The sequence below is a fragment of the Somniosus microcephalus genome, chromosome 8 (assembly GCF_052327205.1).
Source record: "Somniosus microcephalus isolate GS21.2 chromosome 8, FLI_Smic_1.0, whole genome shotgun sequence".
NCBI lineage: Eukaryota > Metazoa > Chordata > Chondrichthyes > Squaliformes > Somniosidae > Somniosus > Somniosus microcephalus.
The window spans coordinates 164934235-165006120 of NC_140994.1; the positions used below are offsets into that span (position 1 = coordinate 164934235).

General features: G+C 48.2%; 1 protein-coding gene across 2 annotated transcripts; it reads left to right on the plus strand.

The window, feature by feature from the left end:
• Positions 1-6127: 6127 nt before the first annotated feature.
• On the plus strand, positions 6128-43843 carry slc26a2 (solute carrier family 26 member 2). Of its 2 annotated transcripts, none has more exons than XM_085995320.1 (3): positions 6128-6395; positions 29007-29633; positions 39443-43843. In XM_085995320.1, the coding sequence occupies exons 2-3, from the start codon at positions 29019-29021 to the stop codon at positions 40970-40972; spliced, it is 2145 nt and encodes a 714-aa protein (XP_085851446.1). In that variant the 5' UTR covers positions 6128-6395; positions 29007-29018; the 3' UTR covers positions 40973-43843. The 2 variants fall into 2 exon arrangements, with proteins under 2 accessions (XP_085851446.1, XP_085851448.1); XM_085995322.1 differs by lacking the exon at positions 6128-6395 and adding an exon at positions 6430-6477.
• The last annotated feature ends 28043 nt before the right edge of the window (positions 43844-71886 follow it).

A 71886-nucleotide genomic window follows, 5' to 3' on the forward strand; every position in this document is an offset into this window, starting at 1 on the left:
ATTGTGGAGGTTAGGGAGAGGAAGATTCTGGAGGTTGGGGAGGGGAAGATTGTGGAGGTCAGGGAGGGGAAGATCATGGAGGTCGGGGAGGGGAAGATCGTGGAGGTCGGGGAGGGGAAGATCATGGAAGTTGGGGAGGGGAAGAACGTGGAGGTCGGGGAGGGGAAGATCATGGAGGTCAGGGAGGGGAAGATCATGGAGGTCGGGGAGGGGAAGATCATGGAGGTCAGGGAGGGGAAGATTGTGGAGGTCGGGGAGGGGAAGATCGTGGAGGTCGGGGAGGGGAAAATCGTGCAGGTCAGGGAGGGGAAGATCGTGGAGGGGAAGGTCGGGGAGGCAAAGATCATGGAGGTCGGGGAGGGGAAGATTGTGAAGGCCGGGGAAGGGAAGGTCATAGAGGTCGGGGAGGGGAAGATCGTTGAGGTCGGGGAGCGGAAGATTGTGAAGGTCGGGGAGTGGAAGATTGTGGAGGTCGGGGAGGGGAAGGTCATAGAGGTCGGGGAGGGGAAGATCGTTGAGGTCGGGGAGGGGAAGATTGTGAAGGTCGGGGAGTGGAAGATTGCGGAGGTCGGGGAGGGGAAGATTGTAGAGATCAGGGAGGGGAAGATTGTGAAGGCCGGGGAGGGGAAGGTCATAGAGGTCGGGGAAGGGATGATCGTTGAGGTCAGGGAGGGGAAGATCGTGGAGGGGCAGGTCGGGGAGGCGAAGATCATGGAGGTCGGGGAGGGGAAGGTCGTAGAGGTTGGGGAGAGGAAGATCATGGAGGTCGGGGAGTGGAAGATTGTGGATTTGGAAAAAAAGGGAGGCTTTTGGCAGATACAAAGGAATAAAAACAATGGAAGCCCTAGTGGAGTATAGAAAGTGCAGGGGGGTACTTAAAAAAGAAATTAGGAGAGCGAAGGGGGGCATGAAAAAACATTGGTGGGCAAAATAAAGGAAAATCCCAAGGTGTTTTATAAGTATATTAAGGGCAAGAGGATAACCAGGGACTGAGTAGGGCCCATTAGGGACCAAAGTGGCAATCTGTGTGTAGAGCCAGAAGATGTAGGTGAGATTTTAAATGAATATTTTGCATCTGTGTTCACTATGGAGAAGGGTGATGTAGGCATAGAAATCAGGCAGGGGGGTTGTGATATACTTGAACAAATTAGTATTGAGAGGGAGGAGGTACTAGCGGTTTTAGCAGGCTAAAAAGTGGATAAATCCCCAGGCCGTGACGGGATGTATCCCCACATCCCAGGCTGCTGTGTGAGGCAAGGGAGGAGATTGCAGGGGCTCTGACACAAATTTTCAGAATCTCTCTGGCCACAGGGGAGGGGCCAGAGGACTGGAGAACAGTTAACATAGTACCATTGTTAAAGAAGGGTAGTAGGGATAAACCAGGGAATTACAGGTCAGTGAGACTAACATCAGTGGTAGGGAAATTATTGGAAAAAATTCTGAGGGACAGAATTAGTCTCCACTTGGAGAGGCAGGGATTAGTCAGGGATAGTCAGCATGGCTTTGTCAGGGGGAGATCATGTCTGACTAATTTGATTGAATTTTTCAAGGGGGTGACTAGGTGTGTGGATGAGTAGTGCAGTTGATGTAGTCTACATGGACTTCAGTAAGGCTTTTGACAAAGTCCCACATGGGAGACTGGTCAAGAGGGTAAGAGCCCATGGGATCCAGGGCAATTTGGCACATTGGATCCAAAATTGGCTTAGTGGCAGCAGGCAGAGGGTGATGGTCGAAGGTTGTTTTTGTGACTGGAAGCCTATGTCCAGTGGTGTACCGCAGGGATCAGTGCTGGGTCCTTTGTTGTTTGTAGTGTACATTAATGATTTAGATATGAATGTAGGAGGTATGATCAGAAAGTTCGCAGATGACATGAAAATTGGTGGAGTGGTAAATAGCGAGGAGGGAAGCCTCAGGCTACAGGACGATATAGACAGGACGGTTAGATGGGCTGAACAGTGGCAAGTGGAATTTAACCCTGAAAGGTGTGAGGTGGTGCATTTTGGGAGGACTAACAAGGCAAGGGAATACACAATGAATGGTAGGACCCTAGGAAGGACAGAGGATCAGAGGGACATTGGTGTGCATGTACATAGACCCCTGAAGGCAGCAGGACAGGTAGATAAGGTGGTTAAGAAGGCATATGGGATACTTGCCTTCATTAGCCGAGGCATAGAATATAAGAGCAGGGAGGTTATGATGGAGCTGTACAAAATGCTAGTTAGGCCACAGCTGGAATACTGTGTGCAGTTCTGGTTGCCACACTATAGGAGGGATGTGATTGCATTGGAGAGGGTGCAGAGGAGATTCACCAGGATGTTACCTGGGCTGGAGTGCTTCAGCTATGAAGAGAGACTGGACAGGCTGGGGTTGTTTTTCTTAGAGCAGAGTGGGGACCTGATTGAGGTGTACAAAATTATGAGGGGCATAGATAGGGTAGATAGAAAGGAACTTTTCCCCTTAGTAGAGGGGTCAATAACCAGGGGGCATAGTTTCAAGGTAAGGGGCAGGAGGTTTAGAGGGGATTTGAGGAAAACCTTTTCACCCAGAGGGTGGTTGGAATCTGGAACTCGCTGCCTGAAAGGGTGGTAGAGGCAGGAACCCTCACAACATTCAAGAAGCATTTAGATGCGCACTTGAAACGCCATAGCATACAAGGCTAGGGACGAAGTGCAGGAAAATGGGATTAGAATAGACAGGGATTGATGGCCGGTGCGGCCACGATGGGTCAAAGGGCCTCTTTCTGTGCTGTATAACTCTATGGGGTCAATTTTAACTCAGGTGCGGAGATTTGGCGGGTTCCCTGAATTTAGTGTTTCCCACACGAATCTAAATGGGTCTGTGAGATTGATGCAATTTTAACTCAATTGGCCAATTGATTTCCAACGTGTGGGAAGCCTTGGCAATTGAGTATTTCCAGTCAGAAAGTCACAGAATATGACGTCATCATTGCTGCTGCTTTTAGGGCCCACAGCAAGCCTTGCTTCTTCTGCAGGCATCCAAGCTTCACCACTGAGATGGCACAGGAGCCTGCAGGAGCAACGGCCAGCGGGAGGGCAAGAGCTGCCCCCAAATTTGATGAGGCTTCACTCCAGGCATTGCTGGATGGTTCTAGGGCCCACAGGGAGATCCTCTTCCCTTCTTCAGGGAGGAAGAGGCCTCCCAGTCAGACCAAGGCTGTGTGGCTACAGGTAGCTGGTGAAGTCAACTCCTTGGGGCTCACCTGGATGCAATGCAGGAAAAGATTCCATGACCTTAATCGCACTGGAAAAGTAAGTACTGTATGGAGTTTCCATCACCCTCAATCTGATCCCCATTGCCTTTCCTCACCAACACTCAGCTTTAGCAATCTCTTCCTCCACATCCCACTTGACACTCACATCCATGCACCCTTACCCATTCTCTCTCTCTCTATGCTCACATTCACATAACTATTCCACCATGCAGCCCTCACACTCCCTCTCACTCTGATGCTTTGAACGCAACTGACAACACACAGGGAGGGCCCTTGGTCTTGCAACCTCACTCCATCTTTGTCTCCTTCTAAGTATCTATGCTATGCAATCTCTGCACTCACTCCTTCATTCTCACTCAACCTCCACTTGTCTCCCTCATTGCAGGAAAAGAGAGCTCACAACAGGAGAGAGCGAGCCAGGACAGGAGGAGGGCCACCCTCATTAGCCCAGCTCACCCCCTGGGAGGAAGCCGTCCTGGAGATTGTCGGGGCTGACAGAGATGCGGAAGTTGGGGAAGGACAGACAGGTGCATCCCCGCAAGCTGGTGACAGAATAGTTTTCCATCTCTCTCATTGGCATTGCATGAGTCGCTGATAATGATTCTGAAGCTACATCATATGGACTTATGATCATCTGCAAAATGCAATGTGCATGTAACCTTGGCATCACATCTCTAACTTTTTCCTTGACTCCCCTACAGGACCATCGAGAGCCCCCATCCCCAGTGTGCAGGAGGAAGAGCCTGAGATGCCAGACTCCTCAGAGGAATCTGCAACCTCTGAGGGTGCAGCATCAGCAGAAATAAGCCCACCCAGCACCAGCGCAGACACTCACACCTCGGTGGGCCCTTCGGGACATAGAGTAGAGTTGTCACCTGGTGTATCACAGCTCACAAGTGAGCATCAGCAGATTGTGGAGACAGGGACAGCAGTGGAGAGCCCTCGTCGGAGGGCGCAGGACTCTGCCAGCTCGGCTCAGCTGCATGTCGACCCTCTGCCTCTGGGTCCATCCGTAAGATCAGAGGTGATGGAACTCCAGGAACAGATGCAGGAGTCTCTGGCAGGTTTTGTCTCTAGGGTGGAGCGAATGGAGGAGTCCATAGCGAACATGAGCAGAACCTTTGTGGAGTCATTGGCGCATGAACGCATCAACACGGAAAGGATGGCTACCTACTGGAAATGATTGCTGCCTCCATGGTAAGGCTGGCTATGGTAGAGGAGAGGAGGACTACGGCCATGGAGGAGGTTAGTCGCCAGGGTATGGAAAACATGGTGAGTGTTCAAAATAGAATGACATCTCTTGAGGAGCGATGGGCATCTATTGAACAGGGAAACCAGACCTTCATGGAAGTCCTTCTGAGTAGGACTGCCATTGCAGATACGGGTCCCCATGGCCCTCCTGATGTGCAGGCGCGGAGGAGGAGCTGACCCATGAGAGGGAGGTTGGTGGTAGACCTCAAGGAAGTGGGGGTTCCTCTCCAAGCGCTCACACTTCCATGCCACTGCAGAGCCCTTGGTCAGAGCCCCGCCGGAGTCCACAGCCACCCCAGAGGACGCCCGCCAAAGGTGTCGAGACAGGAGCAGCAGGAAAGTGAGCAAGGGGCCTCCACATCTGCTGAAGCCACAGGGGAACCACTACGTAGGAGGAAAATAAAGCACAAATATTCACAAGGATAGTCACTTGGGTGAAATGTTGTTTATTCTCTAAAAATGCCATCAGTTGTTTGTTTTGCATAAAAATTGTGATGGCAACTTCTGCAGTTGTGGCGTGTGTCATTTTGCGAATGGGGCTTGAGGTCCTCTAATGCCAAGAAGGGAAGGAAAAAAAGGCCTCCCATGCTTCTGGTAGATGCCTCAATTGAGGAAGCGCTGAGTGAGGCTGGCGAGAGGGGTTTCGCAGGAGGTCACACTGGAGAAGTGTGTGAGGTTCCAACCTTCCACAGGTGTGGTTAAGCCTGGTAAAAGTTGCCCCAGGCCTGAAACAACAAAGTCCTGCCACCTGCAAATGATGACTGCTCAAATCTCCTCTTTAATGGTTGACCTGCAGCTGACAGTCAGCAAGCCAATAGTGCTCACACCAGGTTTCACAGGCGTGATCCCCACCAGGCGTGTTTTACGTAGGAAAAGGGTTAAACAGGCAAGGGCCTGTTAAAATGGGATTATAAAGGCCTGTTGCAGGCGGGACTGATTCGGGACCATCCGACACACCTGGGTTAAAATGGCCAGTTGTCGGGAACCAGGCGGGATGGGTCCCGACCCCCAGGTTTTGCGACTTTAACCCCCCACACGCCTCAAAGCCCGCCTGACGGCTGAGTTAAAATAGAGCCCTATGACTCTATAATGTAGTTGTGCCTCTAAACTCAGAAACCTAGCGCTCCTTCTAAAGTTGTCAACATCGGTTGAATTACATTTATGACTGGCAACAGATTGCAAAGACATTTAAACATATACAGTTGTGTCTATTTTTGAGTGTTCAGCGACATGCACACAAATAGATTACATTTCTTAAACAAAATGAGTAATGTCCTAGTGACAGTGACGCTGCGAAAGTGGCCTGGGGCGGGCGGGCGGGCAGGCGTGGGGGGGGGGGGGGGGGGGAGGTGAGACTCAATTTTGCCGTTAAACGCAGGCGAGTTTCTGACATGCATGCAAAGTTCCATGTTGGGACTCGAGTATTTCAAAAATACATGGTGTGTATGTACAACAACAAAAAAATTCTCAGTTAAGAAAATAACAATCTTCAGTCGTTGTACCGGCAGAGAATTTGGAGCTGCAGTAAATTGAGGTGGGGGCACTGATCAATATTTATCAGAGCAGACCGCACACAGTGGCTGGAGCGGCAGTCAGTGGGCGGAGCTCTGACCAGTCCGGGGCGGAGCTCTGACCAGTCCGGGGCGGGCCTCACACAGGTCCGCAGAGGTTGGTGCGGCAGCAGCTGGGCGGGGCCCTGATCCACCATCGACCAATCGAAAGCCCGGCTTCTGGCGATGACGTTTCACGGCGTCTTGTTGCGGCAGGGTTACGTGGCCAATGACGCGCCGGATGATACCCAACTGGGAGAAATATTGTTACAGTTTATCTTGCTCTTTTACTTTATAGCCCCAACGCTAGAGTGCAATCAACTGTTACATTGTAATCATTACTAACAGGAGCCTGTCAGCAGGTGAGTGAGTTCATTCTGTAGCGAGGACGAGCAATTTAGTGAGTCTGTTTCAGCAGCACTGGGACGCACCTCCTGTCTGCACGTTAGTACTCAAAAAGCTTATTTGTTTCTGCGTTTATGTGATCTAATGCACTTCTGTGGCTTTCAAAATGGATTATTAGCTACAATTTCTGCTTTACAGAGGGTAATTACTGTCAGATGCTGCTCTTTTGAAAGATAAGGGCAATTTGAACTGCTGGCGTGTCCCTATATTCGACTCCACTGCTTGGTAACATTTAACAGATTCTTTTGTGAGGTGGCAGGTAGATGTAAATGCATAGGAAATGTTTGTGATACATTTATACCCGAAATTCGCCTCTGACGTCGTTCTTGTTTATGGTTTCTTTAAATAAATAGAAAGTGGATGGAAATTCCGAATTAACTTTTTGTGGCGCTTGTGGGAATTTGAAATTAACGCGGGAGGTGGGGGATTAAAAGTTGCTTTGCGGTTGTATTTAAAATTGCAAAAGAAACAGAAAGTACTGGAAAACACTCAGTTGATCAGCCAGCTTCTGTGGAAAGAGAAACCACAAGTTAACTTTTCAGGTCGATGACCTTTCATCAGAGTTGATGTTTCAGGTTCATCCGTGGCGTTTCCTTTTGCAAATCCGTTGAAACCGGTTTTGCAAATTATGGGCTTTTTTGATTGAGAACTTTAGTATAACAGGATAAAGCAGAGTGCTGTATATCTATATATACTGTACTACGCTTAAAACAGCGTGATGTATCTATATGCTATACTACGCTTTCAACACATTAATTGCTGAAGTTAATGCAGTTTTGTTGTCGCATGCACCCTTGAGTAAATAGAAACGTTGTGGATTAGCAGCCCAAATGTTGCTTATTTTTTTAAGGGATATAATGCAATTGTTGATCTTCCATAGGGTTGAGTTAAAGTTTTAGTTAGCAAGTATTTTTAACGTATTCTAGGAAGGGTCTGGTTTGAATTGAATACTTAGTGGATATGGATAATAAGGCTCTACAGTATGTGCTCTAAATTACAAATAATGGTAGTAAAATTGGCTTTTGTTAAAGCGGTTGTTGTCCAAGGGGTAGGCTAAGTTCCTGGAACAGCTGGAAATTGGCCACGCTTGAAAGGCTGCTATGTTGTCGATAGATATGTTTATATTATTCCACATAATATTTAGTGCAAACTTTTTTTGTTTTTAATGTTGCTAAATGTTAATAAATTTGTCATGGTAGACATGACACTTAATGGCACAGTTTTAACAAGTGTGCAGGGACAGAGGGACCTGGGAGTTAATGTGCCTCGGTCTCTGAAGGTGGCAGGACATGTTGAGAGTAGTTAGCAAAGCATATGGGATCTTGGGTTTCATGAAATGAGGTATTGGCCCAGTAATTCCTCTCTGAACGCGTGAGTACGGTCGGGGTACTCACACGTCTGGCCGGAGGAAATGCCGGTGTTCAGCTTGCACAGCGCATGCGGGGAAAACCGGCATTTCCAGTCCTCTGAACGAAGGGGTTCAGAGGCACAGTGCGTGCGACTGCACAGGCAGCGCGTGCGCAGTGAAATTCCTTTTTTTTTTCCAGAGTTGCCCGAGTGTAAAGGCCTCCGGTTTTTACGCGTGGAAAAACCAGACGTAAGTACTTAGTTTTACAGGTAAGTGGGCTTTTAGTACAATTTAGAATTTTTTTTTTTCCCACAGGTTTGTTATTTTTAAAGAATTTACAGTAAGGTAAGTTTAGTTTTAGCCCCGATTTTTTAAAAATTTATTTTTTTCAAAAATTTAATTAATTGTTTAAAATAGTTTTTTAAAGTTATTCATAGTTAATTTAATTACTGGGATGCTTTTTAAAATTTTATTTAAAGTTTAAGTAGTGTTTTGGGGTGCAGTACTTTTCATGAGTTTGACAGTCTTTACTATCAAACTTATGAATGAAGTTTCCCCTCCCCTGATTGGCTGAACAGTGCTCACTAACTACGCCGCTGGGTTAGGTTAGCACAGCGCGCCGGGATCAGAACCTGGCCACTGACAGGAAAGCCACTGCGGGCCAGATTTCAGATGTCGGCGCGCAGGGTGAGCGCACATCGGGGGCTTGCACGCGCGGCAAGCCCCCGACAGGAATTACTGGGCCATTGAGTACAAAAGTAGAGAAGTTATGCTGAACCTTTTTATAAAGCGCTGGTTAGGCCATAACTGGAGTATTGCATCCAGTTCTGGTCACCACACTTTTTAAGAAGGATGTAAAGGCCCTTGAGAGGGTGCAGAGGAGATTTACCAGAATGGTTCTGGGGATGGGTGATCTTAGCTACAAGGACAGGTTGGAGAAGCTGGATTTGTTTTCACTAGAGCAAAAGAGGTTGCCGGGTGATTTGATACAGGTGTACAAAATTATGACGAGTTTGGATAGGCTAGATGGGGAAAGGCTGTTCCCACTAGTTGATGGTACAAGGACTAGGGGACACAGATTGAAGGTTTTGGGCAAGAGATACAGGGGGATGTGAGGAAAAACTTTTTTAGACAGCGAGTGGTGAGGATCTGGAACTCGCTGCCGATGGAAGTGGTGAAAGCAGAGACACTCAATGTTTTCAAGTGGAGACTGGATAGGCACTTGAGGGAAATAAACTTCTAGGGCTACGGGGATAGAGCGGGGGAATGGGACTGACTGGATTGCTCTACAGAGAGCTGGCATGGCCTCCTTCTGTGCTGTTATGACTCTATGATCACCCATGTCATATATCCAATCACCTTTTATTTTCAGACCTGATAATGCCCCATTATCATCTCTAGCACGTATGTAGAGCAGAAGAACATAAACTTGTGCCATTAAAGCAACGGCAGTGTAATACTGTAAAGGACAAACTGATCATAGTTATGTAAAACCAGACTAGACAAAATTTTCTATTGAGATGGGGGATAGATTTTTGAAGCTCCTGATTATTTTATAGAATGTATCAATCCTGCGAACCTTTGAAGTTTTGTTTGTAATGGTACATCTTAATCAAATAACTACAGTCTTTAACTTTTTTCAGTTGCACATGTTAGGGAAGACTGGGATATCAAAGGATATAATCTCATAATATTTGCCTTGCCATGCCACTTGGTGTTTACTGTAAATTTGCTTTGCACAACTGTTGCTAATTCGCAAGTGTAGTTATAATTCTATTCTATACATTCTGAACTATTTGCTAACATTTTGGGATTTTCACAGTCCAAACATTAGATCAGATGTTACAAGCTAATTTTTAGATTCATTGGCCTAGAAATTTGGGTGGTTTGTGCCACCCGCTACCTCCAAGAAATGGTGAAAAAACAGTGGCCGGCGCTCTTCCGCTAACTGGTGGCAGGACCCATGGCAGCCGCCATTTTTGGCAGGTCGGCAGTGCTGCCGTTGCCTGTCATTGGCAAGAGCCTTTTAATGAGTTGGAGCGTGACGTCAGTCGGCATGCAATGCCGTGTTGACGTCAGCTCATCCATTTTGGAGTTCTCCACTCGCATTGCCACCCGCGCTAAATCACGCCAGTGAGTGCTGCTGCTAAAAGGTGTTTCCGCAGCGTTAACGGCCATGAAGAGTCTGGTAGGACTTACGAGGATGGATGCTGGAACTTCAAGCACCTCCTTTACCAAGGTTCTTCTTTTAAACTTTCACTTTGCGGGATGCTGGGGGTTGCATTTTCTGACAGCTTTCCGGGAGGTCTACAGTGTTTATGGGTCAGTAAATCAATGGGTGAACTCCATTGCAATGATTGAAGATGATCTCTGATCAGATCACTTTTTTCTCTGCATTCATATCATAAACTATTAAAAAATCGACAAAACATCGCGTGGCAGCTACTGCTTTTGTAAGCAACTGTTCGGGTCGCTGCTTTCTTCCCCGTTCCCCTACACTGCAAGCGGGAGTCAGTGGCGACCTTTGGCCCCCTTCTGAGATTTGTGCTGCAAAGAGCGCGTTACACTAGGAAATCATCGCCACGCTGATGATGAGCAGGCAGTACCAAAATGCCGGTACTGCCTGCGCGCTCTCGGCCGGAGGCCGTTAGCCTTGGCCATTGATATTACCGGCAGGTTTTCAGTGTTCCCCAATTTCTAGGCCATTGTTTTCAAACAGTGGACCTGCATGGCACAAGAAGACCAGGTAGCAGAATCATGCTTGCATGCATAGTTCAGCGGTACAGTTGTAAGCTAATAAGATGGTGCTTCCATTTCTGCAGGGTGCAAGACCTGTCTGAAGCAGTGTTTTCTGTCAGCTTCTCTAGATGCAGCAGTACCAGAGCAGCAACAGAATTATAGGGATGCTGGCTGCAGATGGGATGTACAACCAGTAATGCACTTTTGCAAGCACTGCGCCATATGGAATGTTTCAGCCATTAGCAAAAGTTTGGTTAGCAGAAAATAGTCAAAATTGTGACTGTCAAGCAGTTGGGCATGTCCAGCTGTTTGTCTGTTGCCACTGATAGGATTGAAACAGCCTGCAATATAAATGGGGCTGGTTCCACTGCACTGAGGACCAAGGCTGTTACAGTTGCTGCTGCTTAAAGTGGTTCTGTAATACAGTTAGAGCATTATTTTATGATTGAAATAAATCAAAGTACCATTGCAACTTTCTACAGAATGAATTGGTTGGGACTGAGAGTAGATCAACACCATAACTAACCACAGTTCCAAGAATATATTACCACCTTGTGATGATTACAGTCAACTGTTATTGTGTATAGTATATACAGCTGCTATAGTTGTGATAATTTCAGTAAGTTAGCTGATTTGTAATTGCATTACTTGTGTTCTAGAGCCTAACTGTAGCATTTATTAGTACATCAAAATGAGTGACCTTACTATGTCTAACAAACCTAAGTAAACCACAGTTAAACTTTTCCTCCTGTAGCTGGGTGCTAAAGATGAGTGTTAGCTTGGCTCAGCTGGTAGAACTTTGGGCTCTGGGTCAGAAGATTATAGTTTCAAGCCCCATACCAGCACTTAGGCACAGAATCTAGGTGTATTGAGGGCCTATTGCATGCCAGGTGAGCCATTAAGCCAAGGCCCCAAACTGCCTGTTTTGATGGATTAGGTATGTTATAGATTTTATGGCAAGGAAATGTCTCTGGCTCACATTCTTCCCTTAACCAAAAGCACCAAATAACAGAATTAACTAGTCATTCATCTCACTGTTGTTTGTGAGACCTTGTTGTGCATATATTGGATGCTTGTTCACTTATATAACAATAGTGACTGCATTTCAAAGTAATTAACTGCTTGTAAAGTGCTTTATGATTATGTAAAATCACTCCATTCTCCCAGGATCATCCTAGAAAATAAAGGTAACCCCCCAGCTTCTTTGCTGCACTACTGACTGTCTCCTTCAATCATTGTCCCCTGCCTTCCAACAGCAAGTATGAGGAAATAACAACAGAAAATGCTGGAAAAACTCAGCAGGCCAGGCAACATCCGTGGAGAGAAATTAGAGTTGATGTTTCGGGTCGAAACCCTTTTTTAGAACTGGAAAGGAAATGAAATAGATCGAAGGCAAGGCTGCGATAGAACAAAAGAAGTAAAGGGACATTAAGAGGTATTCAAAACCAGACGAGATGGTAATAGGACAGTGGAGACAAAAGACGGCTCAGATTAGGTGTGAAGTGTACTGGCAGGATGGGAGACAGCTGCCATGTGGGAGAGGGGAAAAAAAGGAAAAGGGGGGGAAGGGAAGACCCAAAACAAAGGGGTGGAAAAAAAAAATGTAAGTAAAAATGTAATAGGGACCGAGGTTAGGCACGTTGCAGCCTTCCGGACTCGATATCGAGTTCAACAATTTCAGATCATAACCTCGGCCCCTATTACATTTTTACTTTTTTTCCCCACCTCTTTGTCTTGGGTCTTCCCTCCCCCCCCCCACCCCCCCTTTTTTTCTCTCTCCCACACGGCAGCTGTCTCTCATCCTGCCAGTACACTTCACACCTAATCTGAGCCGTCTTTTGTCTCCACTGCCCTATTACCATCTCGTCTGGTTTTGAATACCTCTTAATGTCCCTTTACTTCTTTTGTTCTATTGCAGCCTTGCCATCGATCTATTTCATTTCCTTTCCAGTTTTGAAAAAGGGTTTCAACCCGAAACGACAACTCTAATTTCTCTCCACGGATGTTGCCTGGCCTGCTGAGTTTTTCCAGCATTTTCTGTTGTTATTTCGGATTTCCAGCATCTGCAGTATTTTGCTATCAGCAAGTATGAGGAGCTACGGACTTCTCTGTCACTAAGATTGAAACCTTCATCCATGCCTTTGTCAATACAATTTTGAGCCTTCACATAATCTTTACCTTAAGCTAAGTGGTTTAATTTGTGGAAAAAAAAAAAAAAAAAAAAAAATTTGCTTCTATTTCCTTTACCTATTTGCTGTTACTGCATATAAGGGATTTTTTTTTAGTTAATTATTAAAAACTGGGACCATAGAAAATGTCAGCAAGATTTGTAACTGCTCACCTGCTAATCTTGTTACTAGAGTACAGTCAGCAAGAAATTTACAATCGCATGTTATTACTCACCCTAAAAGGTGCAAGAGCTCTTTTACACTAAAGTCATTCAGTCAGAATTGTGACTAAGTGTTTGCTCGAGATATTATGATATTAATGTGCACTGTTGTTACTGAGAGTGCTCTTTCATCTTGCATATATGATTTTATAGATTGATCTTGGTTTACGGTTAATAGTCCATTCCTATGTTGCTTCTGTCCTAATTCTCTTAATAACTTGCTACCAGTTTGATAAAATGTTATATCCCTGTGTAAAACTGTCCCATTAAGCAGGTCAGATGCATTATGCAGAAGCCACTGTTGGAGCTGGATATAAATGATCAACTGGTCATGACTTTGAATTTGGCACCCAAATCATTAGGTCTGTATGAAAGGGAAGAATTCAGGAACATCTCCAATATACAAAACACATCATCAGAGTACAGATATCAGAATGTAGTAACAAGGTAAAGTAAGACGGGAGAGCAGGAGGCCAGTAACTCTTATATAGGTGGAGCTGTTGCTAAACCCGAAACACTACAGTGTAGTGTCTCCCACCCTTCCACCTCCTCTAACCTTTTAGGGGTTAGGGGAAGTTGAAAAGGTAGGTTCAATTTATTTTATTTCAGGAGCCTAACCTAGGTGGAGAAGGTTCCAGGACAGGAGGCGGCAGTGAAAATACAACACCAGAAAACAGGTAGGTGACTGGTTGGTGAGTACTTTCACAAACTTATTCTAAGTAGAATTCAATAGTTAAGCTAAATCGTAGTAAATAAAAGGGTATTGTAAGGGTTAAGTCATGGAAGGGCAGCTCGGACCCGTGTCATGCTTCTCCTGTGCCATGTGGGAAATCAGGGACACTGTCCCTGACAACTATGTGTGCAGGAAGTGTGTCCAGCTGCAGCTCCTAGCAGACCGCATGGCGGCGCTGGAGCTGCGAATGGACTCACTCTGGAGCATACGCGATGCTGAGGATGTTGTGGATAGCACATTCAGTGAGTTGGTCACACCGCAGGTAAAGGCTAGCTCAGACAGTAAATGGGTGACCAAAAGGCAGGGTAAAGGCAGGAAGGTAGTGCAGGAGTCACCTGCGGTCATCTCCCTCCAAAACAGGTTTACCGTTTTGGGTACTGTTGGGGGAGATGACTTATCAGGGGAAGGCACCAGCAGCCAGGTTCAGGGCACCATGACTGGCTCTGCTGCACAGAAGGGTGGGAAAAAAAGGGATAGGGCTATAGTGATAGGGGATTCAATTGTAAGGGGGATAGATAGGAGTTTCTGTGGCCGAGACCGAGACTCCAAGATGGTATGTTGCCTCCCTGGTGCAAGGGTCAAGGATGTGTCGGAGCGGGTGCAGAGCATTCTGAAGGGGGAGGGGGATCAGCCAGTTGTCGTGGTACATGTAGGTACCAACGATGTAGGTAAAAAGAGGGAGGAGGTCCTACAAGCTGAATTTAGGGAGTTAGGAGCTAAATTGAAAAGTAGGACCTCAAAGGTAGTAATCTCTGGATTGCTACCAGTGCCACGAGCTAATAAGTTTAGAGAGAGTAAGATAGATAAGCTAAATACGTGGCTTGAGCAGTGGTGCAAGGGAGAGGGATTTAAATTCTTGAGGCATTGGAACCAGTTCTTGGGGAGGAGTGACCTGTACCAAGGGGACGGTCTACACCTGAGCTGTGAGGGAGCCGATGTCCTCGGGGTAATATTTTCTAGGGCGGTTCGGGAGGATTTAAACTAATTTGGCAGGGGGATGGGAACCTAGATAGTGGAAAAGAGGGAAGTCATATGAAGTCAGAAATAGATGGTAGAAAGGTGAGAAGCAATAAGCAAAGGAGAGAAACACAAAGGGCCAAACTAATTCATAATGAGAGTGTGAAAAAAGCAAGCCTGAAGGCTTTGTATCTTAATGCTAGAAGCATTAGGAACAAGGTGGATGAATTAGTTGTGGAAATAGAGGTAAACAAGTATGATTTGATTGGGATTACAGAAACGTGGCTGCAGGGTGGGCAAGGCTGGGAACTTAACATCCAGGGATATACAATATTTAGGAAGGATCGGCAAAAAGGTAGGGGAGGTGGGGTAGCATTGCTGGTAAAGGAGGGGATTAATGCAATGGAAAGGAAGGATATTAACTCGGATGAAACGGAATCTGTATGGGTAGAAATGAGAAATAGCAAGGGGAGGAAAACGTTAGTGGGTGTGATATATAGGCCTCCAAATAGTAATATGGAGGTGAGGGAAGGCATAAAAAGGGAAATTAGAGAAGCGTGCGATAAGAGCACAGCTGTCATCATGGGTGACTTTAATTTACATATTGATTGGACTACCCAAATTAGTAAAAATTCTGAGGAGGAGGAATTCCTGGAATGTTTTCGGGACGGTTATCTGGACCAATATGTCGAGGAGCCGACTCGAGATCAGGCCATTTTAGACTGGGTATTGTGCAATGAGAAGGGACTTATCAACAATCTTCTTGTACGAGGCCCCTTGGGTCAGAGCGATCATAATATGATCGAGCTCTCAGTCGAGATGGAGAGTGAGGAAATTGAATCAGAGACTAAGGTCCAGAACTTAAATAAAGGGAATTACGAGGGTATGAGACGGGAATTGGGTAAGATTGATTGGGTGGTGTTTCTGGGGGGATTGACAGTGGATAGACAATGGCAAGCATTCAAAGATAGAATGGAAGAATTCCAGAACATGTTTATACCGGTTTGGCATAAAAAATAAACCTAAAAAGGTGGCTCAACCGTGGATAACGAGGGAAATTAGGGACAGCATAAAATCAAAAAAAAGGGCATATCAACTGGCAAAAAAAAGCACCAGACCGGAAGATTGGGGGCAGTACAGGATACAGCAAAAGAGGACAAAGGGATTAATCAGGAAGGGGAAAATAGAATACGAAAGTAAACTTGCAGCAAACATAAAGACAGACTGCAAAAGCTTTTATCGGTATATCAGGAGGAAAAGACTGGTAAAATCCCAAGTCGGTCCCTTGCAGTCCGATTCGGGAGAATATATAATGGAGAATAAGGAAATGGCAGACCAATTAAACTCAGAAGCTGGCTGCTGCTGCCTTCCCCTGGTAAGTCATCCCCCTCATCTGCTGGAATTTTTTGAGGAAGTAACTGGTAAAATAGATGGGGGAGAGCCAGTGGATGTGGTGTACCTTGACTTCCAGAAAGCCTTCGATAAGGTTCCACACAAAAGATTATCATGCAAAATTAAGGCTCATGGGATTGGGGGCAAAGTATTAACGTGGATAGAGAACTGGCTGGCGGATAGAAAACAGAGAGTTGGAATAAACGGCTCGTTTTCGGAGTGGCAGGCAGTGACCAGCGGGGTGCCGCAAGGATCTGTCCTGGGACCCCAGCTGTTCACAATATATATAAATGATCTGGATCAGGGAATTGGATGCAATATTTCCAAATTCGCTGACGACACTAAACTAGGAGGAGGGGTGGGCTCTGATGAGGATGTCAGGAGGCTACAGTGCGATTTGGACAGGTTGGGGGAATGGGCGGATACGTGGCAGATGCACTATAATGTGGATAAATGCGAGGTTATCCACTTTGGGGGTAAAAACAGGAGGGTAGATTATTATCTAAATGGCAATAGATTGGGAGATGGGGAAGTGCAGAGGGACCTGGGTGTTCTTGTGCACCAGTCACTGAAGGAGAGCATGCAGGTGCAACAGGCGATTAAGAAGGCAAATGGTATGTTGGCCTTCATATCAAGGGGGTTCGAGTATAGGAATAGGGATACCTTACTACAGCTGTACAAGGTGCTGGTGAGACCGCATCTGGAGTATTGTGTACAGTTTTGGTCGCCCCATCTGCGGAAGGATGTTCTTGCCATGGAAAGAGTGCAGCGGCGATTCACCAGGCTGATACCTGGAATGGCGGGAATGACCTACGAGGAGAGATTGAATAGTTTGGGCTTGTACTCACTGGAGTTTAGAAGATTGAGAGGGGATCTCATCGAAACATATAAAATTATGGCAGGCCTGGACAGGCTGAATTCAGAGAGAATGTTTCCAATGGCAGGGGAGCACAGAACCAGGGGCCACAGTCTAAAAATAGCGGGCAAATCATTTAAAACAGAGATGAGGAAGAATTTCTTCACTCAGAGTGGTGAGCCTGTGGAATTCCCTGCCACAGAGGGCTGTGAAGGCTAATTCAATAAATATTTTCAAGAGAGAATTGGATATATTTCTGAAGGCTAAGGGGATTAAGGGTTACGGAGAAAAGGCGGGGACGGGGTACTGAACTGGTAAGATCAGCTAAGATCTCAGATGAAGATCAGCCATGATCTCATTGAATGGCGGAGCAGGCTCGAAGGGCCGAATGGCCTACTCCTGTTCCTATCTCTATGTTTCTATGTTTCTATGTTTAACTTGTACTGGTGTATGTCCAAAATTCAATCTTCATTACCAAATGTTCTTGGCTTGAGTAATTTGACTGGGAACTATAGCTGAAGTAAAACACTTGGGCTGTGTTGGATTTGTATCTCCAGCCAAGAACATTTGGTAATGTGGACGTCTGCCAGTTTTTCTAAGTAAATGTTTTACAATATTATTACTGTCTCTTGGCACTTCATGCACAATGCATTGACTGCCATTATGTCAGCAGATCGAGCAACCATTTTCATAGAATCACAGAAAGTGACAGCACGGAAGGAGGCCATTTCGGCCCATCGTGTCCGCGCCAGCCAACAAAGGGCTACCCAGCCGAATCCCACTTCCCAGCTCTTGGTCCGTAGCCCTGCAGGTTACAGCATCCCAAGTGCACATCCAAGTACTTTTTAAATGTGGTTAGGATTTCTGCCTCTACCACCCTTTCAGGCAGTGAGTTCCAGACTCCTACAACCCTCTGAGTGAAGAAATTTCCCCTCAAATCCCCTCTAAACCTTCCACCAATTACTTTAAATCTGTGCCCCCTGGCTTTTTTACCCCTCTGCTAAGGGAAATAGGTCCTTTCCATCCACTTTATCTAGGCCCCCCTCATCATTTTATACGCCTCCATAAGGTCTCCCCTCAGCCTCCTCTGTTCCAAGGAAAACAAACCCAGCCTATCCAGTCTTTCCTCATCGCTAAGATTCTCTACTCCCGGCAACATCCTTGTAAATCTCCTCTGTACCTTCTCGTGCAATCACATCTTTCCTGTAATGTGGTGACCAAAACTGCACGCAGTACTCTAGCTGAGGCCTAACTAGTGTTTTATACAGTTGAAGCATAACCCCCCCCCCCCCCCCCCGCTCTTGTATTCTGTGCCACGGCTAATAAAGGCAAGCGTTCCGTATGCCTTCTTAACCATCTTATCTACCTGGCCTGCTACCTTCAGGGATCTGTGGACATGCACTCCAAGGTCCCTTTGTTCCTCTACACTACTCCGTGTCCTACCATTTAAAGTGTATTCCCTTTCCTTGTTGGCCCTCCCCAAATGCATTACCTCACACTTCTCCGGATTGAATTCCATTTGCCACTGTTCTGCCCACCTGACCAATTTATTGATATCTTCTTGCAGTCTACAGCTTCCTTCTTCAGTATCAACCACACAGTCGATTTTAGTATCATCTGCAAACTTCTTAATCATAGCCCCTATATTCAAGTCTAGATCATTGATATATACCACAAAAAGCAAGGGACCTAGTACTGAGCCCTGCGGAACCCCACTGGAAACGGCCTTCCAGTCACACAAGCACCCATCAATCATTGCCCTCTGCTTCCTGCCTCCGAGCCAGTTTTGAATCCAATTTGACACTTTGTCCTGGATCTCGTGGGCTTTTAACTTTGTGACCAGTCTGCCATGTGGAACCTTATCGAAAGCCTTGCTGAAGTCCATATACACTACATCAAATGCACTACCCTCATCTACCCTCCTTGTTACCACCTCAAAAAATTCAATCAAGTTTGTCAGACACGACCTTCCCTTAACAAATCTGTGCTGACTATCCTTGATTAATCCGTGTCTTTCTAAATGAAGATTTATCCTGTCCTTCAGAATTCTTTCCAATAATTGTCCCACCACCGAGGTTAGGCTGACTGGCCTGTAATTACTCGGTCTATCCTTTTCTCCCTTTTTAAACATCAGCAGTCCTCCAGTCCCCCGGCACCACACCTGAAGCTAGAGGGGATTGGAAAATGATGGTCAGGGCCTCTGCTATTTCCTCTTTTGCTTCTCTTAACAGCCTGGGATACATTTCATCCGGGCCTGGGGATTTATTCACTTTTAAAGCTGCTAAACCCCTTAATGCTTCCTCTCTCACTATGTTTATTTCATGTAATATTTCACACAAGTAGCATCCTACTAACAGCAATGAGATGAATATGGTGACGTTTGTTGATGTTGGTCAGGATCCTGGGCATGCTACCTGCTATTATTTGAATTGTTCCGTGAGATCTTTACCATCCATCTGAACCATTAGAATGGGGCTTTGGGGATGAAAGAAAGACTTGCATTTATATAGCACCTTTCATGACCACCGGACATCTCGAAGCGCTTTACCGCCAATGAAGTACTTTTGGAGTGCAGTCACTGGCTGGAGAAGGAATCAGTGGCAAGGGAGCAGAGTTTGAGACTGGGACCAAAGACATTTGCTTTGGTCTTCCTGATAATCAGCTTTAGAAAGTTATGACTCATCCAGGAGTTGATGTCAGATAACCAACCCGTGACCTTTGCCACCTAGAAGGACAAGGTTAGCAGGCGCATGGGGGCACCACCACCTCGAAGTTCCCCTCCATGTCACACACCATCCTGACTTGGAAATATATCGCTGTTCCTTCATTGTCGCTGGGTCAAAATCCTGGAACTCCCTTCCTAACAGCACTGTGGGAGTACTTTCAGCACACTGACTGCAGCAGTTCAAGAAGGTGGCTCACCACCACCTTCTCGAGGGCAGTTAGGGATGGGCAATAAATGCTGCCCTTGCCAGCGATGCCCACATCCCAGGAATGAATTTAAAAAAAAATGTCTGGCAGCATAGATGTAGCTGAGGTGTTGAGAGAAGAGGTAGAGCTAGGTGTTATTACTGGACATGTAAAAGTTGATCTGTGCCTGCAGATGATGTTGCTAAGGGGCAGCATGTCCATCAGGAACAAATAAGTGCCACCAGAAATAGTGATGCACTGGCTTCATTTGGATAGTTATAAATGGAGCCATGAAAAGGTAGTTCCAGCGGACTGGGCAACAGTGGAGAGACATTGAATGAGCAAGGTGTGATCAACTGTGCCAATCAGTGTGGAAAGGTTGAGGAGGAAAAATGCATCATTATTAGTCAGAAAGAATATCGCTTGTAACTGGTTAGGGTCTTTTCAGTGTTGTAAGTAGGACAGAAGCTGAACTAGTGAGATTCAAGTAGGCAGTTTCAGTCGAGCTAAGCACAGAACAACGGATTTGAGAATCTGATGAAAAGTAGGTTGGAGATGGGGCATTAGTTGCAGATGACAAAAGTGAGGTTTTTTTTTGTTGGAGAGGGGTGATGATAGCGGCATTGAAGTAGAGGGGCAGTGCCTGTATCAGTTAGTGTGGAGGCCAGGAAGGCAGTTGAGTGGGAAGGTGATTGAGGGATGAGAAAATGGATCATCCCCACTTCTAACCTTATAAGAACATAGGAAATAGGAGCAGGAATAGGCCATTTGGCCCCTCGAGCCTGCTCTGCCATTCAATAAGATCATGGCTGATCTAGGGATGAAGCAGCTGAAGATGGTTGGGCCTAGGACATTGCCCTGAGGAACTCCTGCAGCGATGTCCAGTGGCTGAGATGATTGACCTCCAACAACCACAACCATCTTCCTTTGTGCAAGGTATGACTCCAGCCAGTGGAGAGTTTTCCCCCTGATTCCCATTGACTTCAATTTCACTTGGGCTCCTTGATGCCACACTTGGTCAAATGCTGCCTTGATGTCAAGGGCAGTCACTCTCCCCTCACATCTGGAATTCAGCTCTTTTGTTCCTGTTTGGAACAAGGGTGTAATGAGGTCTGGAGCCGAGTGGTCCTGGCAGAACCCAAACTGCGCTTCGGTGATCAGGTTATTGGTGAGTAACTGCTGCTTGATGGCACTGTCAACGACACCTTCCATCACTTTGCTGATGATTGAGTGTAGACTAATGGGGTGGTAATCGGCCAGATTGGATTTGTCCTGCTTTTTGTGGACAGGATATACTTGGGCAGTTTTCCACATTGTTGGGTTGTAGCTGTACTGGAACAGCATGGCTAGAGGCGCGACTAGTTCTGGAGCACAAGTCTTCAGCATGACGGCCGGGATGTTGTCGGGGCCCATAGCCTTTGCTGTATCCAATGCGCTGAGCGGTTTCTTGATATCACGTGGAGTGAATCAAATTGGTTGCAGACTGGCTTCTGTGATGGTGGGGACCTCAGGGAGGCTGATATGGATCATCCACTCGGCACTTCTGGCTGAAGATGGTTGCAAATGCTTCAGCCTTGTCTTTTGCACTCACCTTGCTGGGCTCCACCATCTTTGAGGATGGAGATATTCATGGAGCCGCCTCCTTCCGTTAGTTGTTCAATTGTCCACCACCATTCACGACTGGATGCGGCAGGACTGCAGAGGTTTGATCTAATCCATTGATTTTGGGATTGCTTAGCTCTGTATATACAGTAAACTTTCGATTAACTGGAACACTCTATCCACCGGCAAAATTCAGGAGTTGGTTCAGGTAACTTTTTTTACTTTTAGTTACTTTTTTTACTCCATTTGCTGCTGTGCAAGGGTGTAGCTGAAGCTGTTGCTAAGCTACAGAGATGCTTGCAACTTGTGCCGATTGTTTTGAAGCTGTTGAAGCAACAGGGTTTGTTGCTTTATACGGAGGTCTGAGCTCCGTATCTTTTACTATAGCGTTCGGTTATCCGGAATTGTTGATGAACCGGCAACACGTCGGTCCCGTCCGTGCCGGATACCAGAAAGTTTCCTGTAGCATGCTGCTTCCACTGTTTAGCATGCATGTAATCCTGTGTTGCAGTGTTCCCAGGTTGGCACCTCATTTTTAGCTATGCCTGGTGCTGCTCCTGGCATGCTCTTCGACACTCCTCATTGAGCCAGGGTTGTTCCCCATGGCTCAATGAGGAGTGCAGAAGCGCATGCCAGGAGCAGCACCAGGTGTACCTAAAAATGAGGTACCAACTTGTGGAAGCTGCAACACAGGACTACGTGCATGCTGAACAGTGGAAGCAACATGCTTCTCCGAGTGAAGAGGGTGGTTTGCAGCCTGATTTTTTTGTTTTTTTTGTTTCCATTTGTTAACTTAAATGGATGGATAATTGGTGCACTATGGTACAGATAAACAGTTCTCCCCACCCAACTTACCTCTTTTCCCTACCCCTGCCCAGGTAGTTATTTATACCCAAGTGTAAAGAAGACAATCTGACCCAAGAACTCCCTCCTAGACCTATCCTGAATCTTTTTACTGCTGATGCAAATTCATTGGAAATCATAACTAATGCCTTTACCCCATGATACACACAAGAGCTGGCAACTTCTATAATCTATACAGTAACAAAATACTGCAGGTGCTGGAAATCTGAAATAACAACTGAAAATGCTGGAAGCACTCAGCAGGCCAGGCAACATCCATGGAGAGAGAAACAGAGTTTAACGTTTCAGGTCTGGGACCCTTTGTTAACTCTGTTTTTCTCTCCATGGATGCTGCCTGGCCTGCTGAGTGCTTCCAGCATTTTCTGTTGTTATTTCTATAATCTTTTTTTTGTCTGTTGTACATTGAGACATTTCTGAATAGCCCACTCAAAAACTGGACAGTTAATAACTGTAATCTTCACTCACAGATTTGTCACAGCTCATCCTGTAGATGTCTCCAGAGACAATGTCACTGCATCTCTCTTTGGCTAATCTTGTTTAGTTCACCATGAGAGAAGCTTAAAATATGCATGAAGGGATTGCTCCCCTTCTTGGTAAGTGGTTAGACTAAAAAAACTTCCCTCTAGTCATGAACAAATTAGTGTGAGCAGCAACCAAACCTAGGACTCCAGTTCAGTTTTTAACAACTTAACATGCAGGCTACTTGGTAAAGATTGTAGATTTTTACAATGTCCTTGATGAACTGGTTGAGGTTGGCTTTATTCCCAGAATAGTGTGCATCACATCTAGATTTCTTAACCACCTTTATGCCTGCAGTAAGCCGTGTTGCATTTTGAACTTTTGTCAAAGGAACATGTTTAATTTGGATGAAAAAACCTTTGATTTACGAAATGGAAGTTACACAAGAAAATCTCAATACTAACTGATCCCAATGAGTCAGAGGAGGTGTTGTTTCATAACAATGTGAAACTTATCAGGAAAATCTGTTTGGGGGGAAAGTGTTATGGAAAGTCAGTATGACACTTCGTGTGCACTAAACCCATAGGGCTCGATTTTTAACTGAGCCTTGGAGGCGTGCGGGGGGGTTAAAATCGCAAAAACTGGTGGGCGAGACCCCTGCCCCCGCCTGGTTCCTGACTCCGAGCCATTTTTACTCTGGCGTGTCTGATGGTCCCGAATCCGTCCCGCATCCAACAGACGGGACTGGTCTTTAAGGCCCTTAATCACCACTAAATGGCCTCTATAATGCCATTTTAACAGTCCCTTGCACTTTTAACCCTTTTCCCACGTAAAACACGCCTGGAGGGAATCACGACTGTGAAACCTGGCGGGAGCACTATTGGATTGCTGACTATCAACTGCAGGTCAACCATTAAAGAGGAGATTTGATCAGCCATGATTTGCAGGTGGCAGGACTTAGTGGTCTCAGGTTTGGGGCAACTTTTAGAAGGCTTAACCACACCTGTGGAAGGTTGGCGCCTCACACCCATCTCCAGTGTGGCCTCCTGGGAAACCCCTTTTGCTAGCTTCCTCAATGGAGGCATATACTCACTGGAGTTTAGAAGATTGAGAGGGGATCTCATCGAAACATATAAAATTCTGTCAGGCCTGGACAGACTAGATGCAGGAAGGATGTTTCTGATGGCCGGGGAGTCCAGAACCAGGGGTCATAGTCTAAGGATAAGGGGTAAGCCATTTAGGACTGAAATGAGGAATTTCTTCACCCTGAGAGTGGTGAACCTGTGGCATTCTCTGCCACAGAGGGCGGTGGAGGCCAGTTCATTTAAATATATTCAAGAAGGAGTTGGATATATTTCTTAAGGCTAAAGGGATCAAGGGATATGGGGAGAAGGCAGGGACAGGGCACTGAATTTGGATGATCAGCCATGATCTCATTGAATGGCGGAGCAGGCTCGAAGGGCCGAATGGCCTACTCCTGCTCCTATCTTCTATGTTTCTATATAACAGAAGCATGGGAGCCATTTTTTTTATTTCCCTTCTGGGCATTAGAGGAGCTCGAGCAGCAGGAGCGACAGGCTGCTGCTCACCCACCTGAGGCAGCACAGGCCAGAAGGGGGCAGCGCCTGGAAGCCTGTTGGTGCAGGAGATACCCCCCAAACAGGGTCTACAGACACAGGGTCAGCTACCTCAACATGACTGAGCAGCAGTGCCAAAGGCGGCTCCGACTTTCACGAGAGGTTAGTGACTGACATCTGCACAATGCTACAGCAAGACCTGCCCAGAGGACCAGGTAGACACTCCTTACCAGTGGCCATCAACGTCACCACCGAACTCGACCTTTTTGCCTCCGGCTCATTCCCGGGATCAGCAGCAGACATCAGCGGCATTTGCCAGGCGGCTGCACACACTTGCATCATGCAGGTAACCGATGCCCTCTTTGTGCGCGAAGGCAATCACATCCATTTCACCAGGGATCGCGCAAGTGTGATGGCGCGATCGGTTGGATTAGCTCATCTGGCAGACTTTCCAAGGGTGCAGGGCATCGTTGACTGCACACATGTGGCCCTTAGGGCATCCCATCGCAATCCAGGTATTTTTGTCCACCGCAAGGGCTTCCACTCTCAACGTTCAGCTGGTGTGTGACCACAAGGAGATTTGCATGTTTGTGCCATGTACCCTGGCAGCTGCCATGACTCCTTCATACTGCGCCAGACTAGTGTGCCTCTGCTATTCAGGCCGCCAGACCAACTTCACGGATGGCTACTTGGAGATAAGGGCTATCCCCTGAGGACTTGGCTAATGATGCCGTTGAGGAGGCCAGCCAACGAAGCTGAGGAGCGCTACAACTCCAGCCACATTTCCATCATGTCCATTATCGAGCAAACCATCGGTTTGCTGAAGATGCGCTTCAGATGCCTGGATAGATCAGGTGGAGCCCTACAGTACTCAGCAGCTAGGGTCTCCAGAATCATCGTGGTTTGCTGTGCACTTCACAACATGGCATAGCGTCGTGGCTTGCAGATTGCTGAGGACCAAGTGGCTCCTCACATACCCTCCTCAGATGAGGAGGAGGAGGAGGGTGAGGGCAAAAACGACCATCCTCCAGAGGACCAAAACCAGCGGCAGCATTACGCCAGAACATTGCCGCCCGGGATGCAAGGAACACACTCATCCTGGCCAGATATGCTTAGCCTAGCCGATCAAGCATTTTTGCCTCGCAGCTTCTTACCTGAGCATCGACAATGGTCAAGACCCTGCGGATTCCTAGCTATTTGTCCAGCATACTGACAGTTGCAAGTAATCCTAAGCTCTCAATGTGAAGTCCCATTTGCGAAATGACACACACCACAAATACAGCAGTAGCCATCAGGCTTTTTATTGACAGAATTCATCTGATGGCTTTTTTAACAATACATAAAATTTCACCCAAGTGACTACCCTTGTGACTACTTGTGCTTTATTTTCCTCTTGCGCGTGCTCCTACGTCGTGGTTCCCCTGTGGCTTCAGCAGATGTGGAGGCCCCTTGCTCACTTTGCTGCTGCTCCTGTCTCGACACCTTTGGCGGGCGTCCTCTGGGGTGGCGAGCCTGTGAGGGCTCGTCAACAGTCTGCTGCTCCTGCGGCTGTGCAGGGGTTGAGACATCTATCTCACTTGGGTGTGGACTCTGGTGGGGCTCTGACCGAGGACTCTGCAGTGGCATGGAAGTGTGAGCGCCTGGAGAGGAACCCCCACTTCCTTGAGGTCTGCCACCAACCTCCCTCTCATGGGTCAGCTCCCCCTCTGCGCCTGCAAGTGGCTGGAGGGCACCTTGCTGCACATCAGGGGGGCCATGGGGACCCGTATCTGCAATGGCAGTCCTACTCGGAAGGACTTCCATGAAGGCCTGGTTTCTATGTTCAATAGATGCCCATCGCTCCTCAGATGTTCTATTCTGAACATTCACCATGTTTTACATACCCTGGCGACTAACCTCCTCCATGGCCGTAGTCCTCTCCTCTACCGTAGCCAGCCTTACCACGGAGGCAGCAATCATTTCCACGTAGGTAGCCATCCTTTCCGTGTTGATGCGTTCATGCGCCAAGGACTCCACAAAGGCTCTGCTCATGTTCGTTATGGACTCCTTCATTCGCTCCACACTCGCTGCGACCCTAGAGACAAAACCTGCCAGAGACTTCTGCATCTGTGCATAGAGTTTCATCACCTCTGATCTTATGGATGGACCCAGAGGCAGAGGGTCGACATGCAGCTGAGCCGAGTCCTGCGCCCTCCGACGAGGACTTTCCACTGCTGTCCCTGTCTCTACAATCTGCTGATGCTCACTTGTGAGCTGTGATACACCAGGTGACAACACTACTCTATGTCCCGAAGGTGCCACCGAGGTGTGAGTGTCGGCGCTGGTGCTGGGTGGGCTTATTTCTGCTGACGCTGCGCCCTCAGAGGTTGCAGGTTCCTCTGAGGAGTCTGGAAGCTCAGGCTCTTCCTCCTGGACAGTGGGGACGAGGGCTCTCGATGGTCCTGTGGGGGAGTAAAGGAAAGAGTTAGAGATGTGAGGTCAAGGTTACATGCACATTGCATATTGCAGATGATCATAAGTCCATCTGTTATAGCTTCAGATTCATTATCAGTGACTCATGCAATGTCAATGAGAGAGGTGGAAAACTATTCTGTCATCAGCTTGCTGTGATGCACCCGTCTGTCCATCCCCAATGTGCGCATCTTTTTCAACCCTGACAATTTCCAGGACGGCTTCCTCCCAGGGGGTGAGCTGGGATAATGATGGTGGGCCTCCTCCTGTTCTGGCTCTTTCCCTTTCATTGTGAGCTCTCTTTTCCTGCAATGAGGGAGACAAGTGGAGGTTGAGTGAGAATGAAGGAGTGAGTGTAGAGATTGCATAGCATAGATACTTGGAAGGAGACAAAGATGGAGTGAGGTTGCAATACCAAGGGCCCTCCCTGTGTGTTGTCAGTTGTGTTCAAAGCATCAGAGTGATGTGGAGTGTGAGGGCTGCATGGTGGAATAGTTATGTGATTTGTGAGCATAGAGAGGGAGGGAATGGATAAGGGTGCATGGATGTGACTGTTAAGTGGGATGTGGAGGAAGAGATTGCCTTTCCTCACCAGCACTCTGCTTTAGCAATGGGGATCAGATTGAAGGTGATGGGAACTTCATACTTTTCAAGTGCGTTGAAGGTCATGGAATCTTTTCCTGCACTGCATCCAGGTGACCGTGTGACCCCCAAGGAGTTGACCTCCCCAGCCACCTGTATCCACACAGCCTTGGTCTGACTGGGAGGCCTCTTCCTCCCTGATGAAGGGAACAGGACCTCCCTGTGGGCCCTAGTCCCATCCACCAATGCCTGTAGTACTGCCTCATCAAACTTAGGAGCTGCTTTTGGCCTCCCGCTGGCCATTGTTTTTGCAGGTTCCTGTGCCATCAAATGGAGAAAGCTTGGCAGTCTGCAGAAAAAGCAAGGCTTGCTGTGGACCTTAAATGCAACAGCAATGATGACCTCATCGGAGGGGACTTTCAGTCATGGAAAAACCAATTTGCAAAGGCTTCCTACATGTTGGAAATCAATTGGCCAATTGAGTTAAAATTGCATCAATCTACCACATCCATTTAGATTCGTGTGGGAAACGCGAAATTCTGGGAACACGACAATAGCCCGCACCTGAGTTAAAATCGACCCCATAGGATTTGAATTATATATACTAAAAGCTTTCTGGCTGTTCTACAACTGAAGTTAATATTTTTTTTTAAAAAGCTTTGAATACATGAAATAGCGTGCGTTGATTTATGTTTGGCATCTCAAGAACTTGGCTGTAATTTGCACTTGTTTTTCAAAATCGAGCATTGTTGCAAAAGAGACTGCAACACCGGGAATGGAATGCTGCAATGCTTAAATACCCCATAACTTGTGAGTACTGGGAAACTAGGATTGTATCCTTATTGTGAAATTCTGCTAGATTAAATAGACACTTCCCACTGTGTTCCTCACAGAAATCACAAACTGGAGACTATTGGTCTTCTGTTGTGAAGTGTGTGGATAACTTCAGAGCAAAGAAAGTGGAGTAGGCTGTAATTAATTTACTGTTTTTTTTTTTCCCCACACTGCTAAATGTCAGATTTTTAAATTGAAATGAATTTTAAGATTTGTCCTTGAGTTTTATGAAGTTTGTTTTGGGAACTTGGGGAGAATATGGTAAAGTGTAGGTTGGGATAGTAATCTGTATAGTGGTAATGACCAAAAGATTGTAATAATTTCTGGATAATTGGTTATATACTTTGTACCTGAAGTGTTTTTTTCATGATCTTTAAAAGGATTATATACATTGTCCTTTTAATACTCTTGCTTATGTGCACTTTTTCTGTAAAAACAGAGTAGCAGTTTAGATGGTGGCGGGACTGGTATTTTGTATGTGATGTGATCAACACTGCTCTACATGGTTGGCCTACTGTGTACAGTATATGCAACTATATTTAAGTGGATGTTGCTGCATTATTAGTTGAAAGCCACAAACTACTTTCTATTTATCTCTACTGTACTCATGTTCAGTGAATACGATCCTCTTTACTGCTCAAATTTCAGAATCTTCTGTATAGTTTGCTAACTGATTTTTATTTGAATATGCCAAATTACAATGTTAAATATTTTAAAGTATCCTTGCTGAGAGGAAAATTATTACTCATATATTTTGCTCATTATTTGTAAACTACAAAATGTACCTACAAATTATTAAAAACTGCAAATGTCATACATTGAAATTTGCTACATTCATGAATGTAACCAAGACTAACCAGCTTCTTTTTGTTTAGACAACTTGCAGGATGACTTCAGTAGAAGCTAATAATGTTGAAAGCATGTTCGCACTCAGTACCCCAGCTTCTTCCAACATGAAGAACAGGAAATATTCTCCTGTTATTTTAGAAGAGCAAGAAATGAAACCACTAGATGTGAAGAAGATTGCAGTGAAAAGGCTGAAGAAGTATTGCTCTTGCACCCCAACAAGAGCAAAAAACTTTTTTGTTGACTTCTTTCCTGTCATTCGATGGTTTCCAAAGTACAAATGGAAGGAATGGATTTTGGGGGATATTATGTCTGGACTGATAGTAGGCATTCTACTAGTCCCTCAGTCAATAGCCTATTCGTTGCTTGCAGGACAGGAACCAATATATGGGCTATATACCTCATTCTTTGCCTGCATCATCTACTTTCTGATGGGAACATCAAGGCATATCTCAGTTGGTATCTTTGGTGTGCTTTGCTTAATGATTGGCCAGGTGGTGGATAGAGAGCTACAGTTTGCTGGGTTTGACCTCACTGATGATATTAGTAATACTACCCAATCACAACTGTTCAACCAGTCTGCAGCTGTTTGTGGCAGAAGCTGCTTTGCCATTCGTATTGGCTCAACGTTGACTTTCATGGCTGGAGTCTATCAGGTAAGGTGAAAACTAAGTCAACCTTTAAACCCTAAATCAGTGTGTGCTGTATGCATAATACAGTGATGAAGTTATAGGATATACAGCACAGAAACAGGCCATTCAGCCCAACCAGTCCATGCTGGCATTTATAATCCACTCGAGCCTCCTCCAGCCTTTTCTCATCTAACTATATCAGCATAGCCCTCTATTCCCTTCTCTCTCATCCAGCCTCCACATAAATGCAGTTATACTATTCACTTCAACCACTCCCTGTGGTAGCGAGTTCCATATTCTCACAACTCTCTGGATAAAGAAGTTTCTTCTGAATTCCCTAATTGATTTCTTGGTGACAATCTTCTGTTGATGGCCTCTAGGTTTGCTCTTCCCCACAGGTGGAAACACTCTCTCTCTGTCTACTCTGTCAAAACCTTTCATAATTTTAAAGACCTCTATTAGGTCACCCCTTAACCTTCTCTTTTCAAGAGAAAAGTGACCCAGCCTGTTCATCCTTTCCTGATGGGTATAATGTCGCATTTCTGGGATCATCCTAGTAGATCTTTTTTGCACCTTCTCCAGTGCCTCTATATCCTTTTTATAATATGGCAACCAGAACTGTAGACCGTACTCCAAGCATGGCCTAACCAAGATTTGATACAAGTTTAGCATAACTTCCTTACTTTTCAATTCTATCCCTCTAGAAATAAATCCTAGTGCTTGGTTTGCTTTTTATGGCCTTATTAACTTGTGTTGCTACTTCTAGTGATTTGTGTATTTGTACCCTGAGATCCCTTTGCTCTTCTACCCCATTTAGATTCTTATTTTCCAAGTAATATGTGACCTCCTTACTTTTTCTTACCAAAATGTAATACCTCACATTTATCTGTGTTAATTCATTTGCCAATTATATGCCCATTCTGCAAGTTTATTAACAACATCTTGTAATATGTTGCAGTCCTCCTCAGTGTTGACCATCCCCTGCAATTTGGTGTCAGCTGCAAATTTAGAAATTGTGTTTTTGATTCCAAAATCTAAATCATTAATATAATTTAGTTATGGGCCTAGAATTTCCTCCATGGGTGCAGCCTGGAAGTTAGACCCAAAAATGCACCCATTCTGCCGATGTCCGGTTACACTCAAATTTCCTGCAAATCTCATTAGAATACGCCCAAACGTAAAATGGGTGTAAATCAGCATAAACAATCGGTGCCCGAGGAAAGCGCGGAACACACGCCATATATATATCTCCCAGTATGGAAATTGAAGTTTCAACTCATTCAACCATCATTCAAGCACATCGGGTACAGCGTGCTTAAGAACCTGCAGTTGGGGAATCGTTTCAATTTTTAGTGTGGCGCATGCTGATGCCATAAAAATGCATTAAAATAAACAGAAAATAAAGTGCAGGCCTCAATGAGGATAAATAAAATCAAACACACACACAATTGCAATAAAACAGCAGAAAAATGACACTTTCCTGCTGCACCTGAAAATCTGGTCATAATTTTAAGAGCGCCTCTGAGCAAGTGCAATTGCAGGAACTAGTGTATGAAGAGCTAGTGTATGAAGCACTAACGTGTTGGTGGGGGGGGTGGCAGTTTTGGGTCGGGTGACGATGTGTTCGGGCAGAGTTGATTGATGGACAGTTGTAAAAGATTGAGGAATATTTTGGCGTATTGTACCTGTGCACATAACTCACTTATGCCGAACATTTTGTGATCTTTTAAGCCACGTAATTGGTTTATGCCCAGGTTACGTGTGTCTCTGGGTGCAAATAGAGGAAATTCAAGGCCATTATGTCAGTAAAATGATTAAACTAAGAGAGCCCCGTAGAAATCCAACATTGGTCTGGATTTTGCAGTCAGCTGCAAAGGAACGGTGCTTGCTGTTCACCTCGCTGACCGCTGCCCATAAAGTTTTCCTGGGCTTTAGAGCACAGGCTTGCTCAAATTGGGCATGTGATACAGCACGGCGCCCTCTACAGGGCCTCTGTGGCATCTGTGAGCAGGTAAAGAAACAACGAGGTTCTTCAACCAATCAGATTGAAGAATCCTCAAACACACGTAGGCCTAGAAACTGGATTAGGACCAAAAATGAGCGCAGGGATCGCGATGCACGATCAACCTGCACCTGTTCGGAGGACTGCAGGCTGCGCGCGAACTTCATGTCGCCTGCTAATTTACATGACTCTAGCATTCAGCCCAGTGTTGACCGCACTGTGAGTGGCTGAATGCTCAGTGGGGGCCCAGGTTCATGTGAGTCTAGCACCAATTAAAGCAAGCCTGCACTACTTGAAGGCAGTCTGCACTTCTAAAAGGGGAGGTGCCTTCTGCCTGCAACAGGTGATTGAACTGGCTGGGAGGGCATTGGAGAAGAAAATAGTAACGATGGCACAACAGGGGAGACAGCGTGCACCTAGGTTCTCCGATGCAGCGCTGGAAGTCAACTCCAGGAGAGAGGTCTTCTTTCCACAGGGAGCCAGGAGGCCTTCCAGGCAACAGACCAGACTGCAGTGGGAGCAGATAGCCACTGTAGTAAATGCCAGCAGTGCAGCCCCGAGGACCTGGACTCGATGCAGGAAGAAGTGATCAAGGTCAGTGAATTCATCTTCCAATGCCATATCCCACCATCTGTATGATTAGCCTCACACAATGCTCAATGCACCACAAACCCATCACTCGCCTAACAACAATCCATACCAAACACGACTCGCACCTCATTCATGGCGTTACCTCACATGTACACACTTGCCACTACTGCAAGCCTCACACTCACAGCTTGAACACAGTCAGCTATTCAACCATGAAAGGCACATCACCCAAACACATTACACCACACTTCTCTTTTGCTTGCAGGCCAACGTGGTGCATAACCGGCGCCAGCAGACCTTAACCGGCGGGGGACAGGCTCGCCTGCATCATCTAACCCATTGGAGGAGGTGGCGCTGGCCATTCTTGGCAGGGGAATGGCTGAGCCCGTGGCCAATGGCGGGGCTGACCGAATGTAAGATGATGTATCCTCATGCATTATCCTCCTTCTCACATCCCACTTCCTCCTCATCCCACAATCTCCTGATTTACAATCTGTACATGATGTAAGCAGGCACCTCTTGTTTTTCACCCCCCTCACTTCACCATATACCTACCCTTGTGCCTTTCTCATTTCAGACACCCAAGAAATCCAGACTGCCCAGCCAGTGGGTCATCATGAAGAGAGAGGAGAGTGTATTTCTTCATCTTCAATCACTCGATTTCACACTCCCAGCTCAGATACTGACACTTCGGGTACTTTAGAGGATAGGTTAGACGTGGTGAGACACCGGGCATGAGTGGCCTGCGGCCAGAGCAGTGGAAAAGGCTAGCTCGTGTGCTAGCTTCCTGGATGTCAAGGAGCATGGAGGAGTCCAACTCCAGCCTTACACAGGGCTTTGGGTAGAGCTTTGGAGCCCATCCTTTCCCGAAAGATCCATTAACTCACTGTGGACGCAACCATCATGCCGTGTCTGATGGCTGAAGCCTCGGCTTCCATTGCAGCACAAGCAGAACCCATCCAACATCTGAGTGCTACAATGGAAGCTCAGACTGAAGTCATGCAAGCTCAGCTTGTTGCCACACAAGCACAGACTGCTGCCATCATGGCTGGGTTTACCAGTGTTGAAAGGGACTTGCAGTTTGTCACACCAGTCCAGCAATTGGTACTCCATCAGATTACTAGGATTGCTGAGGCGCTGCCCTCGGGGAGTGGCAATAGATCTGTGGAAGATGACCCTGCTGTCCTTTCTCAGGATGTTAGCATTTGCCTGTCACTCTGCCAGTGCCCTTGCTGTTGCCTGTCGGCCAGCCAGCCCAGACTGGGTGCCACCCATGCCAAGGTGATGCAGGCCTACTAGGCCCAGAGCAGCTCGAGGTCATCCTGCAAGGCCATCTGCAGTCCCCCCACTGAAAGTCGGCAGCCTTCCACCAGCTGCAGCCACTGGTGTAGCACTGCATAGGAGCACTAGGATAGGCAAATGCACATGCAAGACAGTCACTAAGAGAATGCGTAAGGGTGATTAGTTGATTTTTTGATGTAATATTGGATGGATAGATGTATAACATTGGATTTGAATCTTTGCTTTGTGGTGGCTTTCATTTCAGCATTGTGGCCGAGAGTCCATACCAGGAAGTATAAAGCAGGAAGTATAAATTAGATTTAAATCATGTACTGAAAGCGAAAAGATTGGGAAAGACCGATGGGATTAAGAGAGAGAGAGAGAGAGAGAGAGAGAGAGAGTGATAAGAGACAGACAGAAAAGGTTTTTAAAAATTTAAGTTTCCAACACTAATTAACTTCTGAAGGAATGAGACTCCACACTTGTAAAATTAAATTTTCAGGGCCAGAGAGGTTGTTAGCCAGTAATTATCACTTATCACACCATTAAAAATTCACTTACTCTTGAATCCACCAGCCTTAACATTTTCTGGCGTCTTTAATGGGTAACTGGTGGGCAAGGACCCCAACTTCACGCCCTTACATTGATTTCAGTGCCGAGACCATCGGTGAGGACTGTTGTGGCATACCCTGTGGAGGACCAGGGTATCTCCTGACAGCACCTTCTGGACTTCCATGTTTAACTGCATGTGTGGACACCGGAAGTCACTGTCTGATTTACTCTGTTATAACAGTGAGCACAGTGAGCTTCACTGTTATTATCTATGCAAAATCTGGGCCATTGGGCCGTACTTTCCGATCCCTACGGGTGTGTACGAGCTGTAGGGACCTCGCAAGTGCCAGTTTCAGGCATGCGAACTCTCTTCTGCAAACAGCAATTAATGCTAGATCAATTGTTAATTTTAAATCGGAGATTGATGGCTTTCTGTTAATCAAAGGTATTAAGGGATATGGGCCAAAGGCGGGTATATAGAGATAGGCTGCAGATCAGCCGTCATCTCATTGAATGGCAGAACAAGCTCGAGGAGCTGAATGACCTACTCCTGTTCCTATGATTCTGGAGGAGTGTGAGGCTCTGGCAGGATTTACAGCCACAATGTGTTCACTTGCAGGGAGAATGGAGGAGTCCATCTCCAACTGGCATGATGTGTTTGTCCATGGAAAGGGTGACCACCAGCATGGTGCATCAAATGCGGCATTCAAGCGAGTGCATGCTTGCTCTCACCAACAGCTTGCACACTCTGAATGCCATCTTAACTTGGTTGGATAGAAACCTAGCCTTGGCTGTTCATCCTCCCACTGATGTGCAGCAAGGTGCTCTCTAGCTCCTTGCTAGCAGGGAAGTGCAGGTGGGCCATGAGAGGGACAATGGTGAAAGGTGACATGGCAGTGGAGGCTCTGCTCAAAGCGCTTCCACTTCTTCCCCCATTGCCCTACTTCCACAAGTCAGTGCCCCACATGCTGCCTCGAGTTCCAATGGCCGGGTCTGCCTATGCACAGGTACAGGAGGAGCAGTCTTTGGCGAGGCCCTCACGGGCTCCAACACCCAGAGGATGTCGGCCAAAAGCATCTCGGCAGTCAGAGCAGGGAAGTGAGAAGCCTGCCTCTACTTCTGCTGAAGCTACAGGGGTAGCACGATGTAGAAGTGGTAGGAAGAGGAAGATGAAAGAATCTTAGATGCACATGGGTGTGTTTGGTAATGTTTCACTGTTAATTTTCAACTTTTTTTTGCACCACTTTCCCGCCTTGCCCGTTTTTGCCTGCTGCCTGGCAAGTGGCCTTGTCAGTTGTAATGGGTGGTCAGACATGACTTAACTGCGAGCAATGGGTGTGTGTGACAGGAATGGTTTGGTCATTTTAGGACTGTTTTGTGGTTGGGGGGGAGGGGGTAAGTTGGTTTAGCATCTGGGTGCCACCTAACTAAATTGTGCCATTGTGAGGCCATCCTGGGCAGCAATGTGCGCCACTGCTGGTGCCAAGTTCATATCAAGCTCTTCCTCCCTCCTCCAAAGAGGCTCTGTGCCTTACTCCTCCAGTAGCTCCAATCTTTGCTGTTGTGCAGAGCGCAACATACCACAATCATTCTGGAGACCCTGGCTGGTGTGTATTGAAGGTCTGTTCCAGGCATCTGAAGTGCATCTTTAGCATCCCTTAGCATAGATTACTTGCTCTATTACACATCTTGTCGTCATTTGGCTTTGATTGTAGCGCTCTTCAGCCTCATTGCTTGACCTCTTCAAGGGTGTCATCCGCCATGTCTTCAATGGATACCCCTTGGCTCCAAGCAGCCAGCCGGTAAGTCTGGTCTGAGGTGCAAAGAGCTGAGGGAGGGTGGACTGGTGCAGGATGAATGAGTCATGACAGCTCCCTGGGAATCTGGCGCACACATGCATTATGATCTTTTTGTTGTTGCACACGAGCTGCACATTGAGGGAGTGGAAGCCTTTCCGGTTCACAAACACTCCTGGCTGATGTGGGGGTGCCTTGATGGCCACGTGTGCAGTATTAAGATGCCCTGCATCTGTGGGAAGCCAGCCAGAGCCGCAAAGCCAAGCACCCGCTCATTCTGACTGGCTTCATTGGTGGCAAAGTGTACATAACTGCCTGCCCTGGCAAACATGGCATCGGTCACCTGGGTGATGCATTTGTGGGCGGCTGACTGCAAAATCCTACAAATATCTCCTGCAGATCCCTGGAAGGAGTCTGAGGAGACGTTGAGGGCAGTGGTCACTTTGACAGCCACTGTTAATGCCTGTCCACCAGGTCCACTTGGCAGCAGGTCTTCTTCCAGCAAGCTACAAATGTCTGCCACAACTTGGCGCAATAGCCTGAGCCTCCTGAAGCACTGGTGTTCAGTCATGTCCAGGAAGCTGATCCTCTGCCTATATACCCTGTGTTGGGGGTATCGCCTCCTGTGACGTGCACCCCTGTGCTCATCCTCTCTCCTGTGGAGTGGCAGGTCAGTGAGGAGAAGGCTGCTGCTGCTGCTCCTGCTGGTGTTGTTGCTGGGGCTTATCTTGGTCCTCATCTGGTATATGACAGATGTGAAGTGGAGATCAGATGTAAAATCCTCCAATGTAGTGAGAGTAACCATCAAAGTTGTAGAAATCACCTGCAAACTCCTGAAAGCAAACTCTCTGAGCAAGTGGTGTGAGCACAAGCCTTTCCCTTAGGCAAGGAAGCAGGTGTGAGGTTTCAGTATTTATGGGATTTTTTGACTGTCATTTGTTCAGCTCCCTCACTTGCCGCTCTGCTCTAGCCTTGCTTTCACTGGCGCCATTCAGCAAGCCCAGGACTCCCATGGATACCCAGTAAAAGGTCAAACCACAGGTGAAAAAGGCTCTTAATAGCCTCCTAACTAACTGTTAATTGCTTTAAATAGGTAACCTGTGGGTTGAAGCCGGCTTCCTGACGCGCTGTCAATTTCAGCGCTTTTAGCTATCCGCCCGCTCCCAAACCCACTCACTCTTTGATGTTAAAATTCAGGCCTTTAAATCTGTTCTGTCTGAACCATCCATAGTTTTAAACACCTCTATGAAATTGCACTATAATCTCTTCCTACAAAAGCAGCCCCAATTTTTCAAGTCTCTCTCCATATTTGTATTTCCTCAGACCAGGCAGCATCCTAGTGAATCTACATGGCACCCTCTCTATTGCCCCAACATCCTTTCTATAGGTCGGAGCCCAATAGTGCACACAGTACTCCAACTGTGGTCTTATTATAGTTTAATATAGATTCAGTATTCTTAACCTTCATATTCTATACATCTTGCTGTTAAACCCAGCATTACACTCGGTTTAGAGTTCTTATGTTCTTATGCTCTTAATGGTCGTGACCGCTTGAAGAACTGCTTTTAATGTCTTATGAACCTGAACCCCCAAATCTCTCTACTGTTTCACATCACCCAGCCTTCCCCCATTCAAAGTATAAGTATTACTTTTTTATTTTAACCCAAATTACCACCTCACATATATGACATTGAATCTGTTTTGTCTCGAGCCCATTCCTTCCAGGCCATGCGTAATCTGCCTTGTCATGAACTCTGGTTTATTTAATTTTCTACAAGAAAGATCTACATAATCTGTCCATTGCACCATGACTCACCAAAGGTAGTCCAAGCAAAATTCCAGAATATTTATCCAGCCCCTCGCATCCACTGTTATCCTGCTTTCTGCAGATGTCATCTCCTGGGTGGCAAGGCACCCTGCTTATGCTTATTCCCATAACTTTAACCTTAAATCCCATTCCTAATTTTATTTATTCAGTCTTTGAAAAAGTTAATTGAAACATCATTAAAAGCTTTTACTGGGAATATCTGTCACCTTTGTAGGGGGAAAAAAAATCTCAATCTCTAGTTTCGTTGATTGCTAGTTTTAAACTTACGAATTCTAGTTGTGTGCTATGCTTTTTTGGGATGTACACATTGCTGGCAAGGCCAGCATTTATTGTTCATCGCTAGTTGCCATGGCTTTGATGCAACTGAATGGCTTGCTGGCCACTTCATAGGGCAGGTAAGAGTCAACCACACTGGAGTCACATAGGCCAACTGGGTAAGGAAAGCAGGTTTCCTTCCCTAAAGGACATTTGCAGGATACCCAAAAATTTGATTGCCTGTAATTCCACTCATCGTTTTTCATAAATCTGCCTCTGGATTTGGAGAAAATGCCACCAAGACATTGTTGACTTATATGACCATAAAAATCAGTTCAGGATAAGCTGAACACAATTGATGATGCCTTGGTACAGGCAGTGATTGTCATTGTACTGTTCTGGTGCAGGACAAAAGTAATGCTGTTTGTAAAAGTAAGAATGCAGGGTCCAATCCACTCAAATAACACCAACAACTTGTATTTATATAGCACCTTTAACGTAGTAAAATGTTCCAAGGCGCTTCACAGGAGTATTAAAAGACAAAATATTTGACACTGAGCCATATAAGGAGAAAGTAGGGCAGGTGACCAAAAGCTTGGTCAAAGAGGTAGGTTTTAAGGAGTGTCTTAAAGGAGGAAATAGAGGTAGCGAGGTGGAGAGGTTTAGGCAGGGAATTCCAGAGCTTAGGGCCTAGGCAATAGAAGGCACGGCCACCAATGGTTGAGCAATTTTAATCAGGGATGCTCAAGAGGGCAGAATTAGAGGAGCGCAGATATCTCGGGTTGGGTGGGGGGGGGGGTGGTGCTGAAGGTGATTAGAGATAGGGAGGGGTGAGGCCATGGAGGGATTTGAAAAGATGGATGAGAATTTTGAAATCAAGGCGTTGCTTAACCAGGAGCCAATGTAGGTTAGTGAGCACAGGAGTGATGGGTGAACGGGACTTGGTGCGAGTTAGGGACTTGGTGCGAGTTAGGAGATGGGCAGCCGAGTTTTGGATCACCTCAAGTTTATGTAGGGTAGAATGTGGAAAGCCAACCAGGAGTGCTTTTGAATAGTCAAGTCTATTAAATAAAAGGGCTTGGCTAGTAGTCCTAATTATAGCCACAATTCCATGCTTCAGGGAAATTTTAATACATTATTGCTTCATGAAGTCACATTTTCTTGCCAGTGCACTTCAATAAGTTCTGATGAAGGGTGCACACCTGAAACGTAAACTCATCTGTTCTTTTTATAGATGTTGACGGACCTCTGAGCATTTTCAGCATTTTCTGTTTTTGTTTCATTTCCAGCATCTGCATTTTTTTTTTTTGTTTGCTTTTCATTTGTACACTTCAATAAGGAGGTTTAAACAAAATATGAAGCTTGATTACTTAATTCAATAGTATTATGTTTAGATTCTTCGAGAATGCAATTTCTGCAAAATAAAGGTGTTTAAACATCAACCACCATGTTAACATAGAAACCCACAACTTTTTCTATCTCTCGGACGTTTGTGTTACTAACAATTGTTTTTTAAAACTGTTTCCAGGTAGCCATGGGCATCTTCCAAGTGGGCTTTATATCGGTGTACTTGTCTAGTTCCTTACTTAGTGGATTTGCCACTGGAGCATCGTTCACCATACTCACCTCACAAGTTAAGTACCTTCTTGGGATCAGCATCCCACGTGCCCATGGGTATGGTTCACTTGTGAAAACCTGGGTGTACATCTTTCAAAATATCCATAATACTAATATCTGTGATCTTGTAACCAGCATGTTGTGCCTTCTGGTTCTGGTGCCTTTAAAAGAAATAAATGAATGTTATAAATCCAAGTTGAAAGCACCAATTCCAGGCGAGCTTCTGGTTGTAGTTGTTGCCACCTTGATCTCGCATTATGGACATTTGAATGCAAAGTTTAATTCTACTGTTGCTGGAAACATTCCCACTGGATTTATGGCTCCCGCCTCTCCAGACTGGAGCTTAATACCTCGAATTGCTGTGGATGCCCTTCCAATTTCTATCATTGGCTTTGCAATTACAGTTTCTCTCTCAGAAATGTTTGCCAAGAAGCATGGATATATGGTGAGAGCCAATCAAGAAATGTTTGCCATTGGTACCTGTAACATTATTCCAGCATTTTTTCATTGCTTTACCACCAGTGCAGCCCTCGCAAAAACTCTTGTGAAAGAGTCCACTGGTTGCAGGACACAGTTATCGGGTATAGTGACTGCTTTAGTGCTCCTCCTTGTGCTACTTGTGATTGCACCTCTTTTCTACTCGCTTCAGAAATGTGTCTTGGGTGTCGTAACTATTGTAAATCTCAGGGGTGCTTTAAGAAAATTTATTGAGTTGCCCAATATGTGGAAGGTGAGCAAGGTGGACACTGCCATATGGTTTGTTACAATGATATCGTCGGCCTTCATCAGCACAGAGATGGGACTATTGATCGGGGTTAGCTTCTCTGTGATCTGTGTCATTGTGCGAACACAATTGCCAAGAGCCACACTGCTTGGCCGTTTGGAGGGGACAGAAATTTATGAAGACTTGGGAAGGTATAAAAATCTTCAAAATTTACCTGGTATCAGAATATTTCGATTTGAGGCTCCGTTGTACTACGCAAACAAAGAGTTCTTCAAGACGTCCCTATATAAACAGACAGGGATTAACCCCGTTCTAGTAGTAGTAGCAAAGAAAAAAGCAGGAAGGAAAATAATTTGGGAAATGAAACAAAAAGCAACAGCAAATTCTAGTGCTTCCACAAAGACTGAGGTTACAGTGCAGCTCTCCAAGCAGGAGTTTGAATTCCATACTGTTATCATTGATTGCTCAGTTATTCAATTCTTGGATACTGTAGGTATAGCTACAGTGAAGGAAGTCGTTAAAGATTACAAACAGATTGGAATCCTCATTCTTCTCTCGAACTGCAATGCCTCCGTTATTGATAGTCTTCGCAAAGGAGGCTACTTTGAAAACGATAACATCAACACATTGGTATTTTACAGCGTTCATGATGCTGTCATGTTTGCTTCAAACGTACACCAAAACAACAGTGACTATGAAGCAAACACCCTGTGTTAATGTTCAACTGTGACCCTGTGACAAAATACAAGAAAACCGCTCAACAATGTTAGCTTGAGAAACTTGTACGTGTTGTTTCAAAGCAACTTGAAATCATTTCTCCATTTTAACTTGAGTAATTATTTTATATGCATCCGTAGAATGTTTTTATACATGCGTTTCTGTACTTTTCTAATCATGGTGTTTATTATGAGATGGAATTAGAACATGTAGAGATTTATAAGCAACACCGTTAATAGTATTTGTTTAAATTCACTTCATTTGGATTTCATTTTTTAATGAAAGAGTTCTCCCGGCTCCAAAACACTTGATGCCGGAGAAGTTTCATTTTTTTAAAGCAGCTTTTATAAACATTTTTCTGGAGGCTATTGAGCTGAGAAGTGGGTTTTTCAAAAATGCTTCACAAAAAATATTCCTTCATGATTCAATCAGTAGATCTGCCATTTTTAGCTGGTTAAAGGTGGAGTACTGATTTAAATTGTATTTTACCTTTTAACTCGATGTGCTTTTGCCTTTATTATACCCGAAATGATTTATTTGAGGGCAGAATATCTGGTTTCAATTTTACATCGTTTTTAGGGGAACTCAGTTTTACTGATTTAATAGTGTACTTCTGGGTGTGGTAGAAAACATAATACATCTACGTACTATGTATCAACTGGGAAATTGGGTCAAGCTCCCCAGGACAAAGAAAAATATGCTGTGGAGTCTCTGTGCTGGCATAGATCGAAGACGGCAGCCAAATAATTGATCCCTTTTTAATTAAAAAAAGTGTAATCAAATATATAAATTTGTAATTTATTGTGAGCTTTATTCTTCCACGTTTCTCTTCTGTTCTCTCATTCCCCACCCCCTTAAAAAGGTGCTGAATCTTGGTGAGGTGTATTTCCACAAGTGTCCTCTCGCCCATGTAGCCATTCTTCGTGTGTGAAGCTTGAGTATCAGCTTGCTATTCAACTACCGAACAGATCAAAGCTGAGCCTGATCATGTTCCCATTTGACATTCACACATGCCTCCTGCTGTGAGGCAGTCAAGCGAGGGAACCCTGACTGATTTGATCTTTGCATCCCCTCCCTAGCCCGGAATGCTAAGGCCAAACTATTGTGCTAGCTGAGATCCAATAACTTGGCACAGACCAGGAATCAAACACGGCACCTTCTACAAAAAGAAAATACTGCAGATGCTGGAAATCTGAAATAAAAACAGAAAATGCTGGAGATACACAGCAGGTCAGGCAGCATCTGTGAAGAGAGAGAGAGAGCGTTAACGTTTCAGGTCGATGACCTTTTGTCAGAACTGGAAAAAAGCAGGAAATGGAACTGGAACAAGATTTGTAAGCAAGTGTAGGGGCTGGGAAAGGGGGAGGGGATGAAAGAACAAAAGGGAAGGTTTGTGATAGGATAGAAGGCAGAAGAGGTTAAGAGACATTAAGAGATATTCAAGGCAAAAAGAGATGGTAATGGGACAGGTTAAGAAACAAAGGATGGCTCTAGATGAAGTGTAAATTGCACTGGCAGAATGAAAGACAACTGCCATGCTCAGTAATACACCATATGATGCTTTAGCAACTAGAACATGTTTTACTGATCTAACCAGAAGAATGACTACCCCAGCAATTTATTCTGTTTTTAAAAAATGAAACCAAGAAGGACATGCATCTTTTAACTTTGGAAACCCATTATAATATAGTAAAAGTGAACTTAATTTAAATTTCAGGTTTTTATTTATATGAAGTATAGTAGCAAATCAGTTCTATCAAGATCCTAGCTAGCAATATATCTATCACTAAAGAGCTTAATCCTTTATTACTGACCAGCCAATTCCTCAACAAGGACAAGTGTGTGTGTGTTGGCTTGTAAATTATTTACTGTACATTTTAGAAAATTGTAGAAATATCATTATTTTTAATTGCAAGTTTTCCTCTCATTTCTGGTGGGTTCTTAGTTTAAAAGTCCACTTTAATCTCTTGATATTTTTTCTGATGTGTATAGACCTACAAACAATGGGAAGCTGTAGTTCAATTTGCAATTGTAGGCCTTACACAATGCACCATGAACAATAATTAATTTTGCACTAATTATAGGCTTTATGTGGGAGTATTAAGCTGCTTACTAAATCAATTTAAACATTTTCATTGAAAAGCAATATGGAAGGGCCAGGCAGCCGACCTGGACAATCAATCAAACTGAAAGTAGTATTGACTGCACAAGAGTATTTACTTGGCTCCATTGCTCAAGATAATTCATCTATATCGACTCAAAATGCTAGTACACAGCATATAAACTCATTGTACGGTGTTGATACAGATAGATGAAATGTACATCTTTAGATAGAGTAGAAAACCTTGATGTTATTGCAAATTATGCCATATCTTTGCATAATGCTTAATTTCTATTGGACAGTGAAATGAGTTCAGATGAAGTATCCTATATTATAAATATAACTGTTCATGGCAGTTGAAAATATTCATAATTCTTTAAGCATAAAATAGTGATCTTTAAAATGGATTTGTTCTATAAGAATTGTGTGTGTGAATGCATGTATTTAAAAAGTGAGTTCCTCCCAATGCCTTTCTACAACATTCTAGATAACCATCAATTATTGGAATTGTGAAGATAATTGAAAAATATTGATCCTTTTAGTAAATACAATTTAATGTAAATACCTTTTGTTAATGGAAAGCACTGACAAAATTGAGGGCATTTACTGTTTCACAGTAGTCCATCCATGTTGATCGTAGAATCTATTTTAGCTTTTTAAGTAACTTGAGTTCAAGTTGTTTGACAGAAGTGGACAAAACAAAATATCAATTTGTACTGTTACAGTTCCAATCCAGTTTTTATTTCTCTTGTATTTTTAATATCTATCTTTTTCAGCAAAGATATGCTTTTTGAAAAGAAGTGGCCTGCACACCTAAAGTAACCTGTTGTGACTATGAACTTTTAATAATGAAACATGACCCATTTGTAGCATAAATAAGTAACAAATAGCATAAATTTCTATACATTTACCACTCCAACTAATCATAAACATTTAACCCCATTTTATCATTCATCTTAAATTCTTGTTGCAAATTGCTCAGTTATAAGTGCAATATACCTTGTGAAAACTTCCAGTTTCAGACTTTTAATATCATGGAAGTAGCTAGCAGCATCTTTTCTCATTTACTTTGACATTTTTTCTCTCTAACTCTTCCTGGTTTGACTTTGCTGCTTTCAGAGACATGGGAGACTGAGACAGTCAAAATTGTGGGCATTTTTACAGATGGTCAGACGTGTGCATTTTAAGGCAGAATAGATTTCCCTGCTGATTCTTCCTTTGTCTTTCTGTTCCCCTATGATGTTTTCCATCACCATAAGGCTCCATATATTTTTCTCATCTAACATGAAACTCCTGTGATTCAAGGTCTTATTTTGATTTTGAATATTTAAATAGTTAAAGCTACACCTGTCCACTTCGCAACCTTAAGTTTTTGAACCAAGGTGCTACATGATACAGCTGTAGGGAGAAAATGGCACAAGCAGCTTGTCTCTGCTCCGATGAGATCATTTAGCAACCCCATTTAGGACTATGTAGGCTCATCATACTTGCATATCCAAGTTTTGAGATTCACTCATGATGTGGAGCACCTGACTGCTACACTACCAGGTGCATGGATTATAGCAAAATAGTTTTTTTTAAATATATGTATTGCTGAATTTTTAAAGAAAGCATTTCTACACATTTTAATGCTGCTTTTTCTATCTATGATTCAGTTAAGTTTAAGGTGTCAGCCTTGACTTCGCAGTAGCACTCTCGCCTCTGAGCCAGAGGGTTGTGGGTTTAAAGCTCCACTCAAGAGTCTTGAGCACAGAATCCAGGCTGACACTCCAGTGCAGGGAGTGCTACACGGTCGGAGGTGCCATCTTTCCAGCACACACGATGGGACGAATGGCCTCCTTCTGTGCCATAAATTTCTATGACTCCTTAGAAATGCAGTAATTTATATAATTTGGATTGCCTATATCAGCAGTTTCTGGACCAAAAAATATTATTCTACAGGCTGTAGAAACAAAGTGGGAAAACTCCAAATTCTTAAAGTATCTGGAAAAAAAAGTCAGCCATTCCTGCAATGCATTTTACAAATGTACACAATTAAACCAAAGAGTTGCTTTGCACACTATTTTTCTTATCATGTAGTGCAAAACTATATCCAACATTAATTTTCATCTGCAGCCAATCTTGATTGAACTGAGTCGTGACTACCAACAATTTAAGAAATATTGTAGTTGATAGTAGACTCAACAAAAACTTGCATTTATATAGCCCCTTTAACGTAGTAAAACATCCCAAGGCACTTCACAGGAGTGTAATCGGACAACAACAAAATAATTGACACCAAGCCAAAGGAGACATTCGGACTGGTGATCAAAAGCTTGGTCAAAGAAGTAGATTTTTAAGGAGTATCTTAAAGGAGAAGAGAGGTGGTGAGACTTGAGGAGGGAATTCCAGAGCTTGGGGCCTAGACAGCTGAAAGCATAGATGCCAATGGTGGAGCGAAGAAAGTCAGTAATGCACAAGAGGCTGGAATTGGAGGAGCGCAGAGATCTTGGAGGGTATTGAAGTATTGTCTATTTAATTCTGAAACCTAGAACCTAGAACATTGATCAATAGCATTTCTTCCAATGATACCATATTTTCCTTTTGCCTGCAGCCTGGTTGCAAACTTTGTTTTATTTGCTGTATATATCCTTAGTGAAGAAGATAATACCACATAATATTGCAGGACTTCTGGTATTGCAGTAATTGGTCATTATGTTCAGTACCTACTATTTTCCTCCCATCTTGCCATGGAGAAAGATGATCAGCCCTGAATTTACCAGGTGTAAGAATTTCACAAGCATTCGCTGGGCAGGAGTTGGGCTAACTCTCTGCCCGCGGATGCCCTTTTCCCAGGGATGCGTTGCAAATTCTTGACCGATCAAGTTCCGGGTTTCCGCGCATGCGCTTTGCGTGCGAAAACCCGGAACTTGCACAGCCCTTACAGGCCGATATTCTTTGTGTGTTTATGTATGTAGTGCTGAAGTGTCAATATTATAATGTACTGTATTGTCACTGAATAATGCTAAACTCTATGGCTAATGCTCTTTATGCTAGACTCAACATGGAACATTTATTTTTTAATAGGGAAATCATATAAATTAGCTGTTTTCCTAAATCAGTTTAAGATTACAAATTTGAAATGCTGAGGAATTGTCTAATATGTGCCTACTGTCTCAAAGATTTTATTTTTCTTAATTGTATAATACATGCCAGTTGTCAGTAATTATGGGATATCGATGTTTTTATGTGGTTAATTTTGATTAATAATTTATGCAATATATTTTCCAGTTTTTGAAAACTGAACTGAATAATTGAAGTCTGGAACATTTTGTACATTTAAATGTTTGAGGTTTATAAATGCAGTCTTTGTAACATTTGATAAATAAATGTGAACCCATCTTAAGGAGCATTTCTTTCTTTTACTGCATTTATTCTTTTTGCATCCATTGAATGTTTTTCTAAATTTTTGTTTCAGTAACATAACTTATATTTAGCATTAATCATCCTGCTGTTTTTTTTAGTGTATATCCTTGTTTTTTGACTTTTAGTTCAAATTGCCAGCCCATTGTATGGTACGATTTTCTTAATGCTATTACACACTGTGCCAAGAGTATTTGCCTTTGAAGGAACAACTTGTATCCTCTCATTGTCTGCTAAAGATTAGCATTTTGTTTAACACTAGGTCAGTTCCATTGCATTGTGTATGGTGTACTTGTCAGGCTGTGTAACAAACTCGTTAAGGCAGTTTCCAACTTCAATGAGGACATTGTTTTGTTTTAATCAAGTTTGTTAAAATTACAGAAACAGTTTAGGCTTTTAACCTTATGTTTATTATGCAACTTCTAAATGTGTTGACTCATCTGAAGATGTACTTAAAAATTATTTAATATCCCATTTGACATTTAAAAGAATAATAAAATAATGCAGAGCTGCCAAAAACTTAAATCCAGACATCCAAAGGTTTGAAAAACCCCAAACACAACTGGATTTAAAATGTCCTTGCAAAGCAGGTTCTACATAATTACGGCTCTGTTTCAAACCTTAAATGATTTATTTGTAACATCCCTTGTGAAATGTTGTTATTTTATGCAGTTCTTAAATTTATTACTGAAATGTTGATAATGCTAACGTTCAGAATCCTGTAGTTATGTAACACATTTAATGTATGGAATAGTTCTGTATTATTGATGGTTTCAATACAAATTAAATGAAGTTCATGGAAATATGGTTTTAACTTTTGCTATTTTTAAATACACCTGAAATAAAATCTTATGGTTTAATTTTCACCGCAGCACCACTTTGCTGTGTTTTTTTTTTATTAACAGGAAGGCGTACTGAATATTCAGTTAAAAGTTAAACACTCTTTTTTAAATCACGGACACCAGGGTGAAATTTTGCAAGTCATGGTTTGTCCAAGTACAAAGTTCTAGTTGCTTCACATCCTGCCTAAAAATCCTGAAGAATCTGTCAGATAATGTTTTGGAACTTTAGCATTCAGCACAATATAATCTTCGTTTTTAGTTAAGTGCTTACAATAGGTTTTAAATCTACCAGTAAATCTTCAGCGGTATTGTTCAAAGGCAGAGTGAATTTAGCTGGGAACTCTCATGGCCACTTTCTGCTTTTGGTTACAAATTTGACCACCACTAACATGTGCCTGCTCACCATATTAGCATGGTCCAATCAAAAGAAAGAGGGACTTTGCAAATCTACATGCTTATATTCATTCATACATTCATGATACTTTGCAAATAAGATTTTTTATTGTCAAAATGATGTGCCTCACCAGTTCTTGTGTTTTGTGGAGCATATCTCAAACTGGATTGTTAATTATTTGGAAATGCATATGCTTTATGGCTACTGTGATTACTACTGTTCCATTCAATTAGATTGACTTATTAAATTAAAAAAATATGAACTATGATGCTGAGTTGTGCTTTTCTTTACTATTAATGGTTGTTTAACTTCATAAATGTCTGTTATTTTTAATAGTGGTCATATGATGCTGAAAATTATTCTGACTTTGGTATTTGGTCTGCTTAAAACATAAAGTAGCAATTGGAATATAACTGCTGTGTGGTTCGTGGGCCAACTTAAGAAAGCACTCCCTTCTGCATCAGTGTGAATGTTTCCATTTCCCACACCAAACCCCTTTAGGCCTATCTGGGAGACAATGCCAGTTAGTTTCCTACATTACAACAGTGACTCCACTTCAAAAGTACTTCATTAGCTGTAAAGCGCTTTGAGATGTACGGTGAAAGGCGCTATATAAATGCAAGTCTTTCTTTCTTAGTGCCAGATTAGAGCCAGTTTAGTGCTATAGGCTCATGATTCAAGGAAATGGATTGATTCTCAAATCTATTTCACACAGGACCTTTACAACCAACACATAGCAAACTTTCAGCTATCAAAGTAACCTGTGCCTGATTTGAACCGATGTTCCAGAGGTGAAAGGCCAGTGTCTGATCCACTACACCAGCTAGCAGCAGAAGTGATGGTCTTGCATTTTGGGAATTGCCCTTCATGAGAATTGAGGCTGGGGATTGTGCAAGTCTCTGTGTAATAGATTATTTTTAATTGTAGGAAATTAAATGGACCCTAATGTCACGTGACTTAAACACAGCTCAAATTCATCAAAGATAATTAACACGTACGACCTTTTTATATGGTAAAATTAAAGATGTATTATCTCTATGAAACTACTCTGAATGACAAATTTGACTCCTTTATTTTGGGTAGTGTGAGAATGGGAATTTAGTGTCTCTGTTGCAGCATTTTGAGTTATTTTTGGTGCACAAAAGTTTCATTTTCAATTTCGGTAAATTGAGAAAATTACCCCCTTTTTTTATTTTGAGCCTTTTTCTAATTTTCCATCAAATGCTAATGTAGGCGGCCTGGTGCCGGCAATACTCAACTACCAGAAGCTGCAAGGAAGAATGAGTCATTCAAGATTGCTGTCTGTAAAATGTTTATTTTGAGCACAAAACTGGAATTTAATGCATAGTTTTAGAGCAGATGCTATCTTTTTTTTATTAGGATGGTGAAATCTGGGGGGAAAAATAAAGCTTCTCCTTAGTGATTGGATCAGAAGATTTTGGAGGATAGCCTAAGCACAAAAAGCTATGGCCTAAATATTCGATAGGGTCGGTACCACCGCGGGCCGAAGTTAATGGCTGCCCACATAAAGAGCGCAGGCAGTACCGGTATTTTGGTACTGCCTGCTGATTTAAACTGGTGCAGCATAAAACCACCTGTGTAATGTGCTGTTTCAGGTGGTAGTCTCAGAAGGAGGCCCAATGTAACGTGACCATAACGTCCCTGGAGCGAGGCAGCATTCTATTAAAGCTACCCTGTCATTTTAAAAAGCAGTGTCGAGCCCTTCAGGGGGAAACTGCCTTCTGAAATGAAAAGTAGGCAGTCTTTAGCCCTTGGAGCTCAACTGCCTTCTGAAAAAAATCTACACGTTAAAAATAATTACAAAATGTCAGTCTTCAGTTCTTAAAGCTGAATTGCCTTCTGTGCGTAAAAAAATAAATAAATAAAAATTGCAAGTGCTTCAGCGCTAACACAAATGGCTATCTGCCCCTTTTGTAGCATGGCCGTAGCATCCCTGGAGCGTGGCAGTGTTCTCTTAAAGCTACCCTGTCACTTTAGAAAGCAGTGATTTTGAGAAGGAGGATATGAGAATACCAGCATCTTGTATCTTTTCAGCCCTGCCGCTGGCCAAAGGCACAGCCATGCCCCTGCCAAGAATGGCCAGCACCGTCTCCTCCAATAGGGTGAGGTCAAGCTAGGTATGAGAAGTGTGCCACGTGTTTGGTACAGGTTGTGTAAGATTGCATCCTTCCTTTTGCTTCCTCCTCTTCTGCATCTTTCTCTCCCCTCTGTGAGCAGCTTGTCCCCTTTGCTGCCTCTGCTTAATTTCCATGTGCCCCCCAGGACTGTGAGCAAGTGGTCTTCTCAGAGGCCAAATACTGCAGATGCTGGAAATCTGAAATAAAAGCAGAAAATGCTGGAAATACTCAGGTCAGGCAGCATCTCGACCTGAGATGCTAACGCTGTTTTTCTCTCCATGGATGTGCCTGACCTGAGTATTTCCAGCATTTTCTGTCTTCTCAGAGGCCTTCCTTTAACGTCCGAGGCCTTGCAAGTGCCCAGCAGCACTCCTTGCACACTTTTAAAAACTTTTAAAATCTATTGCACCAAGCCATTACTTCAATAAAATATTTGAAAGAAGTCCAAAAGCTGAAATCCAAACTTATCTGAAAGATGGGTGTGTCCCTTTAAGTAGCGCTGACAGCATCTCTGCAGGGCTGCTTTGTGCACGCTCTTCTGTGCGTGATTAGGACACAGCATAATTTAGTACAAGAATGTCCAAATTAGCAGTAATGGCATGAACTCGAGCATGCCGATTGATGTTATGATCTGCTTATTTAAATATGGGAGGCCAGCGCTGTCGATGGCAGCGATATGGCCTTGACCTCACCCCATTGGAGGAGATGGTGCTGGCCAGTCTTGGAAGGGACATGGCTGTGCCCTTGGCCAGCAGCAGTCCTGAAAGGATGCAAGATGCTGATACCCCCATACATTATCCTCCTTCTCACATCCCATTTCTCCCTCATCCCACATTATCTTCTGATTTACAAGGTGCGCATGGTGTAAGCATGCAGCCCTTACTTTCCCGCGTCCCCTCCCCATGACACTGCCTTTCTCATTTCAGACACCAAAGTAATCCAGCCTGCCCAGCCAGTGGGTGACCAAGAAGAGGGAGAGGACACAGTGTCCCGCGCCGGAAGTGAAGCGGCTGCCATTTTTCTACAAACTGGCCTTAATGGCCAGCATTTAAAGCATCGAATTTTTAGGCCTACGTATTCTGTCCGCTGGCTTAAGGGAAACTTTTCCAAATGTTTATTTTTTTATGCTCCACTTTCTCAATGAAATTCGTGGGCAGAAGGCAAAGGACGAGTAGGATATGCATATTAGAAGATTCTGAATTGCACCTTCTGTGTTAGTTTTCTTCAATTTTGCTTAACTTTTCCCTCCCTCTTTGTCTCCTTTTCCTCTTTTTCTTCTACAGACTAATGATATTTCAGCTAAGTGTACATACAGACTGTATTCTTTTGTATTTTTCATGGCTGTTTTTCTGCATCTTGGTTTGTACTTTGTCTGGGCCTCAATTGGCTCTTGCAACCTCATTGTTTGTAATTCTGGTGCAGCTCTGGTGTAACCTGGGTTTAGAAACTGTGTAAGTTGCTGACCCGCCCCCACAGAAACTTCTGTGCAATAACAGTGTAGCTCTTGAAAAGCAATCTACAGACGGCAGCTAGCAGCAGATCATCGGCCCGCAGCGAGGTTAGTGGCTGACAAGTGGTTCTGCTGGAACTCTGCACCAATTTATTTAACAGCATTTCTCGCCCACATTATCAGCCCGAGTTGTGCTCATTGGGCACTCTGCTAAGGTAGCAGGCAAAAGAAACAAAACCGACTTCTTTGATGATCTCCAAGCCCTACTCAAAAGAGGTATAAGACAGGAGCCTTGCACTGCTGGGTTTTTCTTTCACCAAGCCAGGCACCAACCTCCCTGCTGATGCCTGCAGGAGCTAGCCCTGTCACTGATTCCCAACTCCCACACACCCAGAACTGATTGATCAGTGCAGAATGAAGTGAAAGCACCACAATGGTAGGCAAGGGCAGCATGTCACCACACTCTCCCATTCCCCTCTCTCATACTCTTCACCCTCTTAAAGCAACACGCGCACTACTAACCTTTCCATATTACACTCTGGGCAAGGGGGTAGTACCATCACCGAATCCCCCACCATCAATATCCTGGCGGTCACCATTGACCAGAAACTTAACTGGACCAGCCATATAAATACTGTGGCAACAAGAGCAGGTCAGAGGCTAGATATTCTGTGGTGAGTGTCTCCTCACCTGACTCCCCAAAGCCTTTCCACCATCTACAAGCCACAAGTCAGGGGTGTGATGGAATACTCTCCACTTGCCTGGATGAGTGCAGCTCCAACAACACTGAAGAAGCTCGACACCATCCAGGACAAAGCCGCCCGCTTGATGGGACCTCAAATGTAGTAATCTCAGGATTGCTACCAGTGCCACATGCTAGTCAGAGTAGAAATAGAAGGATACTTCAAATGAATACGTGGTTAGAGGAATGGTGCAAGGGGGAGGGATTCAAATTCCTAGGACATTGGAACCGGTTCTGGGGGAGGTGGGACCAGTACAAACCAGACGGTCTGCACCTGGGCAGGACCGGGATCGATGTCCTTGGGGGAGTGTTTAAACTAAAATGGCAGGGGGTTGGGAACCTGAGCAGGGAGACAAAGGAAAGGGAAACAAGGATAGAAGCAAAAGACAGGAAGGAGAAAAACAAAGGTGGCAATCAGAGAAATCAAGGGTTTAAAACAAACATGGCTGTAGTGTCGGTGTATAAATAATACGCGGACTGCAGGAGAACAATAATAACAGGTATTTACTGAACAGAGGGTACTCTTTTTGTTCGTACCAAAAAAAAAACCCAAATTGACTAAACAAAAGTTCAACTAAAACTTAACAAATCATATTAAAATTGGGTTATCCGGGTTGATGATGCACTCCAGTCCCCCCGGCGCCCACCGGTCGCGGAAATACTCAAGCGCACTGGCGGACACCGCGTGCTCCATCTCCAGGGCCACCCGGGCGCGAACATGGCCGCGGAAGAGAGGCAGGCAATCCGGCTGGACGACCCCCTCGACCGCCCGCTGCCTGGACCAATTGATGGCTCTTTTAGCCAGACCCAGGAGCAGGCCCACAAGGAGGTCCTCCAACCTGTCCGCTCCCCTCCGCACCGGGTGACCGTAGATCAAGAGCGTGGGACTGAAGTGCAAACATAAATCGAGGAGCAGCCCCTTCAAGTAGTGAAAGAGGGGCTGCAACCTCTCACACTCCATATAAACGTGAAACACGGACTCCTCCAGGCCGCAAAAAATGCAGGCGGCCTGGGAGTCCGTGAACCTACTTAAAACCTTATTGCACGGGACCGCTCCGTGCAACACCCTCCAGGCCAAGTCCCCAATAGAACAAGGGAGGACTCCCGCATAGAGAGCCCTCCATTGGGGACCTCCGCCGGAAGGCAAAACGACACGCCACGGCGTGTCCGGACGGCAGGCGAAGATGACAAAGTGGAAGGTGTGCAGGAGCAGCCCGTACAGGAAACCCCTCCGTGCGGAATGAAAAGGCACGGAGGGCATCTCCTCGAGACGGCTCAAGTTGTGAGGCGCCGATCCCCGAGGGGAGTTTCGGGGCAGGGCGCCGATAAGGAATTCCGTCCGAACGGGGGAAAGCTCGGACGGGATCGCCCTACGCGCTTGAGCCGCCTCGATACACCTCATGGTGCCGGGGTGCAGCGTCGCTTTCACCGCCTCGATGGCATCGACCGCGAGCCGGACGTTGTCCCAGGATATGCGCCGCGCCAACTCCTCCGGCGCCATCCAGCCCGCTCCTCCGCCATCGAGTAGGTCCCCGACTCTAGTCACCCTGCCAGGCACAGCCCTGCGTTCCGCCAGCCACCCGAACTCGCGGACGTGGAGGTGCGGATTCCTGAACAGCGGCTCCCGGAGGACAGCCGCCATTCCTGACGGGGGAGAGCTCCGCCTGGAGGCGACGTTGTTCCAAACCCATAGCAGTTCCTGGTAGAAGACAGGCAGCTCCCGCAGGCTGGCGCGCCTGCCGCCCACTTCCAAAAACAGGAGCTGCATGTCGTAATTGAGGCCGTGCAGCTGGCGGAAAAAAATACGTCGCCAGCGCACACCATCTCGGAGGATTCTCGACGTACAGGTATCTCTGCAGCGTCTGAAGACGGAAAGTCGCAGCCTGGGTGCGGAGGCACACCAACGCCTGACCGCCCTCCCTAAGCGGGAGACTCAGAACCGCGGCAGAGACCCAGTGCTTCCTTTTGTCCCAGAAGAAGTCGACGAGCTTCTTCTGTATCTTGGCGACAAACGCAGGGGGAGGGATCAAAGTGACGAACCGGTACCACAACATGGCGGCCACCAGTTGGTTTATGACCATCGCTCGACCCCTGTAGGACAACACTCGGAGCAATCCTGTCCAGCGTCCTAAGCGAGCGGTGACTTTGGCCTCCAACTCTTGCCAGTTCGCCGGCCAGGCGTCCTCGGCGGGGCTGAGGTAGACTCCCAAGTAGAGGAGGTGCGTGGTACTCCAGGCGAAGGGCCTGAACTCCTCCGGCAGGGAGTCCACCCGCCACTGACCCACCAGGAGTCCAGAACATTTCTCCCAGTTGATCTTGGCGGAGGATGTGTCCGAGTAAATCTGCTGGCATTCCCGCATCCTCCGCAAGTCAGCGGGATCCGTGACCGTGAGGAGCACGTCATCGGCGTAAGCCGAGAGGACCACCTCCACGCCCGGCCCTTGCAGAGCCAGTCTCGTCAACCTCTTCCGCAAGAGGCGCAGGAAAGGCTCTACGCAAACGGCATATAACTGGCCGGACATGGGGCATCCCTGACGCACCCCCCTCCCGAAGCGAAGGGGCGCCGTCAAGGACCCGTTAACTTTAACCAGACACTCCGCGGCAGCGTACAGAAGTCGGATCCGGGCGACAAAATGCGTCCCGAACCCAAATGCGCGCAGAGTCCCGAAGAGATACTCGTGATCCACCCTGTCGAACGCCTTCTCCTGATCCAGGGAAAGGAAGGCGACCGACAGACCAGCCCTCTGGGAATGGTGGACCAGGTCCCGGACCAGATGGATGTTATCATGGATGGTCCAGCCCGGGACCGTGTAGGACTGGTCGGGGTGGATCATGTGGGCCAGCACGGCGCCTAGGCGAGCAGACATAGCCCTGGCAAAGATTTTATAGTCCGTGCTGAGGAGGGAGACCGGGCGCCAGTTTTTAAGGAGGCGGAGATCACCCCTCTTAGGCAGCAGGACAATAACCGCCCTGCGCCAAGAGAGGGGCATCTCCCCGGTCGCCAGACTTTCCCCCAGGACCCGCGCGTAGTCGCCCCCCAAGACGTCCCAGAATGCCCTGTGGAACTCCACGGTCAGCCCGTCCAGCCCCGGGGACTTTCCCCTAGAGAGCTGGCGGAGGGCGCCGGTCAGCTCCTCCAGACTCAGAGGAGCGTCCAATTTTCCGGCGTCCTCCAGGCCGACCTTCGGCAGGTCCTCCCACAAAACTCCACGCGCATCCTCGCTGGACAGATCCGGAGAGAACAGAGCCCCGTAATAGGCGCGGGTCTCCGCGCGGATTCCCTCCGGATCCGAGACCAGAGATCCGTCGTCGGCCAGCAGCTCCAAGAGCTGCTCACGGACCCCCCGTCTTTTTTTCAGCGAGTAGAAGAAGGGGGAGCCGCGGTCCAGGTCCCGCAGGAACTGGATCCGCGACCTCACGTACGCGCCTCGGGACCCGACAAGCTGCAGGTCCTTCAGCGCGCCCTTCTTCTCTTCGTACACCATCCGCAGGGCCGGGTCAGAATCACAGAATCACAGAAACCCCACAGTGCAAATAGAGGCCATTTCGGCCCATCGAGCCTGCACCGACACATATCCCACCCGATCCCTGTAACCCCTACACCAACACATATCCCACCCTATCCCCGTAACCCCACGTATTTAATCCCCCTAACACTAAGGGTCAATTTATCATAGCCAATCAACCTAACCCGCACATCTTTGGACTGTGGGAGGAAACCGGAGCACCCGGAGGAAACCCACGCAAACACGGGGAGAATGTGCAAACTCCACACAACCAGTCACCCGAGGCCGGATTCGAACCCGGGTCCCTGGCGCTGTGAGGCAACAGTGCTAACCACTATGCCACCGTGCTGCCGTCCTCGAAGACTTGACCGAGACGGGACTCCAGGTCGAGCACCTCCTTCTCCAACTGCCCGACCCGGGCCTCCCGCCTCTTGGTCGACCCCTTCGCATACTCCTGACAGAAGAGACGGATCCCACCATAGCCTCAAGGAGGGGAAGCCCCCCGCTTCCTTCTCCAGCCGGCCCAGAACCGACTGAACGAATCCCGGAACCGCGCGTCCTCCAGCAGCAGGTTGTTAAAATGCCAGTACGCGGACCCCCCCCCCGCGCGCGCAACGGAGCGAGTTCCGCCCACACCAGGTGGTGGTCCGTGCACGGCACCGGCCGCATGGAAGCCGCCGGAACGCAGGAGACGTACGCCCGGGAAATGTAAAGGCGGCCGATTCTGGACCTTCCTCCCCCAGACCTCACGCTAGTGAAGGCGCTGGAGTCGGGGTGGAGATTTCGCCAGACGTCCACCAAGTCGAAGGACCCAACCAGGTCCCTCAACTTTTCCATCGCCGCCGGGCTTCGCGGGGGACCCGAACGGTCCCTCGCCTCGAGGGTGCAGTTAAAATCCCCCCCGAGGATGACGCACTCGCCCACGCCGACGGAGCCCAACAGAGCGGACACTTCTTCGAAGAAGCGCACTTGCTGCGCACCGGTCTGAGGGGCGTACACGTTCACTAGATGGAGCGGCACGCCCCCCAGGCGAACAGTGACCTGGAGCAAGCGGCCCGGCACGTGCTCCTTGACCCCCAAGATCTCCGGCTGAAAATGCGGGGCCAGCAAGATAGCCACCCCGCTGGAATTGTTGGAGAGGTGACTCATGCTGACCCCTCCTTGCCACTCCAGGAGCCACATGGCTTCGTCTCCCGGAACGGTGTGGGTTTCTTGCAGGAAGCACACCACATACTTCCCGTCCCGAAGGACCGAGAAGTTATTGAATCTGCGGCGCGCCTCCCTGCTGCCGTTGATGTTGAGGCTGGCTATGGTTATCTTCATGTCAGAAGCATAGTGCAACCTCTACCTATACCTAACGGGGGGAGGAAGCGCAGCCGCTGGTCAGCCGCCACTTCCTCAACAGCCCAGTGAGAAACGTTGTGAGCTGACGCAGCTCGAGCGGGTTCACACCCTCGTCCGCGCCCATGATCTTAACGGCGGCGCGGACGGATACGATGAGCAGCGTCAGCTCCGACCACCTGTCGAGGGCCAGCCGGACCTTATTGTGCCTACCCAGGCACGTGGCCATAAAATCCTGGAGTTCCCTTACGGGAATGAGGGGAGACTCGGCAAGGGGCACGAGGTCATCCATCGCCTCGTCGGCGCTGGAGTCCGAATCGTCCTCCGTGCCCATCACCGAGTCCCCATCCTCCTCCAGGGGGTCGTCACCAGCGGCCGACCCGTCCGCCGCGCAGTGCGAAGCGAACGGCTCGGCCGCGCCAGCCAGCCCCGCCTCCGCCCGGATCCCACCCCCAGGATCGGCGGCAGAGGATTTCTCCCTGGGCTCCTCTAGGGGTGCTGGGTCAGAAGACGGCGGCGGTTCAGAGCTCCCCTCCGCCTCAGACGCCAGAACGACCGGAGAAACCGGGGAGAGAACAATTCCCATCTCCTCCAGTACGTCCGGCACCAGAGATGCAGCCAGGGGGCCATCCTCCTCCCCGCCACCAACCTCCGACCCAGCGGATGGGGGGTTTTGAATTAAAAGCTCTACCAGGACGAGCAGCCCCTGGGAGATGTCCGGGTCGCATTGGGTGAGCTCATTATCCTCGAGCTCACCCGACCCAGGCCCCAGGCCGCCCGACCTGGCGAGTGGTAACGGCACCGATAGAAGGTTAATTTCAATTACCGCCGCGGGTTGTTCCGCGACCCCCCCACGGGCAGGGTCTCGTATCCATCCCCGGGAGGCACGCGTCGGACAGACACATCTGCCTCAGCCTCCCGAGGGACAGGCGACCCCTGCCGATCGCTGGTGATGACGACAGCGGGGGGGGGGCGGGGGCGCAGTACCCGAGGCGGGCGAGGACTCCCCCTGCTCGGATGGACCTTCCTCCTCCCGGTCCTCCTCCTCTTCCAGGGGTTCGCGCCTTTTTAGCACGGAGGGAGCGAGGGAGACCTCCATGACTGCAGAGGCCTCCTCCTCAGCTCCCTCCGGCGGAGCAGGTTTGTTGGGCTCCTCGGGCCCGAGCCCGGCTGCAGGTAATGGCGTTTCCGCTACGGCGGTTGCGGCCACAGGCTCGGGCACGAGGCCCCTCCCGCTCGCGTCTGCCCCGATTAACTCCGCGAGGAGCGCGGGTGTAAGGGGCTCAAAGGGCAAGGGCTGGCCATCCACGGGGGGACCCGCCCTAAGGTGTTTATTTTTCCGCCGCGCCTTCTTTCCGGCCGGACACGCTCCCTCCCCCCCGCCGGAGGCCTTGGTGGCATCGGCCCCCGACGTCGACCGCGCATCAGACGTTCCCGACGCGCGGGCAGATCCTGGGGGAGGAGCGTCGGCGGCGCCAGCCTCGGCCGCACGAGATGATCTGGCGGCTTTGGAGGCGGGGCAGTTTTTCCGGATGTGCCCCACCTCCTTGCAGGCGTGGCACCGCACACCATCCGATGTCCAGAAGACGCGATAGGCGGTCCCCTCGTGGTGGACGACGAATGCCCCATCAGTGTCCTTCTCCTGCGCCAGCTGGATGAACAGCTGGCGCCGGAAGGAGAAGACGTGGCGAAGGCTGGCCTCCCGGAAGCCGAGCGGGATGGGTGTGATCCCCGACCTCACCTCCCCAAGTTGACGTAGATGGGGAAGGAGGAGCTCACCAGGAATATAAGGCGGGACGTTCGAAATAACCACCCTCTGCGTGGTGGCCTCGAGGGGGTCCACCGGCAGGAAGGTCCCGCCCACGGTGAGCCCCTTGGTGACAGCCAGGGACACCGCCCGCTCCGATCCCAGGAAGAACACAGCCTTCCCATACATTTTTGAGGCCGCGACGATGGCTGAGGGGCCGACAACCCCAGCCATGGCTTTAACGCAGGCCTCAATGGTCATAGTGGGGTGAGTGTAGCTCTTCACCCCAAGCTTTTTTGTTATTAGTCTGAATGGTGACGGGGCAGCAGAAGCAGTGGGAGCAGCTGTGGCTGTGGCTGCCACTCCCGCATACGTCTTGGCTGGCCCCGTCACTGGCGAAGATGCAGTCGCCATTCTGGGGTGTTTTCTAAAAAAGGGCTACACTCACCCCAAGTCACAGGCCTGAAGGTGTTAATGTGGCCTCAGGTATTTTTTTTTTGGTCCTCAATTGAGCAGAGGGAGCTGTTTAAATTGAAGGCACACCTCTCCCCCTTATTGATTGAAATTGGGAGAGGGGCCTTCTCCCCTCTGCTCAATAGGCAATTAATAATTAAAGATGAAATGAGGTGCCTCAGAGAGAAAGGCAGAGAAAGACAAAGAGAGAGAGAGAGGGGGGGTGGGAAGGAGGGAGGCCACAAAGGCAGGGTCGCCACTCAGGATGGTGGGTGGGTGGGTGTTGGCAGGGGTGCACTCTCCGATGAAAAATTAAAGTCTTTGAAGGTGGTCTTCTAGCAGGGGGAGAAGATGTCTTCACCTGGGAAAGCTGGAGACGCCCCAGGCTCAGTCCCACACCAGGTCTTAACGATGTACAATTGGGCTGATCACCTAGGCAGCTCCAGCTATCCCAGGTCAGGCAATAGGAAGGGGTGCTTAATTAGTGGTGTGTGTGGCCTCGTGTTTTACAAGAGCCACACACACACACACCCCTTGATGATCCAGCCCTTTTTTCTTCTTTTCTCCCTCCACCTAAAATACAAAGTCTTTGGGAGAGTGCACCAAATAACACCCACCTGAAAGATGCTGTTGTTCTTCCCTCCTTCCAAACAGTTGGTAGTTGTTGGTTGTTTCTCTCCCCTCTCTCCTGGAATGGAGGCAGTAATGGGAAAGGCCTCTCCCCTGGTTGGTGTTGTTGCTGGCCTCCCTTCTCCTTCTCCTCCTCTGTCCTCTCTCTCCAGGCACCTCAGTTGCTGTGATGATGGTGGAGGTGGAGGTGGTGGTGGTCTAACGATATCCTCCTCTTCCTGGTCAGGAGACCACCACTTTACACTCTCCACTCTCCTGGTTTGTCTGCTCCTTCTCCTCCTGCTGACTGAGGCAGCTGCACAGGCAGGAAATGCTGGAACAGAGGGTAACTTAAGACTGAAGTACAGAAGCCTGCTATGGCTTTATATACAGGGGTGGTCACTGCCGGTACTGCAGTAAATAATCAGTTCTTCTCGTAAAGGTACATACACAACAATTCCTCCCCTTTTAGATGAACAGTACATAACATTTAACAACTAAATAATAACTAATTACAATTACAATTTTCTCTGTACTATATACATCAACTGAAATAATCATTCATAAGTTCAGTCTTTGAGGAGGCTTCCTGATCCTGACTGGATAGCGCCTTTCTCGAGTATCCTGTTCTTGCGGCGGGGCTGATTCTGGCTCATTGTCATTGGTTGGTTCGTCAGCTTCCAATACCACTGCTTCTGAGGTAGACGCAATCTGTACTTCGGGTTGATTACCAGGTGCACCTGCTCGTGGTATGGGTCTGGCTTGTTCCTGTGACTCTAGAATCTGGTCAGCATGGTGTCTCACGATACTCTCTCCAACGTCCACTGTGTACATTAGTGGTCCCTGCTGTGTGCATATCGTTCCGGGCTGCCATTTTTCTGTTCGGTAGTCGCGGGCCAAGACTGGTTGCCCTATCTTGAAGCTCCTGGTTGGCTTCTCATTTATGTGCTGGAATTGCTTATCCTCAACATCTTGTCTTATGTTTGGTTTGAGCAAATCCAGCCGACATCTTAGCCTTCGATTGAAGAACATTATGGCTGGAGCTTGGTTGGTGACTGCGTATGTCGCATTCCGGTAAGCAAACAAGAAATTATCCACCTTGTGTTGTAGTGGTATGTCATCATTATGCATTGCCTTTATTGCCTTTTTAAAGGTCTGAACAAACCTCTCAGCCAATCCATTTGTGGCTGGATGATATGGGGCAGATGTGTAATGTTTCACCCATTATTCCTCAGAAATCTCCGGAAATCCTCGGACACAAACTGTGGCCCATTGTCGGAGCAAATCTGGTCTGGCAAGCCATTCCTGGCGAAGATGGTCCGTAGGACTGCAATAGTTTTCTCCGTGGTGGTGGAGGACATTTTGATGACCTCTGGCCATTTCGAATGGGCGTCCACAGCGATTAGGAACATTGAGTCCATAAATGGACCAGCAAAATCAATGTGTACCCGTTGCCATGGAGATGAGGGCCACTCCCATGGATGTAGCGGGGCCTGTGATGGAGCGTTTTGGACGTTCTGGCACCCTGTGCATCTCTTGGTCATAGCCTCGATTTCTTGATCGATTCCCGGCCACCACACAAACGCCCTGGCTAGGCTCTTCATTTTTACCCCTCCCAGATGACCCTCATGAAGCTCATTGAGCACTCTATCTCTCAACTTGGGTGGAATTACCACTCGGGATCCACACATCAAGGTCCCCCGGCACATTGACAGCTGTTCTCTCCTTGGCGAGAATGCTGGTAACAGTGAGTCACCATGTGCTGGCCATCCCTTCACCGTCAAATCATAGACCCGAGAGTGGGTCGGGTCATTTCGGGTTTCCTTCTCTATACTTGAGTTTGTAACAGGTAGACATTCGACTATGGTCGCATGGAATATCTCAACAGGGTCCACTGCAGGTGCTTCCTCTACCGTAGGCAACGGTAGGCGTGACAGCCCATCAGCGTTTCCATGCTGTTTCGTACCCTTGTACTCTATGTCGTACTGATGTGCCCCTAGAAAAAGTGACCATCTTTGCAGTCGTTGCGCCGTCATCACCGGAACGCCCTTCTTTGGGTTAAAAATGGAGACCAGGGGCTGATGATCAGTCAGTAGGGTGAATTTCTGCCCGTGCAGATAGTGATTGAACTTCTTCACCCCCCACACCAGGCTGAGGGCCTCCCTGTCAATCTGGGCGTAGTTACGCTCGGCTGAGGTTAACGAGCGTGACACAAAGGCTATTGGCCTCTCTGAACCGTCAAGGAATTTGTGTGACAGCACCGCTTCGATGCCATAGGGAGACGCATCACATGCTAACCGAATCGGTAGTGTTGGATTGTAGTGGGCCAATACTTCTTTTGAAGTGATTAGGCATTTACATTTCTGAAAGGCGCGCTTACACTCATCACTCCATTTCCATGGTACTCCAGTTTGCAGCAGGGCATTCAGTGGGTGCAGAATTGTAGATAAATTCGGCAAGAACTTATGGTAGTAGTTCACCAACCCGAGGAACGACCTCAGTTGCAACACATTTTCCGGTGCTGGAGCCTTGACTACAGCCTCAATCTTGTCCGGCGACTTATGCAACCCTTCCTCGTCAATCATGTGGCCACAATACGAGATTTGTCTCCTGAAGAACTCACATTTGGGGCGGTTGGCTCGTAGCCCATATTCCTGCAATCTAGTGAGCACCTGCTCCAGGTTGGCAAGGTGTTCACTGTCATTTTCGCCCGTAACCAGGATGTCGTCCAAATAACACTGGGTCCCCGGGATCCCTTGCAGGACTTGTTCCATCGCCCTCTGCCAAATAGCCGGGGCTGATGCTACCTCGAATACCAGTCGATTGTACTGGTAAAGGCCTTTGTGAGCGTTTATCGTGAGGTATTTCCTAGATGCTTCTTCCACCTCCATTTGTAGATACGCTTGGACCAGATCAACCTTTGTAAAGCGTTTCCCTCCAGATAGTGAGGCGAAAATATCTTCTATCCGTGGAAGTGGATATTGTACTGTGTGCAGGATTGGGTTCACAGTTACCTTGAAGTCCCCACAGATGCGAACCTTCTTCGGTTCCCCAGGCGTGCTGCTCAATGATTTCTTCATTACAGGAACGATGGGTGTGGCCCACTCGCTCCAGTCCACCTTGGACAGCACAACGGAACGCTCCAGACTCTCCAGCACTGCTTCAACGGCTGGGCGGATCGCGTAAGGTACCTGTCTGGCCTTAAAAAAATTTGGGTTTGTGTTATCTTCGATTTTTATCGTTGCCGTTACTCCTTTTAGAGTCCCAAGTCCTTGTTGGAACACTTCTTTCGCGTCAGTTAGAATCTTTGACAGTCGTCCAGGTGTGACGTCATCATCCTTTTTATCAGTCACAGTTAGCGCCTGAATGGAATGCCAATCCAATTGTATTTTTCGGATCCATTCACATCCCAATAATGGTGGTCCTCCATCTGGTAGTATATATAGATACAGTTTCTGTGTTTCCTTGCCGTTGTATTCAACTGGCACCCTTATTTTTCCTCTGGGGTAGACTTTTTGCCCCGTGTATGTCTTCAATGCAATGGACGTGTCCTTCAAGGGTATGTGTGGGAATAGCCGCTCATAGTCTCATCGATTCATGACAATTAGGGCTGATCCTGTGTCCAATTCCATCTTTACTGGGGACCCTGCTATCATGAGGGTGACCCAAATGGTTCAGCGATCCTCATTTGCGATCACGTTGTGTAACTTTAGACAACTTAGTCTCCTGCTCCCGGAGTCGTTATCACTCTCCTGATCTTCTGAACTACTGTCTGTCAATTTCTTTACTTTCTTGTACTTTTCCTTAGTAGTTCTTTTGTGTTGGTTTTCTTTCCCGACCTGCAGACTCTTGCTATGTGTCCCATTTTCCCACATTGCCTGCATACTTTCTCCTTAAACCAGCAGTCCTTCTGATCATGGGTTGTTCTGCCGCAGCGATAGCACTTTTCTGCTCCATACGCCACTTCGTTAGCGCTGTATTCTTGTGGTTTCTGTTGTGTTTCCGCAGCTCCCCGTGCTGCTGCTTCGTAGGATACTGCCACGCTGAAAGCCTGTTCTAGCGTCAGGTCCTTTTCCGAAAGTAGTCGTTTCTGGGTTCCTTCACTCTGGAGCCCGCAGACAAACTTATCCCATAAGGTGTCTGCCAGTCCTGCTCCGAACTGGCAGTGTTTCGATAACTTGCGTAGTTCCGTAAGATAGTCAGCATTGCTCTCATCTTTGTGCTGGTTTCTTTTATGGAACTTGAATCTTTCTGCTATCAGCAGCAGTGTAGGGTTTAGGTGTTCCTGTAAGGTATTAACAATCTCTTCCAAACTTTTCTCCATTGGTTTAGCTGGGGTAATTAAATTACGCAATAGGCCGTACGTTCTCGCGCCCATCAAATTTAATAATACCGACGCCTTCTTTCCATTGGCCACCTCATTTGCCTTGCAGTACACTTCAATTCTTTCCACATACGTGGTCCAGTCTTCTACCTCGTTGTCGAAAGCAGTGATACTGCCACTTTTCGGCATCTTGGGTGATTTAAAATGGCGCCTCCCGCGCTTTTTCTTCTTCACCAATGGATTAAAATGGCGCCTCCCGCGCTTTTCCTTCTTCCCCAATGGAATAAAATGGCGCCTTCTGCGCTTTTCCTTCTTCCCCTTGCTGCCACGCTGCTCCTAGCATTCTGCAGGGTAATGGCGGCGACCCGCGGCTTCGGCGCGTCTCACTTTTCCTTTCCCTGTGCGCTCCACCCTCTCTCTCTTTTCCTCCCGACGACGCTGCACGGCCCCTTTGCAGAGCCGCTCGATCGAGCTCGAGCCCGCCGCAGTCCGGAAGGGTCAGCGCACTACCTGCTACCAGCACGATTTGCTGGAACACCTTGACTGGGGAGCGAAGCCCAGCTCTCCACAGCCTCTCCTGCAACTCTCCGAACTCCGATGGATCATTGGGCGGTTGCCTGCGGTCGACGCCTGTTGTTCTGACTTCGACCTCCAAAAGCTTCTTCTCAGGGAAAGATCCCCATGAGGTGATGCAGTACTGCAGGTGAGTTCGAACCTGTTTGTCGCCAATGTAGTGTCCGAGTATAAATAATACACGGACTGCAGGAGAACAATAATAACAGGTATTTCCTGAACAGAGGGTACTCTTTTATTTGGACCCAAAAAAAACCAATTCGACTGTAAATAAACAAAAGTTCAACTAAAGCTTAACAAATCAAATTAAAATTTGGTTTTCCGTGTTGATGATGCACTCCAGTCCCCGCGGCGCCCACCGGTCGCGGAAATACTCAAGCGCACCGGCGGACACCGCGTGCTCCATCTCCAGGGCCACCCGGGCGCGAACATGGCCGCGGAAGAGATGCAGGCAATCCGGCTGGACGACCCCCTCGACCGCCCGCTGCCTGGACCAATTGATGGCTCTTTTAGCCAGGCCCAGGAGCAGGCCCACAAGGAGGTCCTCCAACCTGTCCGCTCCCCTCCGCACCGGGTGACCGTAGATCAAGAGCGTGGGACTGAAGTGCAACCAAAAATCGAGGAGCAGCCCCTTCAAGTAGTGAAAGAGGGGCTGCAACCTCTCACAATCCATATAAACGTGAAACACGGACTCCTCCAGGCCGCAAAAAATGCAGGCGGCCTGGGAGTCCGTGAACCTACTTAAAACCTTATTGCATGGGACCGCTCCATGCAACACCCTCCAGGCCAAGTCCCCGATGGAACAAGGGAGGACTCCCGCATAGAGAGCCCTCCATTGGGGACCTCCGCTACCGCCGGTCGGCAAAACGCCACGCCAAGGCGTGTCCGGACGGTAGACGAAGATGGCAAAGTGGAGAGTGTGCAGGAGCAGCCCGTACAGGAAACCCCTCCGCGCGGAATGAAAAGGCACGGAGGGTATTTCCTCGAGACGGCTCAAGTTGTGAGGCGCCGGTTCCCGAGGGGAGATTCGGGGCCGGGCGCCGATGAGGAATTCCGTCCGAACGGGGGTAAGCTCGGACGGGATCGCCCCACGTGCTTGAGCCGCCTCGATACACCTAGTGGAGTCGGGGCCCAGTGCCGCTTTTACCAATTCGATGGTTTCGACCGCGAGCTGGACGTTGGCCCAGGACAGGCGCCGCGCCAGCTCCTCCGGCGCCATCCAGCCTGCTCCTCCGCCATCGAGCAGGTCCCCGACTCTGGTCACCTTGCCAGCCACAGCCCTACCCTCCGCCAGCCGCCCGAACCCGTGTTCGTGGAGGTGCGGATTCCTGAGCAGCGGCTCCCGAAGGAGAGCCGCCGCTCCTGACGGGGGAGAGCTCCGCCTGGAAGCGACGTAGTTCCAAACCCATAGTAGTTCCTGGTAGAAGACAGGCAGCTCCCGCAGGCCGGCACGCCTGCTGCCCACTTTCGCAAACAGGAGCTGCGTGTCGTAATTGAGGCCATGCAGCTGGCGGAAGAAAAACGTCGCCAGCGCACACCATCTCGGAGGATTCTCGACGTACAGGTATCTCTGCAGCGTCTGAAGACGGAAAGTCGCAGCCTGGGTGCGAAGGCACACCAGCGCCTGACCGCCCTCCCTAAGCGGGAGACACAGAACCGCGGCAGAGACCCAGTGCTTCCTTTTGTCCCAGAAGAAGTCGATGAGCTTCTTCTGAATCTTGGCGACAAACGCAGGGGGAGGGATCAAAGTGACCAACCGGTACCACAACATGGCGGCCACCAGCTGGTTTATGACCAGCGCTCGACCCCTGTAGGACAACACTCGGAGCAGTCCTGTCCAGCGTCCTAGGCGAGCGGTGACTTTGGCCTCCAGCTCTTGCCAGTTCGCCGGCCAAGCGTCCTCGGCAGGGCTAAGGTAGACTCCCAAATAGAGGAGGTGCGTGGTGCTCCAGGCGAAAGGCCTGAACTCCTCCGGCAGGGAGTCCACCCGCCACTGACCCACCAGGAGTCCGGAACATTTCTCCCAGTTGATCTTGGCGGAGGATGCGTCCGAGTAAATCTGCTGGCATTCCCGCATCCTCCGCAAGTCAGCGGGATCCGTGACCGTGAGGAGCACGTCATCGGCGTAAGCCGAGAGGACCACCTCCACGCCCGGCCCTTGCAGAGCCAGTCCCGTCAACCTCTTCCGCAAGAGGCGCAGGAAAGGCTCCACGCAAATGGCATATAACTGACCGGACATGGGGCATCCCTGACGCACCCCCCTCCCGAAGCGAAGGGGCGCCGTCAAGGACCCGTTAACTTTAATCAGACACTCCGCGGCGGCGTACAGAAGTCGGATCCGGGCGACGAAATGCGTCCCGAACCCGAATGCGCGCAGAGTCCCGAAGAGATACTCGTGATCCACCCTGTCGAACGCCTTCTCCTGATCCAGGGAAAGGAAGGCGACCGACAGACCAGCCCTCTGGGAGTGGTGGACCAGGTCCCGGACCAGATGGATGTTATCGTGGATGGTCCGGCCCGGGACCGTGTAGGACTGGTCGGGGTGGATCATGTGGGCCAGCACGGTGCCAAGGCGAGCAGACATGGCCCTGGCAAAGATTTTATAGTCCGTGCTGAGGAGGGAGACCGGGCGCCAGTTCTTAAGGAGGCGGAGATCGCCCTTCTTAGGCAGCAGGACAATGACCGCCCTGCGCCAAGAGAGGGGCATCTCCCCGGTCGCCAAACTTTCCCCCAGGACCCGCGCGTAGTCGCCCCCCAAGACGTCCCAGAACGCCCTGTGGAACTCCACGGTCAGCCCGTCCAGCCCCGGGGACTTTCCCCTAGAGAGCTGGCGGAGGGCGCCGGTCAGCTCCGGCAGACTTAGCGGAGCGTCCAATTTTTCGGCGCCCTCCGGGCCAACCTTCGGCAGGTCCTCCCACAAAACTCTGCGCGCATCCTCGCTGGACGGATCCGGAGAGAACAGAGCCCCGTAATAGGCGCGGGTCTCCGCGCTGATTCCCTCCGGATCCGAGACCAGAGATCCGTCGTCGGCCAGCAGCCCCAAGAGCTGCTTACGGACCCCCCGTCTTTTTTCCAGCGAGTAGAAGAAGGGGGAGCCGCGGTCCAGGTCCCGCAGGAGCTGGATCCGCGACCTCACGTACGCGCCTCGGGACCCGACGAGCTGCAGGTCCTTCAGCGCGCCCTTCTTCTCTTCATACACCTTCCGCAGGGCCGGGTCCTCGAAGACCTGACCGAGACGGGACTCCAGGTCGAGCACCTCCTTCTCCAACCGCCCGACCCGGGCCTCCCGCCTCTTGGTCGACCCCTTCGCGTACTCCTGACAGAAGAGACGGATGTGAGCCTTGCCCACATCCCACCATAGCCTCAAGGAGGGGAAGCCCCCCTGCTTCCTTCTCCAGTCGGCCCAGAATCGACGAAACGAATCCCGGAACCGTGCGTCCTCCAGCAGCAGGTTGTTAAAATGCCAGTACACGGACCCCCCCCGCGCGCGCAGCGGAGCGAGCTCCGCCCACACCAGGTGGTGGTCCGTGCACGGCACCGGCCGCATGGAAGCTGCCGGAACGCAGGAGACGAACGCCCGGGAAATGTAGAGGCGGTCGATTCTGGACCTTCCTCCCCCAGACCTCACGCTAGTGAAGGCGCTGGAGTCGGGGTGGAGATTTCGCCAGACGTCCACCAAGTTGAAGGACCCAACCAGGTCCCTCAACTTCTCCATCGCCGCCGGGCTTCGCGGGGGACCCGAACGGTCCCTCGCCTCGAGGGTGCAGTTAAAATCCCCCCCGAGGATGACGCACTCGCCCACGTCGATGGAGCCCAAGAGAGCGGACACTTCTTCGAAGAAGCGCACTTGCTGCGCACTGGTCTGAGGGGCGTACACGTTCACTAGATGGAGCGGCACGCCCCCCAGGCGAACAGTGACATGGAGCAAGCGGCCCGGCACGTGCTCCTTGACCCCCAAGATCTCCGGCTGAAAATGCGGGGCCAGCAAGATAGCCACCCCGCTGGAATTGTTGGAGAGGTGACTCATGCTGACCCCTCCTTGCCACTCCAGGAGCCACGTGGCTTCGTCTCCCGGAACGGTGTGGGTTTCTTGCAGGAAGCACACCGCATACTTCCCGTCCCGAAGGACCGAGAAGTTATTGAATCTGCGGCGCGCCTCCCTGCTGCCGTTGATGTTGAGGCTGGCTATGGTTATCTTCATGTCAGAAGCATAGTGCAACCTCTACCTACACCTAACGGGGCGAGGAAGTGCAGCCGCTGGTCCGCCGCCACTTCCTCAGCAGCCCAGTGAGAAACGTTGTGAGCCGACGCAGCTCGAGCGCGTTCACGCCCTCGTCCGCGCCCAAGATCTTATCGGCGGTGCGGACGGAATCGATGAGCAGCGCCAGCTCCGACCACCTGTCGAGGGCCAGCCGGACCTTATTGCGCTGACCCAGGCACGTGGCCATAAAATCCCGGAGTTCCCTTACGGAAATGAGGGGAGACTCGGCAAGGGGCACGAGGTCATCCATCGCCACGTCGGCGCTGGAGTCCGAATCGTCCTCCGTGCCCATCACCGAGTCCCCATCCTCCTCCAGGGGGTCGTCACCAGCGGCCGACCCGTCCGCCGCGCAGTGCGAAGCGAACGACTCGGCCGCGCCAGCCAGCCCCGCCTCCGCCCGGATCCCACCCCCAGGATCGGCGGCAGAGGATTTCTCCCTGGGCTCCTCTAGGGGTGCCGGGCCAGAAGACAGCGGCGGTTCAGAGCTCCCCTCTGCCTCAGACGCCGGAACGACCGGAGAAACCGGGGAGAGAACAATTTCCAGCTCCTCCAGTACGTCCGGCACCAGAGACGCAGCCAGGGGGCCATCCTCCTCCCCGCCACCAACCTCCGACCCAGCGGACGGGGGGTTTTGAATTAAAAGCTCTACCAGGACGAGCATCCTCTGGGAGACGTCCGGGTCGCATTGGGCGAGCTCATTATCCTCGAGCTCGCCCGACCCAGCCCCCAGGCTGCCCGACCCGGCGAGGGGTAACGACACCGATAAAAGGTCAACTTCAATTACTGCCGCGGGTTGTTCCGCAACCCCCCCCACGGGCAGGGTCTCATCCCCATCCCCGGGAGGCACATGCTGGACAGACACATCTGCCTCAGCCTCCCGAGGGACAGGCGACCCCTGCCGATCGCTGGTGATGACGACAGCGCTGGGGGGGCGGGGGGGCGCAGTACCCGCGGCGGGCGACGACTCCCCCTGCTCGGAGGGACCTTCCTCCTCCCGGTCCTCCTCCTCATCCAGGGGGTCGCGCCTTCTTTTTAGCACGGAGGGAGCGAGGGAGACCTCCATGTCTGCAAAGGCCTCCTCCTCGACTCCCTCCGGCGGAGCAGGTTTGTCGGGTTCCTCGGGCCCGAGCCCGGCCGCAGGTATTGGCATTACCGCTGCGGCGGTTGCGGCCACAGGCTCGGGCACGGGGCCCCTCCCGCTCACATCTGCCCTGATCAACTCCGCGAGGAGCGCGGGTGTAAGGGGCTCAAGGGGCAAGGGCTCACCATCCACGGGGGGGCCTGCCCTAAGGTGCTTCTTTTTTCCCCGCGCCTTCTTTCCGGCCGGACACGCTCCCTCCCCCCCGCCGGAGGCCTTGGTGGCATCGGCCCCCGACGTCAACCGCGCATCAGACGTACTTGACGCGCGGGCAGATCCGGGGGGAAGGGCGGCGGCGGCGGCGCCAGCCTCGGCCGCACGAGATGATCCGGCGGCCTTGGAGGCAGGGCAGTTCCTCCTGATGTGCCCCACCTCCCTGCAGGCATGGCACCTCACACCGTCCGACGTCCAAAAGGCGCGGTAGGCGGTCCCCTCGTGGAGGACGACGAACGCCCCTTCAGTGTCCTCCTCCCGCGCCAGCTGGATAAACAGCTGGCGCCGGAAGGAGAAGACGTGGCGAAGGCTGGCCTCCCGGAAGCCGAGCGGGATGGGCGTGATCCCCGACCTCACCTCCCCAAGTTGTCGCAAATGGGGAAGGAGGAGCTCACCAGGAACATAGGGCGGGACGTTGGAAATAATGATCCTCTGCGCAGTGGCCTCGAGAGGATCCACCGGCAGGAAGGTCCCGCCCACGGTGAGCCCCTTGGCGACAGCCAGGGACACCGCCTGCTCCGACCCCAGGAAGAACACAGCCTTCCCATACATTTTCGAGGCCGCGACGATGGCTGAGGGGCCGACAACCCCAGCCATTGCCTTGACGCAGGCCTCGATGGTCATAGTGGGGTGAGTGTAGCTCTTCACCCCAAGCTTTTTTGTTATTAATCGAAAAGGTGACGGGGCAGCAGGAGCAGCTGTGGCTGTGGCTACCACTCTCGCATAGGTCCCGGCTGGCCCCGCCACCGGCGAAGATGCAGTCGCCATTCTGGGGTGCTTTTTTTAAGGGCTACACTCACCCCAAGTCACAGGCCTGAAGGTGTTAATGGCCTCGGTGTATATATATATATTTTTTGTCCTCTATTGAGCAGAGGGAGCTGATTAGAATGAGGACACACCTCTCTCCTTATTGATTTAAATTGGGAGAGGAGCCCTCGCCCCTCTGCTCAATTGGCAATTAATAAAATAGATGAAACTAAGGTGCCTTAGAAAGACAGGCAGAGAGAGACAAAGAGAGAGAGAGAGGTGGGGGGGTGGGAAGGAGGGAGGCCACAAAGGGCAGTGTTGCCACTCAGGATGGTGGGTGGGTGTAGGCAGGGTTGCACTCTCTGATGGAAAAAGTCTTTGGTGATGGTGGTCTTCTGGCAGGGGGAGAAGACGTCTTCACCTGGAAAAGCTGGAGAAGCCCAGGCTTAGTCCTGCAACAGGTCTTAACGATGTAATTGTGGTAAACCACTGTTATAGTTATCACTGTATATTGTTCTCACTGTTCTCACTGTCACATCACTACACGAGGTCGCCTCTTGTCGCACTGTTATACCTGGGCTGACCACCTCCGACTCCGCCCATTACCTGCCCAGGTATAAAGGTAGCTGACTGGCTAGTATTCCTCCCTGTTGGATCGGATCACCCACGAGGGTGGGCTCTGTTATTTAGCCAATAAAAACCTTCAGTTACGTTCTTAACTCGTCGCCTTTTATTGGACTAATTGATAGGCATATCAATTTTATTGACTAAATTTTAAAGATGTCTGATAATGAACAGCAACAGCAAGGAGCTCACCCAGCAGCACAGCAACAGCAGCCTCCAGACAACGGGCCACACCAGCCGGCTTGGCTGCAAGCCTTGAAACCACCATACCTGGATCTAAACCCACAGGCACCAAACTCAGCCAACGAC

Bases quoted from the DNA above. Each gene is read 5' to 3' on its own strand.
- slc26a2 (XM_085995320.1), top strand. From the start codon at position 29,019: ATGACTTCAGTAGAAGCTAATAATGTTGAAAGCATGTTCGCACTCAGT. The intron at 29,634-39,442 runs GTAAGGTGAAAA...AACTGTTTCCAG, and splicing joins TCATGGCTGGAGTCTATCAG to GTAGCCATGGGCATCTTCCA.